General features: G+C 43.2%; 2 protein-coding genes across 6 annotated transcripts; one reads left to right on the forward strand and one right to left on the reverse strand.

The window, feature by feature from the left end:
- Window positions 1–2,753: 2,753 nt before the first annotated feature.
- Window positions 2,754–25,082, reverse strand: MTMR6 (myotubularin related protein 6). Of its 3 annotated transcripts, none has more exons than XM_028726354.2 (15): window positions 24,925–25,082; window positions 18,040–18,156; window positions 16,528–16,690; window positions 16,101–16,258; window positions 14,795–14,923; window positions 13,828–13,962; window positions 12,784–12,916; window positions 12,408–12,485; window positions 12,179–12,288; window positions 11,103–11,228; window positions 10,209–10,258; window positions 7,253–7,453; window positions 6,386–6,520; window positions 6,162–6,288; window positions 2,754–5,304 (listed from the first exon to the last, which is right to left on the reverse strand). In XM_028726354.2, exons 1-15 carry the CDS (start codon window positions 24,946–24,948, stop codon window positions 5,050–5,052), a joined length of 1,941 nt encoding a protein of 646 aa, XP_028582187.2. In that variant the 5' UTR covers window positions 24,949–25,082; the 3' UTR covers window positions 2,754–5,049. The 3 variants fall into 3 exon arrangements, with proteins under 3 accessions (XP_028582187.2, XP_077783217.1, XP_028582188.2); XM_077927091.1 differs by lacking the exon at window positions 24,925–25,082 and adding an exon at window positions 17,244–17,423; XM_028726355.2 differs by lacking the exon at window positions 12,408–12,485.
- Window positions 25,083–31,771: 6,689 nt separating this feature from the next.
- NUP58 (nucleoporin 58) lies at window positions 31,772–58,677 on the forward strand. Of its 3 annotated transcripts, XM_028726357.2 has the most exons (16): window positions 31,773–32,117; window positions 34,547–34,683; window positions 35,803–35,838; window positions 37,226–37,375; window positions 38,092–38,223; window positions 38,857–38,967; window positions 40,189–40,213; window positions 41,387–41,452; window positions 42,607–42,781; window positions 43,352–43,431; window positions 44,447–44,565; window positions 45,266–45,348; window positions 46,839–47,040; window positions 52,236–52,334; window positions 54,328–54,423; window positions 56,449–58,677. In XM_028726357.2, exons 1-16 carry the CDS (start codon window positions 32,008–32,010, stop codon window positions 56,616–56,618), a joined length of 1,791 nt encoding a protein of 596 aa, XP_028582190.1. In that variant the 5' UTR covers window positions 31,773–32,007; the 3' UTR covers window positions 56,619–58,677. The 3 variants fall into 3 exon arrangements, with proteins under 3 accessions (XP_028582192.1, XP_077783218.1, XP_028582190.1); XM_028726359.2 differs by lacking the exon at window positions 54,328–54,423 and having other exon boundaries at window positions 31,772–32,117; XM_077927092.1 differs by lacking the exon at window positions 35,803–35,838 and having other exon boundaries at window positions 31,772–32,117.
- Window positions 58,678–71,546: the final 12,869 nt, after the last annotated feature.

The following is a 71,546-nucleotide window of genomic DNA, read 5'->3' on the forward strand; positions in this document are numbered from 1 at the left end:
AAAGAGATAAATAATTACCTGATATTCAGAAGACATCTTAAGGCAGCCCTGTTCAGGGAAGTTTTTAATATGTAACGCTGTACTGTTTTTAACACTGATTGGGAGCCGCCCAGAGTGGCTGGGGAAACTCAGCCAGATGGGCGGGGTATAAATAATAAATTATTATTATTATTATTATAATGGCAGAACACATGGTTTGAATGCAGAAGAGTCCAGGTTCAGTCCCTGCCAAACACCCTGGAGAGCTGGACTCCAACTCCAACTCCATTGGACTACAACTCCCATCTGCACGTGTTGCCTGGGACCTGAAGGAGCTGTAGAGCAACACATCTGGAGAACAGGTCTGTTGCACACAATGCTGGCCTGAACAGTCTGATAAAGCAGCTTTTTGTGGTTTCTGCAACTTAGTTATTCACCACTATCCAAACATATTTCAAGTGCCATATTTCTTTTAAGAGCAATCCTAGAATTGGAAGGGATACCAAGGATCATGTAGCTCACCCCCCGGCAATGCAGGAATCACAACTAAAGAATCCCTGACAGGTGGCCACCCATCCTCTGTTTACAAGCCTCCAATGAAGGAGAGTCTACCGCCTTCCAAGGTAGTTCATTCCACTGTCAAACAGCTCTTGCTGTCAGGAAGTTCTTCCTAATGTTTTGTCAAAATCTCCTTTCTTGTCATTTGAATCCCTCAGTTCGGATCCTACCATGTGGAGCAGCGGAAAACAAATTTGTTCCATCGGTTAAACCAGAGCCTAGGACTTGCCGATCAGAAGGTCGGTGGTTCGAATCCCCGTGACGGGGTGAGCTCCCGTTGCTCGGTCCCTGCTCCTGCCCACCTAGCAGTTTGACAGCACATCAAAGTGCAAGTAGATAAATAGGTACCGCTCCGGCGGGAAGATAAACGGCGTTTCCGTGCACTGCTCTGGTTCGCCAGAAGCGGCTTAGTCATGCTGGCCACATGACCCGGAAGCTGTACGCCGGCTCCCTCGGCCAATAAAGCGAGATGAGCGCCATAACCCCAGAGTCGGCCACGACTGGACCTAATGGTCAGGGGTCCCTTTACTTTTACCATGTCAAGTGGTGTGACTAAAAGAACATCACAACTCTATCCGTAAGCATCTGTGGTGAAGAAAAATGGCAACAGTAATAATCGAAAAGAAATTCCATGGCAGTGTTTGTTAAAAGGGGGAAGCAGCCAAGTCTTGCCAGCTTGTCTCTGTTCCTTCTCTGGATTTAGCAGCTGTAGGAGCCTTTGTTAAGGACACAATGGACGCCAGTATCAGAATACTGTGTTATCTCAGAGTTTTCCAGATGTGCTGTTATTACTGTGGGAGTCTGATAAAAGAAGTCTTTGGGAAGAAAGAAATAGCCACGGCAGAAGGGAATACATAATACCATTTCCTAGGACTTTCTTCCATGGTGGGGCCAAAGAGGGTCCCTATCTTCTTTCCAATTGCAGCCGCTCTTTGAAGCACACAGCAAGGCGATTGTTTTGATTTGAAGCCGCAAAGGTGGGCGAGACGAGGGAATGGTGGGGATGCTTCTGCTTGCCTTTGTGACGAGATGCTTTTAGGTTGCCGCGTTTCGAGATTGAGGTCACTCGTAATTGGATACGTATAGAAAATGCACAAGCTCAGCAGAGCCCTCCCGCATTGGCTCGCCTGTCCATTTGGCAGCTGTCCTACAAAACTGAACGGCTGGAAATTTAAAGCTCCAATTAAACAAAAAGGATCCCACTACTCAATTAACTCTCACCCATACAGCTTTTATCAAAATGGTACCTCTTTGCACCAGGGGAAGCATCATCTTTTTAATTTAAAAAAATCCAAACACATGTAAAGAAACAGACCCAATTTCCTGGAACAAGGCATTACATTTGCAGGATTATTTAAAAAAGAAAGAAAATCTAAAAAACTCCAGAGCTTCTGAGTCAAGAGTCAGTTTCATCAATATGATGAAACCTGTCAAAATCCAATTTCTTTTGTAGATTACACTTGTGTGGCATGCAGGTCAGGTTTGAAGTACACCATTCACCTAACGTAGATGGAGAACGTACAGGGGAAAGAATTTGGCCAGAAGGCTTCCACTTCCACACTGATCATGTAAGAGCTCCACTTCCTAGAGCTCTGTGACCGCAGGGAAAACTACTTGAATAAATATATAAGGAATATATATAAGGAATATATAGAAAGAGTGGAAGGTACCAGCTTGCTCATGAGAGCCCTGAGGTCTACAGAAGTCCAATTTGTAAAAAAAGCAAAACCTAAAGCAGAAACCCAACCCCAAAGTATCCTCATGAGGACTGAACATATTTAGTAGCAACAGAATGTTGAATGTCAGATGGGAAAGAAAAACAAAAGTGTTGATTGGGGTGGAATGGTATTCTGCAAGAAGCCATGGCTGGCAGACTAGAATACTCAACAGGAACACTCATCCATTAACAACTGTTCAAGTTATATGAGAACATTGGTTGAAAGAGTGAGGACCAAGCGAGAGGACGCTGAACACTTCACTTGACGCTGCATCTTTAAAGTTTTTTAATCATTAATAGTCATGACAAGGTAAGCCATTACCCACAAAAGCTTATGCCATAGTGACTTGGTTTGTATTTCATGTGCCACAAAATATCACTGCTTTGGCAGCAACAGATCAACATGGGCAACCCTGTTAATTCCATAGCTCCACAATAAGCCCGATGTGCAGCTTTCTGCAGCTTATTTCTTATACAAACAGACGACAAGAGACGTGTGTTACGGCAACATTTAGTATTGTATTTTCAGTGTTTATGGTAACACAGGGAGATGTCCACAGCATAAAACGGCAGAGGGGAAAACAACCAGAAGGCACATATTTCTGTCCTCGTACTTTCAGAAAGTCGGTTTCAATGCAACATCCACTAAAGTGGCAGAAGACATGAGAATGTACAGTTTTACTGCATTTACTACACTGAATGCAGGATCCCACCCCACCAACCAGCCGTGGACAAGAACATCTACCACCAAGACGACGTTGAAAAATACCCTTCACATTGTTCCCTCTTTAAACATATTACAATACAAAACCAGTAGCCACTTAAAAAGGTTAATGCTTCTCCTGCCCTATACAATTTTGCCAACTCCATTAAGTTATGACCTGCGTTGCCCTTGCTGTTACAGCCTGGATCCCAACTAGGGAAGAGGGAAACACGGCCAACTGTGTCAAGCTCCATGCTGCGTATTGGCAGTTTTGATCAAAAGCCTTCAGGGATTAGAGCAAATCTAAACTAATTTTCACTCTGAGCCAAATAAGCATTTGATCCCTCAGGTACAAATTAGCCTACCATACCACCTAGGGAGCATAATACCCCAAGGCGTGCATGTTTATAATCTTGGCTCTCAAAGCTCATTTCATTTCCTTCATTAAGACAATAAAAACTAACGTGAAAAATGTGAACAGAAGCAGGACCACAGGCTGAAAGCAAATCCATTCTCTTTTCTGATGAAGCCGAGACAATGATATCGGGGAATACATTTGATTTGCCTATATGCGAGAGGGGAACAGTATAATCCTCCTAACCCAACCCTTCTTGTTAGTTAACTAGAGATCAGTTCAATCCCAGGTGGCATCCTGTATCCTGAGGATATCAGCATTATCAGGTTTTTAAAGCAAGTGGATTTAGAAAACGCGCAGCCAGCTGGCCTGCAAACCTAAAGTTTATTGTTTCTTCTCCATTCACAACAAAGAGCCGCTGCCTCCTTAGCTATCCAAGGAGACTTATTTGAAGATTTCATTTACGTAGTTCTTCTACTGATTAAAAGTAAGGTGCTTAAAAAAAACCAAAAACCCAAATTTATTTTAAGAAAGATTTGCAAATTGAACAAAAACCCTGCAGACAACCGTTAATTTGATCCAACTCAGAAAAACAGATACTGCTTCTACAGCATTCCTTTTGTTTGATTAGCTTACAATATCTAATTCTTTCAAAAACTCTGAAACCTGACTGATCTGAAAGAAACACACACAAAAAATGAGAACCACATTTGCTTTCATTGAGATGAACACCCATCCATCCCACACAAATGTTTTGGCTCTTTGTAGGAATACACACAATTACATAAATGTGAAGACTGTTGTGTTGGCACATAAAAGGCAAATTTTACATCCATATAGGGCCAGTGGCTTTTATTTGGCCAATCAGAATGTTCCAAAATGTTACGTAAAGCTTTCAAGTTCTCCAGTACTTCTCCAGAACTTGAAAGTGCTCTTGAGAACTCAAAGGCCTGCATGCTATATTGTGACACTTTTGATGTCATTGTCCTTGCATGGATTTTGGAACGTAACTATAAGGCTTGTAGCTAGATTTCTGCAGAAGATTCACAGCCCTTAGGGGTGCAGTTTTAATCTATCTAGATAACCAGTTTTCCTGATTTTTGTAAAAGGACTTTTCAAGAGGCGGGGGAGATCTGGAATTCCAGAGTTACCAATGCAAACTTAGACCCTGCTGAGTGCCTCTCTCATGTATCTCCAAACATCATGCTATGAACTTGGGATGATAAGTTTCCATCTTTTGCATGTGATATACAGTACTTTCAATGGCAACATGAGACATCAAAATTAGCAACAGATTAAATAGGAGTACACATACACAGTACATTCTATCTATATACATATACTTTCAGCGGCCCCGGTAAGTATTCTGTTGTGTCCTAGAAGTAGATCTTCAAAGCCCATTAAACCATTTGGCAATTGATATATTAAATAACATTCCAAGTTATCTAGTGCAAACTAAAGTTTGTTATCCTCTAGACACGTACAACAACTTCCATTCCTCATTTCTTTAAGCCAAAAAAAGTTTTTACTAAATTCTCCACATTCCTTTCGGTATTGTTAAACTCAGTTACTTCTCACAAGAACAGCATTTCTCCTTAGCAACCCGTGTGCCATGCTAGTCTACATCAATGAGGCTCTCCTTTACACAAATCCGGTTTTTGGTCACACTCCAAGAGACCAGTCTCACAATGCGCCGTCAGTATTTTCAGAAAGAGACGGCGATACTCCGTGTGACATTTAACACGTCATTTTTGCCACTCCATACTCCAGACTGACAACGCCAGGCTCTGTCTTGGAGAGCTCTTCCATATACTCGCTGTACCGATTGTCTGCTGCGTTGGAGCCCTCTATTGTTCGAATACAGTCATTCCCATGTAGAAGAGGCTGCTCTTTCTTAAAGCACTGGGATGTCTTAAGAACTGGTGACGCAGGCCGCAAAGGTTCCTTGGTGAAGGCCGCATCCAGCTCCTTGTTTACACGGTGACCTAATTTCTGGGATTAAAAGGAGTATTTCAGAGTAGGCTCCATTTTCCCTTTGCGACCGTTTGGAGCCTGAGAAACTGTTGTTCACATCCAGCCCCCAACCTACCGAACTCCTCACTTTCCCTATCAACATACGAAACTACCTTACACAGAGTCCAACCATTCCTTCCTTCAGTTCAGTACCATCTTCTCTGATGGCAGTGGAGCTCCAGACTCATCTAGAGGTCTTTCCTAGCTAGCGACCACAGTTCATTTTAACCGGGGATCCCATGGACTGAAGCTGGGGCCTTCTGGGAAACACGGCCAATGCACTCAACTTCGGAACTATCTCTCTCTCTCTCACTCACACACACACAGCAGCAGCAGCAGCTTTGTTACTCCCCACTCTCAGTGGCACTGCTTGCTTCCTTATAGTATCAGGTCCTTCATACTTTCTGTACCCTCTGCTGTTCCTGAACAGCTGTAGTACATGCACGAAGGCAGGAATTGGGATGAGGAGCCTATTAACAAGGTCAGCCCAAGAGACCAACAAACCAACAAGACTCACAACTTGGATACCAAGTTACACTATACAAAGGACTGGTGTTTATGGTATGGGGATGAAAAGCTGACACTCAAGAGCATCTTCTAAGTCTCCCTCTGGTGCAAACTGCTCTCTGACATGTTCCAGTCCATCTCTGTGTTGAATGGCCCAGCAGGTGGAGTGCCATCTTTCTCTTGCCAGTTGCAAAAATAATCTTCACAAAAGCAACAGAAAGAAACCATCATTTGAAAAAGCACCCAATGGGATGCGGTTCTGACCTTTTAGGAGCAAAGCAGGCCTGTGTCAGACCTCTGAAGACAAAATAGTTATTGGAAATACTCACAGCTTCCAGTTCCTTCATGTCTTTCTCCAGCAGTTTATTTTGCTCACTCATGCTCATGACCTGGCTGACTACGGATTGCCGGGGATGCATGGTGTGATCAAACTGATGATACATGTTCCTCCAGAACCTGCACGTGCCAATCACAATAGTATTTTAATACACCATTCTGGCAGCTGGAACATTATTATTATTATTATTATTCTTTAAACATCATTGAAACTCACTTAAAATTAAATGATACTGTGTCAGGCTCCAGAATTGTGAGCGACTGAGAAAAATTCTCATTATAGATGGGGTTTAGGTACTTCTTGCATTCATCCAGAAGGAAAGGCCACAGTGAATACGTCTTCTCTTTCAATCTTGAAGGGAAGAAGAACTTGAGTGAATCGCAGTCAGGGCCTGAACAACACTAATGCCATATTTCAATGGCAAAGCTACCCACGCAGTGGAGATATTAGGACAACCTTCCCTAACCTAGCAGACTCAAGATGTTTTGGACTTCAACTTCCATCAGCTCTAGGGATGAGGGGAGTTGTAGTCCAACAACTGGAGGAAACCAGATTAGGAAAGGTTGATCTATGGCCAGAAAGCAATCACTGGGGGTGAGGTGGGAAGGGAATGGAAACAGAACTGCATTGTGCCTGCAGTATTTTGGGGTGAGTCTTTCCCTCCCCCCTCCCCCTCCCCCAATGCTGTTTCTTTACTTTAAAGTGAGGGTAGGGGTAGAAGGTGATATAGGGTGGTGATTAAACAAGCTTTAATCAGAGTTAGACTTAATGGATTATCACTACAGATATATATCATTTTATCTGACGATTGGAAACTGCAGTCTAGGGTGTGTGGAATTTAAAAGAGTGAAATGGCATGCTGAGGGACTAGGTTATATTTCTAAACCAAAGGGAGAAGGATTCTCCCATAAACCTTTCTCTCTCTCTTGAAAGCGATTATATTCTCAAGAAGATTTTTCAAGGATTGATGTTTTAAGGAGTGCAAAAGATCTAATGTTTTTGCAATGCCGGGTTCCCCACCATCACACACCAGAAAGGTGATTCTAAGCCCTAGCAGTTAAGAGAGCTAATATGAAACCTTACCTGAGCTCTTCTCGTTCTTTCTGGCAGTTCCCAATGAAGTTTCCGAACTGGCAGGAGTGGACGTGTTCGTGGATCTGAAGGAGAAAAGCCTCATTGAATTCAAAGGCTTGTGGAAACTGCTCCGTCAGGTGCCAGACGCTTTCTAAAAACTGAGCGAACACGGGAGAGATTTCCTTTGGGTCTCCATCCAGCTGACCGCATCTATAAAATACATTCCACATTAAAAGAGGCCAGCCAGTTAGTTTTTATTGTTCGACTGCGGGTCACAACAGAGAACGAAGGGCAACGTAAAATAGTAATAATAATAATAATAATTTATTATTTATACCCCACCCATCTGGCTGAGTTTCCCCAGCCACTCTGGGCGGCTCCCAGTCAGTGTTAAAAACAGTCCAGCGTTACATATTAAAAACTTCCCTGAACTTCAATTCAGGGAATTCCTCACTTCTCGCAATGAGGGAACCGCCATGCCCCCAGGATGTGTGCCAGCCTGCTCTCCGCCCCCCTGTGTGGAGCTCTGCCACTGGGAGACGCACCTTCAGGTATACTGTTCTGAGGCCCTTTAGGGCCTTAAAGGTCAGCACCAACATTTTGAATTGTACTCGGAACTATACATGACCCGGAAAGTTGTCTGTGGACAAATGCTGGCTCCCTCGGCCTGAATTGAAGTTTTTGAAGCCTTAAGATGTCTTCTGAATGTCAGGTAATTATTTATCTCTTTGACATCTGATGGGAGAGTGTTCCACAGGGCGGGCGCCACTACTGAGAAGGCCCTCTGCCTGGTTCCCTGTAACTTGGCTTCTTGCAGTGAGGGAACCGCCAGAAGGCCCTCGGTGCTGTACCTCAGTGTCCGGGCTGAACAATGGGGGTGGAGACGCTCCTTCAGGTATACAGGACCGAGGCAGTTTAGGGCTTTAAAGGTCAGCACCAACACTTTGAATCATGCTCGGAAACGTACTGGGAGCCAATGCAGATCTCTCAGAACCGGTGTTATGTGGTCCCGGCAGCCACTCCCAGTCACCAGTCTAGCTGCCGCATTCTGGATTAATTGCAGTTTCCAGGTTACCTTCAAAGGTAGCCCCACATAGAGCGCGTTGCAGTAGTCCAGGCGTGAGATAACTAGAGCATGCACCACTCTGGCGAGACAGTTTGCGGGCAGGTAGGGTCTTAGCCTGCATACCAGGTGGAGCTGGTAGACAGCTGCCCTGGACACAGAGTTAACAGAGTAATCACAACCATCTAGAATATTTACAACAGCAATAAAACCTACTGGGGCAGAAAGACAGACAGAATGGAACTCCCTCACTCCCCTCATATTGTATGAAGATCATCAGCAGAGCAGATCCAGTAAGCAGCATGCGACAACTTCTACATTTTATTTTCATTAAAATAAGACCAGCTGCTGCAAAAGCACTTCAGGATAAATACATGGGGGAAATGGTGGGCAAAACTAACCCTGGGTAGTCACAAAAATTCAATGCACCAACGTAACCCCCTCCTTCTCCTTTTGTAGGTTCAGTTGGGTCTCATCTATGTTTTCAGGATATGCTAAAAACCTTTCTGCACACCCAAGTATTTGCAGAGTAGAGAAACTTGTCATATATTTAATGGTCTCTGTGGAAGCTGTGGAATTATGTTTTGTATTGTTTTATTATCCATCATATGCTTTTTATTCTTCTGTGTATTGCTTTAGGGTTTTTTTTTTAAAAAAAGAACTAAAAGCAGTTTATTAAAGGTACCCCTGCCCGTATGGGCCAGTCTTGACAGACTCTAGGGTTGTGCGCCCATCTCACTCAAGAGGCCGGGGGCCAGCGCTGTCCGGAGACACTTCCGGGTCACGTGGCCAGCGTGACATCGCTGCTCTGGCGAGCCAGAGCCGCACACGGAAACGCCGTCCCTATTTATCTACTTGCACCCGGGGGTGCTTTCGAACTGCTAGGTTGGCAGGCGCTGGGACCGAGCAACGGGAGCGCACCCCACCGCGGGGATTCGAACCGCCGACCTTTCGATCGGCAAGCCCTAGGTGCTGAGGCTTTTACCCACAGCGCCACCCGCGTCCCTAAAAAGCAGTTTATTAGTATAATAAATATATGGGGTTGAATCCTACTAAGTTCTACTCAAAGCAGACCCACCGATCTGAATGGTCTTGGATCATTTTAGGTCTGCTAATATCAAGGGGTCTAATCCAAGAAGTTGGGTTCAACCTATGATAACGATTAGTGGACACGAAGAAAACAATATTACCAAATGTGATCTAAAGGGGGTTTTCTGACTTTTAGGAGCACATCTCCATTGCTCTGTGGAAGTCCTACCTTGTTTCCAAGCCAGTTTGTTGTGCAGCAGAGTGATGGTGGAGGTGGAACAGGTGGCTATTTGAAAAACACTAGCTTAAAGCCTGCTTTGGGACGTGGAACTAGGGATGCAGTTTTTTGGACCCCGCCCTACCCAAGTTACTGCTATGTTGCTCTGAACGGCACATGCCAAGTCACATAGAAACTACAAATAAAATGGGGCGCACACACACACACACACACACACACACACACACGAAGATGAGCTCTCAGAAAGACAGTAAGTATAGGAGCATGACTTATAGCTCATCCTGGAGGGGCTACCAAGTCTAAGTTAACTGGTGACAACACAAAGCTCAGGGTAGATGCTAAAAGCCAGGAGCCGTCTCTGTAAGGCAAAAAGGAACAGAGCTTTCCCCAGGGTCTTGGGTTGGGAAGTAGGGAATCCAAGACCAGGGGCTGGCTGGACTCAGGCTGATATTCAGAAAAAGTCATCTGAGGAGTGTCCCAGCTCAGGAGGGGTTCCAAAAACAAAGCAAATGCATCTTCTGGACTAAAAGTATACAGGTCCCTTATAAGATTATGAGATCTATGTAAGCAAAACTAACACAATGAGTTACATAATTAATTCAAACATACAGCATCTTTGTAGCAAAATACCCTACCTGTCTGAAAATTTGTGCCCAAACGCAATCCAGTCTTTTTCTATCAAAACCTAGAAGAAAACAAGGCATCAGCTTTTCATCTGTTTTCATGCTGCATGTCTAAGTTTGGATTATATTACCCAGGTCAAAGTTCTTGGTTTTGATGAATTAAACCCAAAATATCAGAGCAGTACCCAAAATAATCCTAAACTCAAATATACACATTAGATTTAAGTCTCATGTCAGAGTACAGTGGTACCTCAGGTTACATACGCTTCAGGTTACAGACTCCGCTAACCCAGAAATAGTGCTTCAGGTTAAGAACTTTGCTTCAGGATGAGAACAGAAATCGTGCAGCAGCAGCATGGGAGGCCCCATTAGCTAAAGTGGTGCTTCAGGTTAAGAAGAGTTTCAGGTTAAGTACGGACCTCCGGAACGAATTAAGTACTTAACCCGAGGTACCACTGTAATTTTTAAAAATCAACCTGATTCAACTGGTGTGTTTACTACTTAAAATTAGTCCTGTAAACAAAACAGGCTTCTCCCCCAACCTCATGCCCTTCAGATAGCCTTGCCACAGTGCCCATGCATCAGTAACCTCAAAATTAAGACTACTATAATGTGTTGTTATGAGGGGCTACCCTTGTGCATGGGTCAGAAGCTGCAGCTAGCATAGCATGCAGCTGCCAAGTTATTTGGTGGGATACCCCAACACTGCAGATATTAACACCAGTGTTGAATGTTAATGATGTACCTTTATAGGATGAAGATTCCCCCCCAATGTTTATTATGACATACTTATTAAGTGCCATTAAAAAATGGTATATAGGAAGTAAAACAAGAGCGACTGCACCAAAGTAACTCGGTTGTAGCATGTGCCAACTGAAAGCAACTCGGTGTGCCCCAAGTACGCACCATAAAGCCTTTCATTGTTCTATAAAAGGGATCCAACAACAGAGATCCCAGAGAACACACTTGAGACGTCCGGTCCCAGCCGTCGGAGCAATGCACCAGCACACTTGCACTCTCCAAAGCTATGGCCTGTGAAAAAGACAAGAAGATTGACTGATGCTTGTGCACTTGTATCACAAGGAAAACAAACACAGCTTTGAATAATAATAATAATAATTTATTATTTATTCCCCAGCCACTCTGGGCAGCTTCCAACAAAATATTAAAATACAGTAATGCACCAAACATTAAAAGCTTCCCTAAACATTCCGATGAGTAAAGCGGCTAGCAAATCACAACAAACAGCAGCAATAATTTGATTCAAATATACAGCCTGCTGCTGCACTCAGGCACCATGCTATAGCGAGATATCTCCTCACTTGGAACTGCCCTAACAGGGAAACAGGTGATTGTGCATCGATACCTGACAGCCTGAGGAGTGGGAGGCGTAAGTTACTCAGTCCACACTCTTTTCCTTCCAAATGCCAAAAGGCAACTGGAACGTCTGAAGTTGACAATACTGACCAAGTTACCCTAAGAACACAGAAAGCTGCCCTAAGCCGGGAGTAACTATCTAGACCAGCGATGGGGAACCTGTGGTTCTCCAGAAGTTCCAGAACTACAACTCCTATAATTCCTGATCACTGGCTGTGCCGGCTGGGAGTTAGAATTCAGGCTCAAGCACAGGCCTTTTATATCATCTGCTATCTGATCTTTCTTTTAAAAATAAAAAACTGGGATCTTCCACATGCAAAGCTTCTGCTCTACTCCTGAGCTAAGAACCCGCACCACATGCGGGTGGAGGGACTCCATGAACTGAGTAGCCATTTGCAGCATCTTATGAAATACACCCAGCCAACTGGATCTGGGAGCATTCCACCCTCCTTTACTAAGTTAGAAAGAAAATTGGGTGCTGTTAGGGTAGTGCCCCTTGAACATTTATCCTGGAATGTAACTAAGCTTGCGGAATGCAGGCTGCACTTGCTGGTGTACTATTATGGGCATCAACCACTGGCCACAAGCTGAAGAAAGCAAATTACTTTGGCTAAGAAGATAGCAGCATCCAACACGGCTTTGATGTGTCGCAGCCATCCGCAGCTCTCCAAACCAGACAGAAAATCATTGACCGACAGGCCCCTGGTCCCACAGACTGAAATAGAAAGATACTTGGTTGTTAAATTCCAATAGCGGCACTTTCCTCTGTAGGGAAGCGACTGAAAGTTACTTTCACTTTTGAACAAATCAATTCCTAGGCTTGATAGGAACAACCTTTTCTTCCCAGAGTTTCATCTACATCCCATGGGGGCTGTGCAAGAGAGGATGCTGAACTACGCGTGTTGTTGAAAGCTTGAAAATGTCACATGAAACAAAAAGAGAGGGAGCTGAAATTCATGTGCATTCCATATATTTTTTTCATAAGATTTATATTCCGCTTTAGAGTAGAAAAAACTCAAAGCGGTTTACAAAAAAAGAAAGAAAGACAGAAACCAATGTATTAACCCTTCAGTACAAAAGGGATACTGTATTTATTACTTCAAGCAATAAGCTGTTTGGTATGGCTATGTGGGGGTGGAGAAGGCTCTACAAGAGTCTATTTTGTAGTTATCAAGTGCTTTCTACCAATTAGAAGCAAATTTATACATACCTTCCAAAAGTTTCTGCAGGCTGGATCTCATTACATGGATATTTTCGATACCAACAAACTGGAATCTAATATTAGAATAGTTGTCTTCATTCTCATAGCCTTTACCTGCTGCTCTGTTGGCCAGTGCATTCAGCTTGAAGAAAAGGAAGGTAAAGCAGTTAAAATGTGTGGGAACTCCCATCTGATAAATATTAGGAACGTTATGATTGCTCATGTTTCCAGATCTATAGAACAGGGATTTTTCATCCCTTCATGACCTCCTCCTTTCTAAGCCAAACCATTAATCACGTTGGATATGAAGTATCAGAAAGCATCCTACTCACTTGGTAAACCCCCACAATTTGTCCTGACCACTGATTAGCAGCTCCCAGTAGCATAATCACAATATGCTATGTGGCATGGAAGGCTGCTATTTTGAGAAGCACCAGCACAAAGCCCTCGGGAGGTATTGAATCAGTTGCACTGTTCATTGGATCCTGGCCAGGGGCCTGAGTCAGGTAAGCAACCCCTCCAAAATCGGGGGGGGGGGGGGATTAGTCCATAAGTACAAACAGCCAGTCCAATGATGACGAGGGATCCAGTGATCAAGTCCTATAAGATTGGTAGATGGTAGTCAGATGGTACACACAGATGGTAGACCAAATTTATTCTCTGTTGCTCCAGAGGGTGGAACCCAGAAGAACTCATGAAGACAAAGGACGCAACCTAAACATTAAGAACCACCTCCTGATGGAAAGAGCTGCTCAACAGTGGAACAGACTGCCTTGGAAGGCGTTGGGTTCTTCTTTGTTAGAGGCAGAGTGACTAGCTAATAGGGATGCTGCAGTAATCAACTTCCTGCATCATTAGGGAATTGGACTAGGCAACCCTTAAGGCCCTTTCCAACTCCAATTCATCCCATTGCCACTCTCAGGTTGTTCATCAAACTGGGTCCTAACAGAAACAGCAACTTAACGATATGGTGCAGTTAAGGAGCAGTAGTTCCCATCTTTGAACAACAGCATTATATCACATGGGAAACCAACTAAAGGGAATGATACCTACTTTAGGCCTGGTGTCCACAACATACATATAGCAATTATTGGGATTGGCTTTGCTGATCGCTTGCAACATGTGCTCATCCTCCAGACACCTGGCGCTGAATCCCGAGAGAGGCTGACTACATCTGCAAATGGCAGCCTAGTGAGAAGATGGAGGGACAAATATAAAGACAAGGTAACGAAAGGTCTATATGAGCACTTTAGAGGACATGAACAGCGGTCTGAATTTTAGTTCTTAGTTCTCTGGTAGCCGCAAGAAGGGAAGATGAAAGCCAGAAGCATGATGCATGGGACTCTGAAGATGCAAAACCTCCAGAAGGAAACTTGAAAGCCAAAATGTTTCAGAGTTCATGGTTTCCTCTGTTATAGGCAGAGACGGTTTGCCCAAATTTTAGTGATAAAGCTGGAGATATAAGGTGGCAGACACAAAATTAGCGTAGTTTCTAGAAGAGAGACAAGACACTTTTGCATTATGCACAATCAACTCAGAGCATTTTTTCAATGCCCAGACCACATTAGTTTGTTTTCTTGGTGCCATGCATGCTATTCTTACTTCTAGTTTCAACTTCCCCACATCCCCATAAACGGGAAGCAAAAACTTGAATCTTTAAGTCCTGAATTTTTGAACCAGTGTGAATAATTGCAACACAAGACAAGTTGTAAAGGTTCTAGTTCTGGAACTCTTGACAAAATCAGCATATAGATACAGATATCTGTGGTGCAGCTGTAACCATGTCTAATCAGAAGTTAAGTCCTAATGAAGTCAATGGGACTTGCTCCCAAGTAAGTGGGGCTAGAATTGCAGCCCTAGTGAAGTGGCGCCTACCCCAATGTTACATTCTACTAACAGCCCTTTTTGATGGGCCGCAACAGATCTATGAATCTGGGTTACTGTACTTACCCTTCTTGTCTTTTCCTGTGATGGAAAATAGCCTTTAGCCCATTTCCCCTGAATGGAAATCAGACTATACCTCATTATCTTTATGATAATATGACAGCACAGGAAACCTTCCTTTACTTCGGAACTTAGAACTGCCAACAATGATGGGCTTGCTTGCACTCCTGGGAACATAAAGGTCTCTGGGATATGTTTCACAGATCTGAGGGAGGAAAGGAGAGGAACTATAAGGGACAGTGTATTTAGATATGGCAGGGATGGGGAAGCCCCCTTGGGACTCTCCTTAGGCCATGGCCCTCACTAGCCTTGCTCCGTGGGCCCAAGAGCTTTTGCCAGGCTAGAATGTCCTTAAAGTGACTTGTGTGCAGTGGGAAGGTAGCCTCTGGAACAAAGAGCCACAGCCATAGCTCTACCTACTTTTGCCTCTGCCCTCACCAACCAATAGTACACACTACCAGACCTCTGCTCACAAGGGAATATGGCCCTCAGGAAGAAAAATATTCCCCTCCTCAAGATATGGTGTGCAACTGGTGGCATCCATTGAAATCATTGGGAAAGGCCTTTCCCACAGAGCTCCATCTTCACAATGGCTATTGCTTGATTGGAACCCTTACCTAGAAGAATTCTGAAGTATCAGGGCTTCAGTAAAACGCTGACTGGGTTCTTGAAACATGTCAGGAACATAAGACCCCTGCTGGATCAGAGCAAAGGCCTACCTAGTCTGAACTTTCTGTGCTCACAATGGTGAACCATATACCTGTGGGAAGCCTGCAAGCAAGACATGGGTACCAAGAGCCCTCTCCTGTTTGTGTTACACAGCAACCTCTGACGCTGGAGGTAGCACATAGCCATAGCTTCCATAAATTTGCCAAATTCTCTGTTAAAGCCATTCAGGTTGGTGGCCATTGCATCAAAATGCTTGCATGATTTCAAAAATAAAACCTGGGGGGAAATTAATTCCTAGTGTTAATTCTACACTGCCTCTTCTTTAGTTAGAGGCACACCAAGCAAGAAAAAAGTAATTAGAAGAGAAGTAAGAAGTTGCTGCCTTCTATGTAGCCTTGCACACAAAACTGAACTGAGCTCTGAGAGGGGTGCCTAATTATATTGCGGCATACATTCTCTCAGTTAATGACGAGTTGAGTCATCCGTCCCTCCTGCATGCAATTGAGTGTGAATTCAATCGAAGCAGCTGCAAAACAGTGGCAAGAAACAAGGTTTTCCAAGCGAACCTTTGAAACTGAATTCTCATGAGGAAAAGGAACAGACCAACAATTATTCCAGCGTGAATGAGGTGGAATATGCCACTTCTCACTTTGGTCTTTCATTTCATTTTTTATTTTATGTTAGCAATCTATGTTATTTTTGCAATCTGTTACCTTGTAATCCCGATTTGCATCTGATAGCTGCCAGTCAGAGTTAGGCACGTCCATCCGGTTGTACTCTTCTGCAAGGTCTATGAGCTGCCAGCCTTGCACTCTCTCTTCCTCCTTTTGCTTTGGGTTGTATGAGAAGGCATACAGTTCGTCGTATCTTGCTAAAACAAGCCAGGAGAAAGAGAAAAAGAGGAAGGAGCCTGAGCCTCACTGAGGGATCCCAGAGTCACCACACTGTCGTTGTTGTTTAATTTATATACTGCTTAATGTCGAAACAGTTTACAAAGTATAAAAAGCAGTTGCACAAGCACTCATAATTAAGTTACATTATAAACCACAGTTAAGTTACATGATTAAACAACAGAGCAATTGAACAGGAGGTAAAGGGATCAAGGGAATGCCTGTGTAATGAGAAAGGCAGCCACTCTACCTGGTTTTGACAGCTGAAGCAAGGAGTTATAAATATCATGGCAGTCCCTTTCTCTGGGAACAATGAAGTGAACTATCCTGAAGTTCTTGCACTGGATCACCAGGGGGCAGCCGGACGTGGTCAAGGCGAGTTTCTCTACCGCAGCAATATGATGGTGCAGTATCTGCAGCACACAGAAAACCCACAACGGCGTGTTCATAATTCTTGGTTTCCACGGAAGAACCACAGACATTATCTCAAGTTGCTTGCTTGTTATGGGATGTGCTACACTACTTAATGCTGTGACCAGTATCCAAAGATCCTGTCCGCAATATTTTTGATTAACAACCTTTTAACATATTTCTATTGCTTTTCTGGACATTTAATATGAAATTTAATATTTTGCTTTTCTTTTAACTTGCTTTGGGATTTCTTTCAGCTGTATGAAGAAAAAAAATAAATAAATTTGATATACTAAATAGAGGAGTAACCCCGGCGGGATTTATTTTTAATTTTTATTTTCTCATACTCCACTGCAAACTGTATCTGAAAGTTAGGAAGAGAAGAAGAGCCCTGATGCATCAGGCCAAAGCTCCATCTAAGTCCTGCATCCTGCTCTCACAGTGGCCATGGGAGGCAAGCAGAGCCAGGGCGCAACAGCATTCTTCGCATCTTTGGTTCCCAGCAATTGATATTCAGATAACTCCAAGTTCCCCTCGGATTCAAAAGCGACTTGCCTTGTGGTATGAAGAGCAGAGACTGCTGTTTGAGAGCGCAGTGAAAAGCCCCTTTGGGTGTAGGGATACAAGCTAACCTATTTTCTATTAGTCCTGCTTCTGAAGGTGACCTTCAAGAGGCTACAAATGCAGACACACCAACACACTGAGGAAAAACACTAGCTATACATAGCCAGAAACCTGTTAATGAAAGTCTCAGCATTTTCTCTCTTTTCAAAGACTAAAATTAAGAAACTACCAAAGGGGGAGATGCCAATTATTCATAACTCAATAAAATTATGGAGTTTAATTAGCTAGACTATTATAGGATATACAGTGCACTTTAAAAAAAAACTGTTTGCAGGATTAAACTATTAACTGTGGTGGAATGGGCAAAGAGAACTGATGATGTGCCTTGGACCTGGGAATGGGAGACTGACTTCACACACTTGCCAGTGCTAATCTCCACGCATGCACAGGAATGATATCTCGGCAACTGGCCCAAATGAAGTGAGAATACCATAGCCGTCTCTCAGGAGGCTGGAACTAAAGCCTCTGATTCTTGGAAGAGTGCCCTGCAAAACATTGGAACAGCGCAGCTCAAAGAAGTCAACCTGAAGGAGGCATGTGGTTCAATACCCATTTAAAACAATTGTACCTCACATTCTGCATACTTAAAACAGCTTACAGCAACAATTACCCAGTTATTGCAAGACAGGAGACTGGGCCTGGGGAGTCCTCTACATCAGAATACGTAAAGCGACACAAAATAGAATAAAAAGGGTGCCCCGTTGGAGAAAACCATTGGAATCCTTACCCATGTCTCTTTCTGGCTCGAGTCTATAAATAACAGGTGAGTTGCTGTGAGATAGAGCGTTCCTGTTTGTGACTTGATGTTTGTGCTGAAACGATCTAATAATTTCACCTGTTCGACCTGTGAGGGCAAGGGGGAAAAGAGAACACATTGCCATGAAGTAAAGCTATGAAACATATGATCTTGACATAAAAACAGCCCGGTCATTCAGTTCATTATCTCCTCAAGAGGCAAATCGCTGTCTGGCAACAAAGTGTGTGTGCATTTGCAAGGACAACCTTTAGCCTTCACAACGCACCAATAATGCAAAATGCAGCCACCAGGCATGCGACAGATACCCTAACGTGAATGGCTTACGCTGCAGCAGCTAACATGTGCCTGCTAACAGGAAGAACCGCTCGGCTAGAACATTTCCTGGCTTTGTATCTTCCCGTTCTGACTGCTGACCAAGAGGACAACATTCTGGTTAGGCTAGTAAAACCCTGGCTAAGTGGTAACTCAAGATCAACTGGTTCCATGGGCTGTGTTTGCAAAGGTGACAATGCAGCCTCCAGAACAGAAACGGGATACTCTATATCAGGGGTCACCAACCTAAGGCCCATGGGCCGGAAGAGGCCCGCAGAGGTCGTTTGACTGGCCCACGAGCTGCCCCCAAACTGAGCTGCCCAATCGCGCACTGCGCTAAACCGGTGCAACGTAGCACGGGGACTCACTTCCATGGTGCCGGAAATCGCGTCTGCGCGGGACCGATCCGGCCCAGGCAAGATAAACCTTCCTGACCCCTGCTCCATATTCTATTAAGCCCCTTGTGTTTTTTCAATACAGTTCTGCTGTGAACAAATTCTCTCCCACAATTCTCATTTCAAATAGTACCATCATGCAATGATCTCAGAAAGACTACTTGGAAAGACTGCTCCTAGAGAGATAGAGGGCTAGGGGTTACTTTTCCCGCATCCAACTTGGAGCACAGTTCAAGAACTGCTGAGCAGATAACACAGCAACACGAAAGTAAGGCTATAGACTTTGGGTGGCAACCCCCATACCTATACATGGAACCAAACACAGCTTCTCACATGCTAAGACAAATAGAGGGTTCTGTTGTAACCCACATATTTAAGGAAGAATGTGGGTGCTTATTTTTTAGGTGTGTTGTTTGCTGTGTGTTACTGAGGAGGGAAAGTATGGAGCTGTGTGGTTATGCCACATATGTCCTATAAGGCCTATTCTGAACTGAGACTGAGGGGAAATCTATCCTTCTTAGAAAACGAAAAAGCTCCTCAAAACACAAAGGCTGAGAAGAGGGTCTTGCGTGCACTATTCTTCCAAAATAACATCGGATGCTTTCAGCTGTAGCAGAGAGCAATTTACAGAAGGTGCACTCAGAAATTTAGCTGCTTTTAACCGATCGGAAATTGACTTTGAATGTTCTACAGGTCTGTTTTGTCTGAATCCCAAGAGCAGGCCAGAAAAGCTACCACAAAGAGGCAATAAGGGAAGATTTGGCAAGGGTGAGTTCCTCATATTCTCTTGGCAGGATTGGATCATTAGCACTAATTCACCAGTCTGCTCCTAGAGCTCTAACAATGAGTCTGCCACAAGATTCAGAGAGCGCATCTCTCATACAGTCCAGCAGAATTAGAACTCAAGGGAGAAAGCAGCAGGAACAATGGAACTTCCTGCATCAGCAATGCAGGTATCTGCAATTCCTGAATTCTATCTCAACGTCAATATTTGACCTGGCTAGATTACAAGAAACATTTAAAAACCAATTCTCCAGCTCTTTGCTTTTTAAAAATGCAGGCAATACAAATCAGTAAGCATCATTTAAATAAGTAGCTTTCAGAAATATGATGGTGCTAATTTGCAGGAAACAGAAAATCAGCAGCTTCAACTAAAGCAGCCTTCCAGGCACGTTTATGTTAAAAAATAATTAGGACCAGCTACACAGGCAGACTGGATCAGATCAAAGTCACATGACCAGGGTCTAAAGTAAAGCAAGCCCTTAAGCGGCAGAGACTTGCCAGTTTGTGAACTGTACTTTCCCCCCTTACTGAGCCACCGTGTCCAATTTTGATAAGCACAACTGTACACCAATAAACAAGAAAACATGAGCACCCTCAGAAATGAAGTCTAACGGAACAGGTAACTGTAGGGCAGGATTTATTTAATTTTAAGGATTGAACTTTTTGCAAAGTATCAAGTATAAACGTGGCATAAATCCATAAGCTAATTTATGGCTGCTATCATGTTGCTACATGTGCAGCCCTTAGGATGAAACAGTAGCTTATGCACATAGCCAATCACTTTGAGCTGTTGAATTATTTGCACTACGTGTCAAAGTAAACAAGACAACCCATGAAAATGTGGGCCAAAGGAGTGGCCACTGAGGACCAATGTGGCGTAGAGGTCACTGGTGAAGAGCAAGGAAAGCATAAAGGTAAAGCTGCACCAGCTTTGTAGTAATAGGTGACCAGGAAAACGAGCAAGCTGGCAGAGGAGGGACGGGTGACTTATCATTCCTCTGTGCTCAATACAGAAACCGAGTACTATAGATTGCCAGAGGAGGGAACGGCTCTCTTCTGCACCCAGTATAGGAATGAGGTGGGCTCTTTATCCCTTCTCTACTGGGCTCCAAGCAAGCTATTAAAACACTCTGCAGGCTAGTAACTTTTGTGGGCTTATTTACAAGGCTGCTTTGTGAGAATTTTGTTGCTTTTTAAGGGTGATTCTTTCTTCTTTGGAGCTCCCCAAAGGAAACTTCAGCATTGTAACATAATTTCTTCCTTCTTAGGAACTCCCCCAAAGAATATTCAACCTTGTAGCATTATACAGAGTTGAACAGACAGCATAAATCGCATGACAGGTGCTTCTGCCTTCTGAAAGATAACCATTTTAAGCCAAAAGGAACAGGCTGAGATCCAGCCCAAAACATTTTGCTGCCTGAAGTGAAGAAATACAGTGGTACCTCTGGTTGCGAACGGGATCCATTCTGGAGGCCCGTTCGCAACATGAGCAGAATGCAATCCGTGTCTGCGCGTGCCACGATTCACCGCTTCTGCGCCTGCACGTGACATCATTTTGCGCGTCTGCGCATGTGTGAGCGGCGAAACCTGGAAGTAACCCTTTCCGGTACTTCCGGGTCGCCGCGGAACGCAACCTGAAAACGTTCAACCTGAAGCAAACGTAACATGAAGTATGACTGTAGATGGTACTCTTCACATGGGCATAGGGTTATACAGTGGTACCTCGGGTTAAGTACTTAATTCGTTCCAGAGGTCCGTTCTTAACCTGCAACTGTTCTTAACCTGAAGCACCACTTTAGCTAATGGGGCCTCCTGCTGCTGCCGCGCTGCCGGAGCACGATTTCTGTTCTCATCCTGAAGCAAAGTTCTTAACCTGAAGCACTATTTCTGGGTTAGCGGAGTCTGTAACCTGAAGCGTATGTAACCCGAGGTACCACTGTATTGGGGGTGGGGCAGAACCGAGGTATCTGTAATGCAAGTAGTCAGTTAAGTCTTTTATTTATTTAATTTGGGGGGAGGCAGCCACCCCCCCAGCACCACCCATGTACAGAAGCATGGCAGCTGAATCTTGTTTCAGTGCTAGGAATAGGATGGTGTTCTTCACAGCACCTGAGGGGAGCAGAATATCTTACAGGATGCAGAACAGGACATGGCTTGCATAGCTCTGTCCTCCGACAAAAAAGGACAGCCAGGAAACTCAGAGGAACATCAGGGACCCCAGCATCTGTAACCTCAGGTGGCTGTCCCAGTCTGCCTAGTGATTGGGTATGCCCTGAATACGTTTCATACTCCTTTTGAGGTGCAGGTCTTTCCTCTTCAGCTGATGATTTCCCACAGCAGCAATTTGCCTCAGTTAGCATTTTGAAACTTGCAGATTACTACTGTAGATAAGTCATGTGCTTCCTCCTTTCTCGCTGCCATACAAAGTTTCATTCAAAGGATATCTGAATTTCAGTGAAATGTTTAATTTTTAAGAAGTAAAAAATACTGCAGGTCACATACACCAATAGTAAATACTGATTGATACTCTGGAGTGGTTTTGCTTTGCAGACAGGTTGTGCTACATCAGCAAACAGTCTAGATGGCTCTGAGATCCCTGCACACAGATCACATTTCAGGCTAAGGTCAGTGATCCTCTACAATGCAATAGAGCTTTTACTTAAGAAAAGTAGTAAATGGTCAAAGGGCAATATTAAACTTCTCAGGTCTAAACACAATAATCTTTGTTTTTGATTCTCCACAATTTAAACTCATATTGAGCCACTGTTTTCCAGCTACTCACAAAAACACTGAGTTACTTTAGCTTCAGAACTAAACAATTGGGGTGGGGTGTAGAGAAAGATAATAAGTTTTTTATTTGCCTGCAGGTATGCTTGTTTAAAGGTAAAGGACCCCTGACAGTTAAGTCCAGTCGCAGACGTCTCTGGGGTTGCAGCGCTCATCTCGTTTTACTGGCTGAGGGAGCTGGCGTTTGTCCGCAGACAGTTTTTCTGGGTCATGTGGCCAGCATAACTAAGCCACCAGAGCAGCACATGGAAATGCCGTTTACCTTCCCACTGGAGGGGTACTTATTTATCTACTTGCACATTTTGGCATGCTTTTGAACTGCAAGGTTGGCAGGAGCTGGGACCGAGCAACAGGAGCTCACCCCGTCACAGGGATTTGAACCGCCGACATTTTGATCGGCAAGCCCAAGAGGCTCAGTGGTTTAGACCACAGCGCCACCCACGTCCCTGTAGAATGCTTGTTTATACAGTGATAAAACTTCCCTAAGAGCACAGCAATATAAGATGATGTCGTTTTTAAAAAGAAAATATTTTGAATTCAAATTGGAAATGAGCTGTATTAAAACTGTCATGTAACCCTTACATGGCTTCCACTGAACAGACATAGGAACAGAGAAAACTGTCTCCTACTGAGCCAGACCATTGACCCATCTAACTCAGTACTGTCTACACTGACTGGCAGTGGCTTGCCAGTACTTCAGAGTCTTTCCCATTGCTGCCTGGAGATGCTGGGGATTGAACTTGGGACCTTCTGCATATAAAGCAGATGCTCTACCTCTGAGCTTGGCCCCTCCAAAAGACCTGGCAAGAGAGATGGAAAAGATAATGTGGAATTTGTTGTCTATCTCATGACATGATCTCATAAAATCAAATGGGCCTCACCCTTGGCTGAGAGCCCTGTCAGAAAATATCACTCTGTAGGTTACAAGAAGACTGGAAACACATCAAAATTAGAACCAGAGAATTGTAGAGTTGGAAGGGACCATAATAGTCATCTTGTCCAACCCCCTGCAATGTGGAAATCTTTTGCCCACAACCCTGAGATTAAGATTCTCATGCTCCACCTCTCGCCTTACATCAGGCAATACCTCTATCTAAACCCCTACACTGGCTTCCTGTCCACTCCCAGATCCAGCACAAGCTCACTCTTAACCCCCAAAGCCCTACATGGCTTTGCCCACCCCCCACACTTATATTGAGATACATACCTGCCTGTGACCTTCACTGCTCCAGCTGAAGGCCTCTTGCTCTCTCAAAAGACTACACCCTTTCTCCATTGCTGCGCCATTTGCTTACAACTGTCTCCCCAAACACCTGCATGAAGCCTCCTCTCATGTCCTTCAAATCTACCCACAAAACCTACCTTTGGCACAAGCCCCAGCTTCCCATGTCCTGCTGCAATTAAGCCGATGCATGTGTAACTGGGGCAACTACATATTGCTTGCCTGTTTCTCCTTCTGCCATTTGCCTTTCACCCCTGTGGTTTCCCATCAAATTATGTATGTCAAGCTCCTTGGGACAGGAACTATGCTCTTGAACTTCATAAGATATCATGCCCGCTGACACAGAACACACACACATATATAATTGAAAAGTTACTTCTAAATAAACACGAATAAGATAGGGCTATGTGGCTGCAACCTTAACAGACAGCAAGTACTATGGAGATTAGTGGAGTTTGTTGGATTAAACAAGAGGATTAAATAGCATCACATTACTGTGGCCTAAACTTCTGCAGCCTAAAGCCCACTATCACCACACATAGAACTATGGGGCACTCACTAGTCCATGAAAACTTAAGGATCCCATTAAATTCTAAGTTCAGATACGCAGAAAACAATATATGTAAAGAAATCAGGGAGGGGAGCCGAGGGAAGTCCGGGGGGGAGGGTTGCGGGAAAAGGGGGGAAATTATTTAATTGATTAAGAGGATTGACAAATTGTTATGTTGAAATTGGTTAATAAAAATATTAAAAAAATAATAATTCTAAGTTCAGATACAGCCTGCTGCAGCAAACAGCAAAAGAATCCCAGAGGGTGACTGACATTCATCCAAGTTTTACTCAGAGTGGACTCGCTGAATATTTAGCCATGCTCGTTCATTTCAGTGGGCCTACTCTTGAGTAAAACTCAGTTGCATTCCAGCCAGTATAGCAGCAACCTTAATGCCCAACCACCCAAGGCATTGTGCCATAAACCACCATGGCCTCGGAACCAATTTCCTCAAATTCTGGCTAGACAGGATGGAAACAAGTAAAGAGCTTAGGCGACAGCAGGATTGACCACGGTGCCACAAGACTGTTTCGTGTGCATGTTTTGCTGCAACCTTAAAGCCCCGCTGAACTGAATGGGAATGACTTCTAGGGCATATATGGGTCTGTTAGGACTGCAGCCTAAGGCACACACAGGCTTGCGTCTGAGTAGGCATGCACAGGGTTTCACGGCAAGGCTGTGATCCGGGAGCAAGCTCAGTCCGGTGCTCAAGAGGAAGCCCGCCACCGCCCCATATCTCGGCCCCCGGGGTCTGCAAGGCTCCCTCCCACGTTCCTCCGGCGGCGGGCAAGGCCCCGCTCAGTTACCTTCGTGGTGCGAATGTGCTCCATGATGCCACCGCGCCCAAGCTGCTCGCCGCCGCCGCCGCCGCCCCTCTCCGACTGGCCGCTCAGCCGGCGTCTCCTGGAGACACTTCCTGATAATCGAGTGCTGGGGGTGGAGGTGGGGAGACCAAAGCGGCCTGCAAGAGGGCCGGATCCGTCCCACAGCGACCCCTGCCGGGTGGAAGACCCGGTCAAATAAGAGAGGGAATTCTCAAACAGAAAAGGCCGCTTTATTTACTTGCTCATCATTCCACCCATCACCACAGGGCGGTTTACCAATACAGTATACGAACACACACAAAATATGCACCCTAATAACAAACAAAAACAATGCCACACAAACACACACGCAGTTTAAAAGGCCGTAGGATTGGAAATAAGATAAAGTCCCTACCAGAGAAGAAGGGCAGATCAAGTTGATGCGATGATGCAAAAATGGCTAAAATGACCAGAAGAATCAGAAACCAGGAAGACCAAAATTTTAATAAGGAATAGGGGGAAATTTATAATTTCTTAAGAAAAAACCATTGTAAACAGTTAAAATCGTTCGTAGGATCGGAATAACACTTGTATTTTATTGGTGAATTTTGGACACAATGGAGAGGTAAAAGATTTTGATTCTTATAAAAGATGCAGGAGGAAATGGTTAACTATAGGACCCACAAAGGGGAGGAGGGAAGTCCAGGAGATTCTTTGGAATCTTGTTTCTATATTGTATGTTGGATATGTGACTGTAAATTTTTAATCTGAAAAACCAAATAAAGAAAGTTATTTTAAAATTAATTAATTAATTAATTAATAGGCCACAGGATTACTTAACTAGCCAAGGGCCTGGGAGAAGAGGAACCTTTTCTCCTGTGTCTAATGAAGGCAACAGATGAACCTCCCCCAGGAGAGAAGTTCATGAATAGGGAGCCACTACAGAAAAGGCCCGTTCTTGCATTGCATATCCTGGGCTTTGTATTCTTGTTTAAATATATTTATATAGACACCTGCTGAAGATCATACTTCATATATCTGGCAGACTCCAAGGAATGTGAAGCCAGAATAAATATGTTTCAGGTGACACAAGGGTAGCCATTGGTAAACTGGAATACTTGTGACATCATCCATCTGGCCAATCAACTGGGAATTTCCCAACAACAAAGGGATCTGGGTTACACTGTCACGCTGATTAGCTGGGAAAGGGTTAAGGGCATTTTCTGATTCAGTTTACACAGATGAAACTACTTTTAGAAAAGAGTCACACTAGCAACTATGTCAAGGAAGAATGACTTTTGTAATCTGGGGCTTCTCTGGAGGGGTGGTCCCAAAACCAACAATGCAGGCAGGTAAAAAAGCTTCATTGCATACTAATGTTCAGAGGTGCTATGTCAGAGGTAAGGTAAAAAAAGGGGGGAGAATAAGGAGCAGGTGGCGCTGTGGTCTAAACCACTGAGCCTCTTGGACTTGCTGATCAAAAGGTTGACAGTTTGAATCCGCACGACGGGGTGAGCTCCCATTCCTCTGTCCCAGCTTCTGCCAACCTAGCAGTTCAAAAGCACACCAGTGCAAGTAGATAAATAGGTACTGCTGCGGCAGGAAGGTAAACAGTGCTTCCATGCGCTCTGGCTTCTGTCACTGTGTTCCTGAAGCGAGATGAATGCCACCCCCAAAGTTGCTTTTGTGTCCAGGGGTCCTTTATCTTTTTTACCTTGCTATGTCAGATCAGGACATTGGGGTAAGATTTATTATATCTAGATGCAGCATCTACTGAGGCAGTTTTAAGAGCCTCCAGAGCTTATTTCTTTATTGCTGATAGTAATTATAATATTGTTCAGGAGAAAGGCCAGTCACAGATAAGCTGTGGGATTTGTGCCTTTGATGTGCAGTTCTAGAATACAGTCCCAAGCCTGTACAGTCAGCGTGAGATGTGGTTCAGCCAGCTGAGATCACTCTGTGAAAGGAATAGGGGGTCTCTTATCAATTATCGTAGGGTTGCTATATTTCAAAAAGTGAAAAGCCAGATACAAAAGTTGTTGAATTTCTTTGGCAAAGTTGTTGTGCTGCCATATGCCTGGATTTTCACCGATTTTTGAAAATTCCATCCGGACGCTATTTTCGACGGATGAATCCCAGGTATGTCTGGGAAATTCCAGACGTATGGCAGCCCTAATTATCAGCACCTCTAACAAACTACAGTTCCCAGGATTCTTGGGGGACGACGACACATGATGACCCAGGACTGTTAAAGTGGTGTAAAAAAGGTAAAGGTACCCCTGCCCGTACGGGCCAGTCTTGCCAGACTCTAGGGTTGTGCGCCCATCTCACTCTATAGGCTGGGGGCCAGCGCTGTCCGCAGACACTTCCGGGTCACGTGGCCAGCGTGACAAGCTGCATCTGGCGAGCCAGCGCAGCACACGGAACGCCGTTTACCTTCCCGCTAGTAAGCGGTCCCTATTTATCTACTTGCACCCGGGGGTGCTTTCGAACTGCTAGGTTGGCAGGCGCTGGGACCGAGCAGCGGGAGCGCACCCTGCCGCGGGGATTCGAACCGCCGACCTTTCGATCGGCAAGCCCTAGGCGCTGAGGCTTTTACCCACAGCGCCACCCGCGTCCCTTAAAGTGGTGTAGTTGTGCTTTAAATTCATGCTATACTTTTACTATACTGTGCAACATCTGGTGGTGGGGAAGAGATATGAGTATAAAATTAGGTTTCAGATTACTTTGAGAGACATTTTATGTCTTTAGTTCAAAGATTTTTGATGCAACTTTTAATCAACTTACCTCCAAGACAGTTTACACAGCAGTACAAAACAACAACAACACAGTGGCTTTTGTTCCTCTGGCCACTGGCAGAAGCCAGAGTCTTCCCTCCCCCTCACATCTGTTGTTCCAGAGCAGCTGCCAGTTATCTCCCTGCAGCCACAGCTCTGTCATCTAGTTTAAGCGCTAGAATCTTATCTTGCTATGGAAATACAACTACATAAAGCAGGAGGCTTAGCAATTTAAAGTACAGTATGACAAGGAACGAGACTTGGGTGGTGCTGTGGGTTAAACCACAGAGCCTAGGACTTGCCGATCCCTGCTCCTGCCAACCTAGCAGTCCGGAAGCACGTCAAAGTGCAAGTAGATAAATAGGTACCACTCCGGCAGGAAGGTAAAAGACGTTTCCTTGTGCTGCTCTGGTTCGCCAGAAGTGGCTTAGTCATGCTGGCCACATGACCCGGAAGCTGTACGCCGGCTCCCTCGGCCAATAAAGCAAGATGAGCGCCGCAACCCCAGAGTCAGCCACGACTGGAGCTAATGGTCAGGGCAGTGTTTCCCAACCTTTTTTGGGCAAAGGCACACTTGTTTCATGAAAAAAATCTCGAGGCACACCACCATTAGAAAATGTTTAAAAAATTAACTCTGTGCCTATATTGACTATATATAAAGTAACTCTCTTTAATAGGAATCAAATAAACACAAAGAAAGTATTTTATAATTACTTTATTATGAAATAGTAAGTAAACAGAAATATGAAAAATTATAAAATACTTTATTCAGTGCGCAACCTGGGCCTGTTTGGCTGAACACAAAGCTGATATTCTGGCTGGAATCGAAGAAAGACACACACGTAGCTCTTCGTCAACAGCTCTCAGTCTCTCTCTGTATTTAGTTTTTATAGCAAATGAAGGAAGAGTAAGCAGGCTGGGGTGGGTTAAGTAAGGGCTGAAAGTGCCTAGATGAAGTGGGGGAAGCTAGAGAGGAGGTACATTCTGACGTTTGAGGATAGACTAGGTTCTTTATGTGAATGATAGGTGAGTTATTTGACAGATCGAACTGAGAGCAAGGTGTGGCTTGTGTAGCTGGGGTGGACATGAATGTTTGGGGTGCAAACCCCAGGCCGGCCAGGTCCGAGGGGGGGCAGGGAGAGACGGGCCTGCCTGCCTCTGCCTGCGCTGTGGTGTGTTTTGCCCCGACCGACGGACGGACCGACCTGCCAGCTGTCTCCGCAGTAGCAGCGCGGACTGGAGCTCCGTCATTCTCCCCGCCGGTGCCCGGGGAGGGGAGTGTGGGGCGGCCGCTGTGGAATCGACGGCGTGCTCCTCCTCCTCCTCCTCCTGGGCTAGAGCCAGCCGGCTAGCGCTCGCCCCTCCTTGCTCGAGCCGACCCCGCCGCCGGGGGCCTTCCCGTCCTCTCAGCGGCGCCGCCTCGCGTCCCTCGTCCGGGGGTTGGGAGGGGGCTGGGGGGAGGAAGGGGGCGAGGGGGAGCAGCCGCCGCCGCTCCTGAGGAGATTCTGAGGCGGTGGCGGGCGACGCGTGGAGGAAGAGGAGGGGTCCCGCCAGCCCCGCGTTTCTCTCTCTCTCTCCCTCACGGAAACCTTCCCCTCAGCTTCTGCCGCTTTTTCTCTTCTTTCCCTCTTCCTTTTTTTTTTTTTAAATGAAAAATCTTTCCTTTCTCTCTTTTCCAGCCCCCCCTCCCCTCTTCACGGAATTTCACTGCACTCGGGCACCGCGGCGCGCAGCTTGCTCCTCTTTCCGCGCAGGCGCCTTCTCTCGCTCTTTCACCTCCTTTTCTTTCTCTCTCGATGGTCCGCCTACAAAGGAGCGAGGGAGGCGCCCGCCATGTTTGGATTTGCATCCAGCAGGAGATGCCGCCGCCGCCCCGCCTCTCGCCGCCCGACTCGCCCGCCTCCCTCCCACGGCACACCAGGCAACGTCTCGCGGCACACTAGTGTGCCGCGGAACACCGGTTGGGAAACACTGGGTCAGGGGTCCCTTTACCTTTACCTATGACGAGGACGTCATACCTTTACCTATGATGGGACGCGGGTGGCGCTGTGGGTAAAACCTCAGTGCCTAGGGCTTGCCGATCGCATGGTCGGCGGTTCGAATCCCCGCGGCGGGGTGAGCTCCCGTTGTTCGGTCCCAACTCCTGCCCACCTAGCAGTTCAAAACTGCTTAAGTGCCCTTAAGTGCAAGTAGATAAATAGGTACCGCTTTATAGCGGGATGGTAAACGGCGTTTCCGTGTGCTGCGCTGGTGCTGGCTCGCCAGAGCAGCTTCGTCACGCTGGCCACGTGACCCAGAAGTGTCTCCGGACAGCGCTGGCCTCCGGCCTCTTAAGCGAGATGGGCGCACAACCCTAGAGTTGGACACGACTGGCCCGTACAGGCAGGGGTACCTTTACCTTTATGACGAGGAACAAGCAGCTGGATCACCTACCTGCCTCCATCCTTTCTTTTGGAAGCCATTTTGAAGAAATTTCCTCAACCCGCCAGTGGGCAAGAAGTGTGAAAGATAAAAAAAATTCCTCACAGTTTGTTGAGTGTGGTGTAGTGGTTAGAGCTGGTGAACTAGGACCTGGGAGACCAAGGTTCAAATCCCACACAGGACTACAAAGTTCATGGGGTGCTCTTTGCCCAGCCACCCATTGACTCTCAGCCAAACCTACTCCTCAGGATTGTTACGAGGATAAAATGTGGAGTGGGAGAACCATGTATGTAAATATAAGAATAACTAAATAAATAAACCAGTCTTTCTTCCTCCAACCTGGTGCCCTCCAGAGGTTTAGGATTACAACTCCCATAGTCCCTGACCATTGATGCTGGCTGCAACTGATGGAAGTTGCAGTCCAACAATATCTGGAGGGCACTAGGTTGAAGACTGCCATAGAGGTGAGGAAGCAGGCAACGTGGTAGTCTTATAATGTTGTTGGACTTCAATTTTCTGCCTATGCTGGTAGGGGCTGATGGGAACTGTAGTCCAACATCATCTTGAGGACTCAACTTCCGTTTTTTCTAAACCTTTCCCCCCTCCGCTAGCCGGGAGAAAGTAAGAGCTGCCTATAGAAATCAAATAGAGAACTCCATTATTTTATCTTAGTTTATATCTGAACAACAGCTGGTCACTCCACACACCATTGAGTACAGCCAAGTAGTAGTATTAGGCGGGCATTCCTGCTAGGTGTTATTTTGTAAAAAATAATTATTATCTCAGCGTTTTTAAACATTTAGGTTAGACTAGAGCCTCACTGAACTCTACTTGTGAGTAGACATCTAACCCATCCACATGCAAACCAATGAAATATTAGACTTCTTTATGCAGGTGAGCGCTGGATCTGCGCAGGCAGGACAATTTAAATGGACATTTTCTGCAACTTTCATGCTTCGCAGGTGGGAATTTTGAGGAAGTCCAAACTAGCCCAGTTCCTAAACTACTGTGTCCTTGCTTCTAGCTCCACTCATCATTTATGTTTTTTATTTTCCGTATTAATTCATTCCCACCCCCAAAAAGATCCCAGGGCAGAAATGACATAAGGCCAAAGTTAAACGAGAATATCAAACCAGGCCAACATAAACTTCATACAAATTAAACAACAGCAACAATGACAATTTCAAGCTGGCATCCCTCACCTTTAAAAGGATGGCGGGCAAAGAGGTGCGATGCATTTGTTATGAGCATAGTCTACATTTGAAATCGCCCGGTTAGGGCGATTAATTAATTTTTTTATGTTCAAAAATGCCTTAATGCCCCCCAAACTCCGAAATAGGTCCTGGCTTCCTAGAACATAAATGCTCTCCTGCTACCTGTTGCGGAGGACGCGCTGCTGCCCAACTACACCTGCCCTAAAACACGGACTTTACCAATTTCTACGGGCAGAGCTCTCTCACTCCCGCTCAAGAGGAGAAAAGAGCCGGTTTATAACGTAAACCCCGGAAGCTTCCTATCCTAAGGGGGGGGGGGGAAGCAGTCTACACTTTTTCTTTATCTTTGCGGTCCACTAGGATTATCGAAAGTTGTAGGAGGGGGGAAGAGAGAAAGAGCGTCCTCCACAATCCCATGGTGCCGTGCGGCTGCGCGCATGCGCGAAGGGAAAAGAACGTGCGACGGAGTTTCCCTCCGACGTTTATTTGCGGCGCCGCCGGTGGCGTAATTCGAGCTCCCGAATCTTGCCGCCTTTTGAAACTTCCCGCCGGGGAGAACTCCGAAGAGCCGCAGCCTGACAGGGCGGCTGCAGTTCAGAGAGCTCCGGCCGTAACGACCCCACATCCCACGCTTGGGAGTGGGGGGGGGTCTCCTTTTCCCCCTCGCCGCCGCCATGTCGGCGGGCTTCTCCTTCGGAGCCGGGACTCTGCCTTCGGCTACCGCAGCTGCTGCTGGTACTGGAGGCGGCGGCGGAGGGGGCTTCTCGTTTGGAGGCACCCCGAGGTAAGCAGGGCGTGGGGGGGCGGGGGAAGTGTGGCGGCACCTCGGGCGGAGCGGGGAGTAGACTTGGCCGGCAGGGCTCGGTTGAGGGCATCGCCTCGCTGCCATTATTATCCTCGTCTTGTTACGTAGAACACGCGCGCCCAAGTTGCTCGAGGCTGCGCACGTGGCTCCCTCCCCACCCCAACCCTGTGAGGTAGGCTATGCTGTGCGGTGAAAATATCTCCCATCCCCAGCTTCGTGGCTGAAGCTGGGATTTTAGCCTGGGTCTTCCAGAGTCCACGCTGGGATTTATTTTAGAAGTGTGCTGTGAACAGCAGCCGAAGTGAAGTACTTAAAAAAAAAGAAAGAAAACTCAACTAGAATTTCTGCGATAAAAGCATTATTATTATTATTAATTGAATTTGTATACTGCTCTATACCCAGAGGTCTCTAGGCGGTTCACAGAACAAAAGATAAAACCACAAAAAACATAATCAAAAACAACCAAATAACCCCCATATATAATAATTGCCACAATATGTCCAGCTTGCAGGGTGAAGTGATTTTGGATGTCTCAGAAAGAGCCACAATGAATAATAGCTAAACTCAAAAGCAAAACCTAAGATGGCAATTGTAGTCACACATTGGGTTAAGTCCCATTGGGCTCAGTGGGACTTGCTTCTGGGTAAGTGTGCATCTGAGATGGTGAAACTTGAGGAGAAACAAGTATGTCCTGTGAAGAATATTAGATATCTGCAGATTGCTGGCTGTTTTCTTTTGGACAAAATAAAAAAAAAAATCCTTCCAGTAAGTTTGTTATTGGTATGAGCTTTCGTGTGCATGCACACTTCTTCAGACATCTTCTGTACTTAAGCCAGCTGTACTCAGCTTCTCTGAAGGAATAATCCAAACATCATGAGCCTTCTGCTTGTTTCTTTCACACAGTGAAGCTTCCAGAAGCCTCTTGAATTAATTAAAATAGGAAAGATCTCTACACATCTGACCAATACTTTCTGTACCAAGAAATGCAAACTGATAAGGCCATGCCTGGAAATTCACTTGCCATTTAAATAATAATAATAATAAGCAGGTACATAATGTTGCAAAGCAGAGTGTTCCTGTTCAGCTCCCCCACCTCCCTTGCTCCCCCTGCAGCAGCCAGCCACTATTTTATGGTTGCTGAGCATCCTCATTCCTCACTGAACTCTTTAGGAGGTATTTATGTATTGGTTTTTATTCTCTGTATATCTTCTTGAGTTTCTGTTCTTAAATTTTCCTGTACTTCTCCAGCAGTCAGGATTCCCACTAGCCTCTTGTGTTTTCGATGGTGCTGTTTTAAGTACATAAGATAGCTGCTTTCACTATTAGCGTAGAGGATGATAATGATGGAAGGAGTTTAGGCTAAGCTCACCATCACATTGAACACACTACGTTTTTGTGTTCTTTTCCCCCTCAATGTTCTTTACACTGATTGCTCTGTGTCTGACACTCAGGGTGTTAAAACATGAAATAAACTTTACAAGTCCTGATAAGAATAGCTGTCAGATTTTATTTGTGTTGTACTCACAGTTGCTTTCCATATTATGGCCATGATAGAGCTCATCTGCACTGTCTTATAATATATTACATTCGTACTGTCGTAACTTTAAGCCATTTAAACTTGCTGGTTACATCATTATTAATTTTGCAACACAGACATTCCATGTCTGAAATGTTATATGAGATCCAAAACAAAGTTGACAGCAATTATAGAAGCTGCTTGTTGTGTTATTACTGGAGAGCCAACAGCATCACGTAAACTTTTCTGCCTGATAGATGATGGTGAGTGAACAATAGTAGAAATTGAAAACCATGTATGAAATGTGTTGCATTGCTATAAGGATTTTTTTATTCTACTTTAGTCTGAATAAGAGCTCACTTTTAATCTGCTAATAACTTCTTTTAAAACTTGTTCTGGGATGTGAGAAATAAAGTTAACTGTATATCCCCGGGATAGTCAGGCCCTACGCTTCAGACTGAAAATGTAAAGAATTTTGTGTTTCCTAAAATATTTCCAGTAATGTCAGAAGTTTAGTTTAAGAGCCGCTTCATTCTAGTGGACTGTTTTTGATTCAGCTTGAGTTGAAATCACTAATGTCTTTGGGTCTCTGTCTGTCCCTTTCCATATAGGGTTCTGAAACATGTAATTAGTTACTTGATTATGTTAACACTGCAAATGCAATTGGTTGTTTTAAGCTAAAATAATGACAGTTTAGCAACAAAAAAGGCAATATAAATCTTGGTTGACTTGAGGGTGAAATATCTGCTGGTAGCATTTACGTTCATATTAAAAGGAGAAATATGGAAGAGGCATTTTGACTTTCAAACTGTTCTGTAGAACTACTGCAATGAAGAAATAAAAAAAATGAATGTGTGTTAAATTTAACTAATTTATTTGTCTTGTAATGTAGCTCAACTGGAGGGCTTAATTTTGGGACATTGGGCTCGACAGCTACAGCAACTACAACCGCTTCATCGGTAGGCTTTGGAACTGGACTTTTTAGCTCAAAACCTGCCACTGGTTTTACATTGGGAGGGGCTAATACAGGTAAAATATTATATTTCTACACTTTTAAGATGAGACAAGTATAATGACATTTGAAATGTGTAAAAAAATATAGTAGGTTATAAATAACCGTATATGCATTTGGTTAAAAATAACACTTTATATACCTGTATACTAGACAAGCATATATGGAACTGTAGTTGTTTGCATATACTGTGTAGTGATATAATATACCTTTTTTGCTTTTCTCTTTATGCATTTTTTATTTTTACTTTATTTTGTTCAATTGAAAAATAAAAAAGGTGAGCCTTGAACTGGTAATAGATTTGAGAGTTAGTGATGAGAATTAGTGGCAAAATGCAGGAGTAGCTAAAATTTCAAATTATATTCAGTAATTTTGCTCCTTGCCAAAATATTTATATCTTCATTATTAAAAGCACTCTCTGGTTATATAGTATTATTAGAGAGCTGATAATGTATTAAAAAAAATTTATGCATTTTACATATCTTAATATATCAGTTATACAGTTGTCATTGTTTCTCTCACACTCTGACTTCCACACACATCCCTCTGGGGGGTTCTATTTAGTCCTTGTTAAGCTGCATCTCCTTAATTACCACCCCTCTTCTGCTTATTTTATCTGCTGCTCATAAACCTAATGCCACTTGGAAGTTTATCTGATTGTTATATTTCTTTTAACATTCGCCAAAGTATTCCCACTCTTCTTTTATATCCAACTCATCTTGATTTCTTATCTTTGCAGTCAACATTACTACTCTGCATATTCTATTAGCTTATTCTGCCAGTCTATTTTTGTCCTTCAACCTTTAGGCATAAATTATTCTGGCCGCTGTTTTTGCGTAGAGGAAAAAAGACTTAAGTACTTTCTTGGGTATTTCCCCCTCTACTATACTTGGTAAGAACATCTCTGGTTTCTTGGGAAATGAGACCCTTAACATCTTTTTTAGTTCTGAGTACTGTATATCATCTCCCAATACTCTCTGGCTTTCTTACACCCCCGCCACTTGTGTGTAAATGTCCCTTCAATCTTCTGATAATGGATTTTAAGTCACCAATTTGGGGTAAGTGATAAATCTGTTAGGCAACAGGCAATAGAAGTGTGGTTTATTAAACTCAGGGTTTTTTCTACTATTACACAGGAACAGCAACCTCCATGGCTACAGGATTGACACTTGGTAAGTGCTATATGTTCAAAGCTAGCTTTGCATTTTCTTTAAATGGGGTGTGACTTTCAGAGCTGCCCAAACAAAAAGTTCTGGATTTGGATGATGAGAGACTAGGAATGCTGGATAAACCCCAAAGATGACTAAAGTGTCAAGAAGAAAAATATGAAAGTAAAAACTGTAGATAATGGTACATTAAGAACATGTACTCAAATATTTACTTGGTTGGTTCAAATCCAGGTGTAACATTCAGCTCCCCACCTCCTTTCCACGGCCTTGTTAGCCTTCCTGATCCCCAGTCTCCAAAGCTCTTGGCTATTCATGTGTTATGATATGTGCTATTCAATTTCTGTGACCTGCCTACGTGATATTTTCCCATTATCTTTCTATTTGTTTCCCTGTTTTCTTCATGTTCTTTTTATCAAGTCTGTCTCTTCCTCCCATTTTTCTCAAAGGTGCCTGTATTCAGGCCACAACCACAGTCCATAGCCGTCAACAATTCTGCTTCCACACTCTGTATAATCTGTTAAGGGCGTCCCATTGATATGAGTTAGAATTGAGCTAGCATGTCTTGGTTGTGATCCCATGCCTGATGCAGCTTGGGTGCCATCCTGGACTGGGCCCTGCTTCCAGGTATCCAGGTTGTAGAAGTGGTCAGAAGTACACTTTTATCAGGTGCATCTGATTCTTCATCCAGTCGCTCCTTAGTTAAAAGGACTAGGCCACTGTCACTTATGCATGGTGATCTCTGAGTTGGACTACAGTAAAGTACTCTATGTAGGGCCACTATTGAAGTTGGGTAGTGATAGCTGGTGCCAAATTCTTCTGCCTGTGTTTTGACCGGAATGGCCCAAAGAGTATATTGTGTCGCTTATTGTCCACTTGATCTGTCTACAGTTTCTGGCTACTATCCTTGGTCCTGATGGTTGTCCTGTAAAGCAGTGAATAGCTTGGACCCATTATATTCTAGGTTCTCCAATGCTCTGAGATGAACCAGAAACCTTGTTTCAGGTGATACATATTAAAAACATGAAACTTGTCGGTGCCCAGGGTTGACCTTCCCCAGTGGTGGTGATGATTTTGTCATCGTATCCCCTGGGAACGGCTGACAACAGTGTTGGGAAGCAGTGCATATATTGGTTGTTGTTTTAAAAAGAATTTCAGAAGCATTCAAAATAATGGGAAGCTTGGCTATCTCTTACTGCTAGTACATATTGCTAAATGTGTTTCACTGCTTTGAGTCTAATGGAAGAGTGATTGGAAAAATTAATGTGGCTTTGCTCACTTTTCACTGGTTATATACAGATCTAGAGTAATAAATTTAGAATTCTTAATTTTACTGAACATACCCAGTTTAAGTAGATCAAAACAAGAATGGCATTTTATTGTTCTTTTATAGGCACACCTGCTTCTACTTCTGCAAGTACCCCAGGACTTAGTCTAGGATTCAGCAAACCTGCAGGATCAGCCACACCATTTGCTTTGCCTATCTCTTCTGCCACCTCTGGCCTCTCACTTTCTTCTGCTCTTGCATCTGCTCCAGCAACAGGTAATATACACTTATAGTTTTGTCTTTAACTCAAATTTCCATTGTTCACAAACGCATAATCGTAATTGTTCCTAACAAAGAAAACAGGTGAATCAGTGCAGTTCTGATAAAGATGATTGAACATTCACATAATGGTATTAGTTTAGTTTGGTACACTGAATTAACTTGAGAACATGGTACATTATAGGGAAGCCAGAATGAAGGATGCTGAAAGAAGCGCCCTACGTCTGATAAGAGGAGAAAAGTGCCAAGAAACTTTGCTTTGTTTGTCATCAAAATCCCTTTAACTGCACAGTGATGTAAGATTGGAGCGTATACATCATGCCTAAGGAATACTTGCCTCAGAATGTATGCTGTAATATTGGTGTGGGGGATCTGTAGCCCTCTAGATATTGCTGGACTACAGCATGTATCATTCCTAACCCTTGGAGTTGAGCAACATCTGCATGGCCACAGATACTTTTCAAAATTTGCTTTCCTTTAAAAGGATGTCGGTTGCCCCAAGTCCTCCGGATGATTTAGTGCAAGAGTGCTTAATCCATGCAAATAAACGATGACAGCGGTAACAGCAGGTAGAATTTGTGAAAGTTTCTGCCATATTGTCCACAACTGAATTCCAATAAAGAGTTGTCTATTTAGCAAGTAATAATATAGCTGTTATTATGAAGGAAAATCAGCATGCATGTCTTCAGCTTACACCTCTGCTTAATATTCAGGGTCCACTGGCTTTACGCTGAACTTGGGAGGCACAGCTCCAACCACAACAGTATCCACAGGACTTTCTCTTGGGGGAGCCTTAGCTGGTTTAGGAGGGACACTCTTCCCAAATGCAAGCTCAGCTGCTACAGGTGACAAGCCTTTTATGTGCATTTACCTCCTCAGATTTGTCCAAGATGTGCGTCTTATCAAGACGGTTGAGATACTGTGTGTTTTGCTAATCCTGTTGTGCTAGAACCAAGTAATTGTTCCTGGTCCTTTATTTTGAAGTGCTTGGGTTTGTGGTCATCTACATTAACAACTAATAAATGAACAGCATCCCTTGCTGTGTTCCTATCTGAAAACTAGAAATAAGGTCAACAGAGAGTTTTCAGTAGTTAAGTTGCTTTCTGAGAGTTTCTGAGCTCAGTGAATCAAGGATGAACCTCTGCCCACCTTAGAGGTTGGAATAACACCCACATAGTTGGGTGTTGATATTTCTGGGATGATATCTGAAGCTCATGGCCTTATCCCTACCATTTTTGGCTGGAGGGCAGGGTTGATGATGAACACAATTTTTCATTGTCTACACATACTACAAGTCTTGTTTTCCCCATATCTACATATGGGCTCTAGCTGGTGAATGTAGACATAACATGCCTTTGATTTTCACTACTGGCAATTCATTGAGGATATATTGCTTCAAAAATGTTATATTCAGACTATTTTCAATACTGATGCATGACAATAAGAAGTCTCTGATACAGTTGATGGATTACTTTCAGGGCTCGGACAGAATGCTTTCGGTTTGACTCTAGGGACGGCTGCAGCACCTGCTACTACAGTTAATGAAGGTCTTGGGGGCATAGACTTCAGTAGTTCTTCAGATAAAAAGAGTAAGTTTTTGTGGACGCAGCTTGGAAAGGTGTTTCTCCAAGAATACTTACGAGGCACTGGCTTTTTTCTGTAACAGCATGGGGACTCATTAAAACAACAAATGCTAAATCTATCTTTTTAAATAGGAAACTATTTAATGAAACTAACTGCTTTATTATTCTATTGCCCTGGGGTTTTGGTGCCTGGTGCTGAGGCTTGTGTTCCCAGTTGCCCCACAGCTCACCAGTACAGTCCACGTCAGTACTCCAATACACCAGGAGTAGGGAATTTTTGTTCTGGCCAGATTTCTACCCCCAGGCCATTTCCCCAAATCTGCAGCCACGTCACCTCTGATCTCAGGTGTGGAGCAGGTAGAGACATGGCTGGATCAGCTGCCTGCACACCTGAAACCTGCAAAAAGCAGGATCCAGCTCTCTGTGCACCAGTTGATGCACAGAAAATTCAGTTCTGCTTGGTTCAGGTGCTCAAGTGCATTCTCCAGGAAATCCCTAACTCTGCTTGGTCACTTCTCCTCCTCCTTCTCCTCCCATATACTTTCCCCCCTGTCTTTATCTCCGACTGAAGCTCCTATTACAGCATGGATGGGGAACTTGTAGCCCTCCATATGTTGTTGAATTACAGTTCCTATTATCCCTGAATGTGGGCTGTGCTGACTGACCAGTGAGAGTTGTAATCCAAAAGTATTTGGAGGGCCATACATTCTCCACCCTTCCCTGCAGCATCTGAAACTATGCCTAGAGCCCCCATAGGATGGATAATAACAGTGGTTTTAAAATACCAGGTTATTTTTGTTAGAGAATTGCTGGTTTTTTTTAAAAAAAGAAAAAATACACTATTTGAAATCTGAATTTTATGCAGACGTGTTAGTCTGTACTCCAAAATGAAATAATTGCTACCTATCAAAATATGCTTTGAAAACGTCTGACCTGAAATTGGTTAAATGACACTATCAGTGCAATCCTACCCGTATCTGGTGACCCTTAAAGTAAAACAAGTCAGGGAACTGGCTGCTGTTTGTTCGATAGCGGTGACCCAGAAGCTAGCATTTTCCCAAATAATATTTGAAGCTTTTAGCCGAGGGTAATATGGGTGGGTATCCTTTTTAGAAAAGAGAGTCATCGATGGTGTTCAGTATAAGAAACCTATTGATATTTTCATAATTCAAATTTAGGAGCATGTTTTTGTTTATACTAAGAGTTTTAACTTCCTTTCCCCCTCAGGTGACAAAACAGGAACGAGACCAGAGTAAGTGTACCAAATATTCATAGCTGGAAAAATACCTGTTGGGACTAGGTGCCTCTTAAATGGAAGGCAACCAATAGCTGCTTATTTTATTTAAGCATACATAAATTTCTGTACCGCTAAATATTCTCAAACCAAGGTACGTAAGATCAATGTTATAAACTAAACAAAAAAAGACAGAGATCAGAAGAACATAAAATGGGTCATATGGAAAGGTAAGCTTGTGTGAATAAATGTTTTAAAGTGGTGTCTTAAATGAAGCCCAGAAGATGCCTGCCTAATATACAAAGGCAATGCACAATATCGGCGCTGCTATCCCAAGTACCTCATTCTTATGGCTGCATAACGTATATCACAAGGGACAGTTAGTAATGCTTCTCCCAACAGATCTCAAATAGGCAGGAATGTATGGAGAACGGCGGTCCTTCAAGGAGGCTGGTCCCAAGTTATTTAGGGCTTTATATGTTAACAGTTGCACCTTAAATCTGGCCAGATAGTATATTGAGAGGAGATTCTTCATCACTGGTGTTGCATGCTGTCAAGGAGCACCACCAAGCTCCTAACCTGCTACAGAGACAATAACCCTGGTCAGAAGAGGCAAGTTGGCCAACCCACGGAGCCTGCATATTGCCAGGATTCCAGCTTAGTTTATTGGCCCTCATCTAGGCTACCACTGCACTTGGACCCTGGTCCAGGGCTTGCATGGCCACACCTGGTTCATGGTGCTTTCCCGATGTTGGACTCCCATTTCCATCATCCCTGAGGCTGTTGGGAGTTTACGTCAGTGACCCCTAAAGGGTACCAAATTGTTTACACTTAGTGGACTAAATTGATTGGGTTTAATCTTCGTGATAACAAGTTAGGATGATGAAGTTGGTGCAGATTTGACTGAAGTTCCAGAGAGGAAGGTACTGCTTCAAATAGTATGTTCATTCTCAACACTAGTTTCTCATTTCTGTAGAAGAAAGATATTTGGGGTTGCTGGGGTAAATAATGAGAAGGTTTTCCAAAACTTTCTTCCGCTGCTGCTTAATGATAATTGGGGTAGAACATTCAGAAAATTCAGTGGTTAATGGGCTTAGTGCAGTTCTTTGCATCTGTTGTGTTAAATAAAAGCTGCTGCTACTGCTGTTTAGAGAGTGTCATGCTAATAATGATGTACATGTCTGTTGGCAGGGATAGTAAAGCCCTGAAAGATGAAAATCTACCTCCCGTAATCTGCCAAGATGTAGAAAATCTTCAGTAAGTATTTCCTGGGTCCTCGGAATTCCAGATATCTTTTGTTATTGAAATTTACCTTGAAGGTGTCTTGGACTAGTAAAGGTAAAGGTAAAGGTACCCCTGCCCGTACGGGCCAGTCTTGCCAGACTCTGGGGTTGTGCGCCCATCTCACTCAAGAGGCCAGGGGCCAGCGCTGTCCGAAGACACTTCCGGGTCACGTGGCCAGCGTGACATCGCTGCTCTGGCAAGCCAGAGCCGCACACGGAAACGCCGTTTACCTTCCCGCTAGAAAGCGGTCCCTATTTATCTACTTGCACCCGGGGGTGCTTTCGAACTGCTAGGTTGGCAGGCGCTGGGACCGAGCAACGGGAGCGCACCCCGCCACGGGGATTCGAACCGCCGACCTTTCGATCGGCAAGTCCTAGGCGCTGAGGCTTTTACTCACAGTGCCACCCGCGTCCCTCTTGGACTAGTAAGAGTACTCTTTTGTTCACAGTTTCAAAACACTTGGTTTTGACAGCTGTGGGTATACTGCTCCGCAGATGCTCTGAAGGTACCTCAGGTCTTGCTTACTTGAAGTCACTTCAGTAAAATGTAACTGGTGGGTTGCAGGCTGGAATCAGCCCACAAGGTCCTTCTGTTGGGCCCATGATCCTTGTCCACTCTACCACGGCTTTTCCTGTTGTTCGGTGATGTGAGGAGAGTTCTCTTGGGAGAGGGGAAGATGACGGAGGGGAGAGACTTAAGCTTCTCCCCTCTTTGCAGTGCCTCTCCCCAGCACAGCTCAGATCTGAGATTGCAGCTCAGGAATGGGAAAGGTGGAAATTGCTTTTCCATGCTTTGCGTTAAGAAAGGGAAGTCCGTATTGTCAGTGTGTGATGCAGAAGACAAGCACTGAATTGGCCATGGTGAAAGAGGTGTGAGTGTGTGAGAGAGAGGATGGGGGAGAGGGGTCTTTGTTGTGTTTTGAGATGTGGAGAGAGAGAGAGTGGGCACGGGCACACACACACTTTATCCCCAAACCACCATCAGTACGCAGCCCTGACTACTTTCCTCTGAGATTTCCCAGCTCTGAGGAGAGAGAGGTTCCTTAGTCCTGCAGTAGTTCTGAATGAAGAGCTGGGGTTGGGGGCATTGCATGGATTAATTCTGTCTTCTGATTTCTCCTCTCCCAGGAAGTTTGTAAAAGAGCAGAAGCAGGTCCAGGAAGAAATTAGTCGAATGTCCTCCAAAGCAATGCTCAAAGTGCAGGAAGACATTAAAGCTTTGAAGCAACTTTTATCAGTCGCCGCCAGTGGATTACAGAGAAACACTCTTAATATTGATAAGCTGAAAGTGGAAACTGCTCAGGTATAAGCAACTCTGCTGGGGATCACATGCTAGCCCAAAGCTAGCAAAAATGATAATATTCCTATCCTCTTGGAAAATGTAGGTCTGCTTGCCTAACAGGTGTGCTGGGCAGTCCTTGATTTGAAGCAGCTGAGAACTTTGTTTACTGTACAACTGTAACAGTATAATGTTTGCTGTCCTGAAAGGTTGTTTCCGTTATACAGAAAACTCATCACTTGGTATCTGGCATTGTATCATGTGCTTTCCCAGTAGAGTTCACTAGGTCTAGTCTTTTCCAGCTCCCATCTATTAGGTTTTTGAAGCCTCTGGGCAAAATTTTATTGCAGCGGTCCCCAATTAAGTGCTGTGTCCCCTTGTTTTTCAAAACCCCTGGTCTAAAATTATAGCCTGATTTGTAATCACATCCCATTCCTCCCCCCCCCCCCCAATAATAATGAACATGGTAAAGTTCATCCTTCAGATATTAGCTAATTAAATTATCAGGAATAAATTGTTCAGTGAAACAGGTGTGTCATTTTATTGAACTGCAAGAATTACAAGAGCCATTTTTCCCACCTCATATTTTTGTAGGAGCTTAAAAATGCTGAAATAGCATTAAGGACACAGAAAACGCCGCCTGGCCTTCAACATGAAAATTCAGCACCAGCAGAGTGAGTACAGCCTTGCATGTCTTGCCTATAATAAGTGTTTTTATATTGCATGTTCTATAGTTAGTCATATATTGTATACAGGTTCAAGCCTTATATTGGATATGGGTTTAATATAAAATACGCTTCTGTATTTGCATGGTTGGTTCACTCAGACTGTCTTGTATCTCATGCTATAATACTGCACAGGGAAAGTAAACTAAATCTGAATGTATTATTTTACATCCACAAGCAGAGTATGATAATCGCTATGAATCCTTTGCAGAGATATTCTAGGGACTATTTCTCTTTTGCACATAGTTCTAAGGGATCTGCCTTCTGAGCTTCTTTCAAATAGAAAGTAATAGTTCGTTTCTGGCTGGACTGATTTCTCACTGTAGTGGGAGGTGTTTCCTGAGAAATAATTATAATTAGTGTTTTTTCTTTTAATTGGGGGCATGATTTGAATATGGCCAAAATAATTTAGCTGGGTGGAAAAGACAACTTCTTTAAATTGCCTTTTACAAGAAAAGGTTACTGTAATATGGTAGGCTTTCCCTGGCTTTGTTAATAGGGGGTGTATATAGAGACATGGACTTGAAGAGTTGGAAGGAAGCATGTTCTTCATCTAGTTCAACCCTCTGCAATGCAGGAATCTTTCTCTGAATGTGGGGCTCAAACCCATGAACCTGAAATTAAGAGTCTCACACTCTACTGATTGAGGGAACTCGACTTCTCCTCCCCTACTCGTGATTGAGAGCAGTTAGTGTGTACACAGGTTATCTGGGGGTTTTTTATCCTGCTTTTCATCAGAAAAGGCTTCCAGAGCAGCTTATATAATTAAAATAAGACAGTTCCTGCCCACAGGCTGACCATCTGAAAGATGTGACAAAAAAAGAAAAGGGAATTGGACAGAAGAAAAAGAAAATAAGCGAATTCAGGCACCGTTTCTGAAAGTTTAAAATTAGACATGAATACTTTCTGTAGAGTTCTTTATTCACTCCCATCATTTAAATGCTCTAAAATATACTTAATTTAGCTACTTCAGGATCTTGGTTGAACAGTTTGAAGTACAACTGCAGCAGTACAGACAACAAATTGAAGAACTGGAAAACCATCTTGCCACCCAGGCAAACAATTCCCATATAACCCCACAAGGTAAAAAGTTAGTGATTTCACCAGTTGCCTTAATTGATATGTCATACCGCACTTTTTGCATCTGGCAGACTTGCAGGGATTTGTGTTCAGATGTTGCCAAGGCAGTAGAATTTGGACACCCCTTAGTGTCGGTTTGATTCCAAATTTAGGGCCGAAGATACAGAAGCTAACATAATTGCTGGGATCCATAAGGTGGGTTCACACACCCAAGTGAGGGCTGGCACCAAAGCATTGCTTCTTTTCTTGCAAACAACCTTCACATATATGTCCTTTGACTACAGAACCCAAGCATTTTTAAAAAATCTGAGTGAGATCCTGCAGGATCCCCTTGACCAATGCTTCGCGTGAAGAGAGGCTTAGAGGAGGTTTGAGTCTGTTTACATATTCCACTATTATTTGAGTTCCTATATCACTACATTGAGGATTTTGTATCATACTTCTCAAGTGCGTACGTTAGTTGAAATGATGGCCTAAGTCTAAAGAAAGAAATAATCTTGGTGATAAAACATCAAAAGGGCTGTCACCTCCATTCTCTGTATGTTTAGAGACACCTTTTCTTCCCCCATCATATTTTGACAAATCCCCACAGCTTCCTTAATGCAGTGGTGGTTTTATGTGGTAGCTTTATGGCAAATTACGTGGTTTCACTGTGAATTTATATTGCAATGTGACTTGATTTTCAAATTTCCCTGTCTTACAGATTTATCCATGGCTATGCAGAAAATCTATCAGACATTTGTAGCTTTAGCTGCACAACTTCAATCCGTACATGAAAATGTGAAGGTAAAGATTGCTTTATAATGTAAAATTGTGACACGATTATCTGGCTTCTTTATGGAAAAAGTATGTTGATGAATTGTTCTGGCTCCTAGTTCAGACTCCAGTGCCTTTTTACTTCCTGCATTGTTGTATCTTCTTAGATTACTTTCTACTTTTTCTTTTGAAATGGAACATGTTGCTGAAATGTTCCTTGAGGGACATTAAAGCTAGGAGTTTTTGAAAGTTTTTTTCCCCAAAGGTCAGACAGTTAGTCTAGCAGCTGTTTCCTTGCTAAATTCATAATGTGAAGTTTTTTAATTCTGAGAATCATGGGCTTTCAGAGGCACTGTTTCTTTTCACGGTGCTCAAGTTACCAGGTATCATTCAAAATAGTACTTGATAATCTTGAATATTTTTGAAGTGGAGCTGATTTCTGTCTTCATTTATTGTGAGGTAGCCAGATATTTACAGTAGGTGTCGCTATACACCTACTAGGCATTTAAACTAGGGGAACCAAGGATTATTTCTGTTGCTAGTAACATACTGTATTCTGTCATCTGCTGTGTTGATATCTACTGTGAGTTCAGCAAGGGAAATCCTAGCTAGTTTTGTTGTAGAAGCATATTTATAAAAAATTCTCTCTTGCCTTTTACAATAAACCAACTCAAGGTGACTTGCAGTAGTAAAACACGATATAACAAATGCAATTAAACCAAAAAGATAAAACAGCAGTCCAGGAGATAAAAGGCCATTAAAACATCTTGCATACTACTTAAATGCCTGAGAAAACAGAATGAACTCTGCCCAGTTTTTGAAAGATAATGGAGTTGACAGCAGGCAAATGGGGGTGGGGGAGTTGCTTATCTGGGTACCACCACAGAAAAGGCCCTTTCTCTGTTAGTTATTCAGCAGTGCCTGGAGATGTGCATTTCTCCAGAACCTAAACTGACAAGAAAGTTCATGTAGCAGAAGATAGTGGTGTAGATATTAAGGCTTTAAAGGTCAAAATCACTCCAAACTGAGCCTGGAAACTGGAAATACCTTCAACATTTACTTAATATAATAAGCCACTTTGAGCTTATGGAAATGTAGAGTATACTTTAAAAAACAATACATCTCTAGTATTTTGGTTCCGTGGATCGCCTCTTATCTTTAATAACTGCCAATGCACTTCAGGGCCTGTTTTCCAGTTTGTAGCGTTGCCATTGTAAATGTTAGCTCACTTGGTTAGAGTGTGGTGCTGATAATGCCAAGGTGGCAAGTTCGATCCCCGATATTTGATATTCCTGCATTGCAGGGGGGTTGGTCTACACCAGGCAAACTCGGCCTTCCAGGCGCTTTTTGGTACTACAACTCCCATCATCCCTGACTACTGGTCCTATTAGCTAGGGATGATGGGAGTTGTAGTCCCAAAACATCATCAGGATCCCTTCCAACTCTACAAGTCTATCATTCTATGGCAAACCTTTGAAAACTGTACAATCAACTAAGATAGCCTTTGCTGTCTTTTTCAGATGCTCAAAGACCAGTATCTTGGTTACAGAAAAACCTTTTTGGGGGATGCTGTGGATGTGTTTGAGGCCAGGCGAGCGGAAGCAAAGAAGTGGCAGACGGCCCCGCGTGTTACTACTGGACCGACCCCTTTCAGCAGCATACCAAATGCCGCAGCTGTTGCCATGGCTGCAACACTTACCCAGCAGCAACAGCCTGCTACAGGTCTGAGTGCATTCAAGTTATAGCTTTTAGTGTTAACACAAACGGTAAACTTGTACGATGTTTTATATGAGGTCTTCCTTTGTGTTGGAAATTTAAAAAAAAAAATTGTGAGTAACAGTTCATCAAAACGTAGGTAATAGAAAAAGCGGGATAGACTTAGCAATAATTATATACCCAGTATTTAATCTTGTGGTTTTTTTATTTGTAGTAGCTTGTTTACTGTATTACTCAACCCTTTCGAATGTGAGTCTTTGTCATCTCTGAATACACGTAGGAGAGCTTATCTCTAAAATTATGACACTATTGTATAAACTTTCAAATTTGTTGGGAAATCCTAATTCAAATTTGTTTTCCATTATAGCACTTTGTAATTTGAAATTATGCCTCAAAAGGTAGACGAATGTAAGGACCATTAAAAATATTAAGAGAGTTGATTAAAGTAGTTCAGAACTGTGTATAGAAATTGGGGAGGGTGTAATTGAGGTGTTGATCAAGGGTGAGCAAAACATGGGTAGAAATTAAACAACTTGGGGATGGAGATGTTGACTTACACTTTATAAAATACTCCAACAAGATATCTTACTGACTGACATATGGCAGTCTAGGTGCTTGAAGTGAGAAGCTAGGTGGCTGCTTCTTTTAAAGTGCCTACCTTCCAAGGAGTTCGGGATCTGCAGGTCGCATTTAGAGAAACACTGAAACTAGATGACTTTGCCTAAACATGGGTCTGAGCCCATGTAGCAGTCTCCCTTCTGGACATATCAGAGAGTTTCCTTGGCTCTTGGTGTCCTGTCTCCATCAACCACACCTTTGTGTTTCTGATGCTGGGCAAAAAGCAACGCAGAGCATTTCTACCTAGAGAGGTATTAAATGAGGTGCTGCTGTTGTAAGTATTGGGATCTACAGGGTATTTCCAGCTTTAACATACAGTTAACTGTTGACAGCTGGATACTATAATAAGTGAATCCAAATAGAACATGATGAGATCGAAAGGATTGCTACATCCTTCTAGCTTACTGTGGCAATGCAATTTATTCTTTCCCTAGAAGTGTGCCGAAGTATGACAACTTTGGAATGCATTCCCCAGTTGTTGTTGGTTTTTTATGGAGGGAGGTTTGAATCTGATCTTTAACTACCATAGTCCTCTAAAATCTTTTCCCAAGGCTGCTGCAGCAATGCTGCCTAAACACTTTGTAAAATAAGGGGAAAGCACTTTACCTGGTAGGAAACCTCTCTCAGAATCCAAAATATCCTTCCTTGGAAGTGAAATCCATTCATTCAGTGGAGCCTGCTTCCGTAGAAGTGTGTGATGGATTGCTGCAAGTGGGATGGATCCGAAGGCCTGTTTAGTTTCGATTTTCTTTTGCACTTCGGTAGTGTACTGTAAAGCATAGAAGAGAGCTTCTGTGAGTGGGAGGCAGCTGCCCCTTACAGAACAGAAAAGGCACCTTTTGTATCCGACCTTTTGCCTTTTCTTCTAGTACCAAGGCAGCAAGGTAGGGAAGCGAGTATTTGAATTTGTGCCATCGCTGTAAATTGTATTAGGCCTCGAATAGAGAAAATTGCAAAAAAAAGAAGAGAGGAGGCCGTTAATTTGGAGGTGCAGCTGATAATGTTATAGCAGTGTATCCTAAATGGTATAGCTGTAGATAACTGTGAATATTGAAAGTGTCAACGGAATTTGGAAGGGCCGTAGCTCAGTGGGCAGAGCATACGCTTGGCATGCAGAGGTTCTAAGTTCAATAAAGGTTGAGGTTTTTGGACAGCAGGGTTAGTAAAGCCTCAGACACTGGAGACTCGCTGCCAGCCACAGCCATTTGCGGCTGTGTGGTTTTCCACCAAAAGTAGCCAAGAGGTCGCAAAAGGTATTGCTCGTTCTGTGAACTAACTGGCTGTCTTCTTCGATTTGTGTTAAAGAATATTCTGTAACTTAAATGTTGGTGAGGTCTGGTATTTGTGAAGATTCTTGTATTTATGACATAGGGGAGTTTCCCTGGAATAGAAAAGTAAACTTCCCTGAAGTATGGCAGCAGAGGCCATAGGGTTGGTTTTGTTTTGTTTTTTACAATCACGCTACTTTCAGAAGTCAAACATTCAGTGTTAATGAGTTTTGCCAGCTCTAGGATATTTTCTTAACTGGAAACAAATGCCTGTGAAATGGTTGAATAGCTGGGAATAATGGTGACTGCTCCACTGTAGCAGAGCGCCTCACATTCTGCTCAGCACAGGTTGTATTAAAGCTGTTTAGCCTAGGTAAAGTAGGAATTAAAATAATTTATTGTCTTCTTTGATAGCTGTGTCATCAAGACGTTTTCAGGTAAAAATAGTTTAGTGTAGTTACTGCCTTACGTGTGTGTTGCTACTGACTAAGCAATCAAGATTTGATTGGCTTACCTAAAAAGCACTTTGCCTTGCTGTGTTCCAACGCCTTCTAGCACCTAAAGTTTTAGGGATACCCTAACATGTTACTGTCCAGATGCTGTTGGACTCCTCTATCTCCCATCAGTCCCAACAGGCCTGTTCAATGATGTCAGGACTTGTAGTCCAGCAACATCTGGAGAGCACAGCATTGGCTACCCTGGTTTGTTGTGTCATTTGACTCTGCAAAGGGTGCAATCGCTGGAAATATATTCGCTGGAATTCGCCTGTCCAAATCATAACACTTCATAGGACCCTGTGCTTGAGCTAGTTGTGTGGTTAAAATCCAATGCCTTGCCACAAATTGAAGCTAAGCTAGGGTTAATTCACTTTATTTAGAAATAGGCTTAGGCAATTTTGGTTGCACCTTTATTGTCAGTACGAAGAGACTTGAGCAATGATATCTTGCAAACCTGGAAGGGAGCGTTGCTGATGTTTACCGTAAACGGGCTCTTAGTAGTGAGCTCTATTTATTTAAACTAAAATTGCTCCTTAGGAGAAAAATATATAATTTTTAAAAAATATAATGCAGGTAATTATAGTTTAAACTATTTCATAACATGTGATCCAAAGGTGACAATGTTTACTTACATGTTTTGGCATGGACTATCTCTAGTGTTACCTAAATTATGTACTCCTAACTTTTAAATGAGAAGTTATTTGGTTTTCTGGCGGAGTCGCATTGATTCGAGATTGCTATTAAGTTGAAAGTTTGTCAGCTTTAACTATGAAATCCTGTCCCCCCCCGTAACTTGAATATAGGTCTGTTTTGAACTATTTTTAAAATCTAGAGCATGCTTTTTATGCAAGCTTGGCTTGGGGGACTTTGGTGTCATCAAACTGTTTAAAGGTCTTCCACCAATGGTGCCTCCTAGGATGGAAAACTGAGACACTTCCTTTAAAAGAGAACACTGGACACTTTTTTTGTTAGAAGCCTAACTTACTTTGGATTGGAATTTTTTAAAGAAGCTGCTTGGTAGAGAGTATATCAATTTGTTTACATCTAGTTTTTATCTGTCAATGCAATGCTTGTTCTTTGAAAAGAATAAAACGTTAGATCCTGGCTAAATTAGTTGAACTTGGTTCCCACTGAAATTGGTGGGATAAATTAGTCAAGACTTTCCTTACTTCCTACTCCTTTCAGTAGAAATTATGTTCAACTGGCTTGGTCTGGATCTGACCCAAAATCTTTAGTTAGTGTATAGTGCATACTTGGAATACAGAAAGAACCTCAACTTGCCAAATAAGTGCTAAGTACTAATTGCAAGTTCACAACTCTAGTTGCCCTTTACAGCATAATTCTACCTTGAATATAACAACCTCATTTTTGCATTGGATCACCTAAGGTCTGGAGATGTTCCTTTCAAAAGATGCAATGCAGAACAGTGCCTTTTGCTTGATATTTGGCGATCTGTTTAATTAGCAGTTGTGAGAACTTGAATCTCAAGTGTTTGTATATTTACAAGGCCAGAAGGGGACCATGAACACTGTCTGATTTGTACAATACAGCCTAAAAATTGTCACCAACTATTTTATTTTATTTTCAAATGGCAGTCATGGTAGATGAATGTACTGTAATGCAATAACGAGGCAGAAGAACTTGACAAATTTTAATTGGGAAGATCAATATCCAAAAAGGAAAATTGAGAACCCCTAGAATCCTGAGTACCTTTTGATAATTAAAAAAACCTGCTGGTGATCATATTGCCAGTTGTCCTTTACTAGCATGCATTAGAGTCATTGCAGGAATACACAAATATGAAGATGCAGGCACAGCATTTGAACTTGTCAAATCCTTCAAGTTTAACTAATGCACTGTTTGCTGTGCTTAAGGGTAGGAATGCTGACTGTACTGTGAAAACTCTTAAGTAGCTTTTTATAAGTTATGAAATTAACCTCCAGATATTTTGTTATAACTTATTTATAATGAGGGGCTAGTACATAGTTCCCTCCCCACCCCACCCCGCACAGGACAATGGGTTAAAAATATCCATTTAATCTTGGCATATAAGCATGGATTTTGGCAGTGTGCATATGTAGGGAAACCACTGTCTCTAATCTTCTAAATGATGTTAGAAATTTCTGAATCTGAAATCTTGAATGTATTGGTTAAGGTACACATCTGTGCCTTTTCTGTAAATGTTTATTTAAGCAGGCAAAATGGTTGTAAATGTAGCAAAGTTCTAACAACTCAGTAACTATCATTTTTTTGTGTGAACCAGTTTTAATTGTCATGTTTTGACTTGCTCTAAAATGATCAATAAATTTAATAAAACAAAGTCATTGTCTTGTGTTTTATCAACTTGTTTCACTTTGTTTTTGGTGGGTTGGTGTTTTTTTTTAAAGAACTTGGATAAAATACTCAAATGAGTATTTAATATCAGACATTTATAACGTGGTAATTTTAACCATGTTCCTATAAAACTTGATTTTTAAAGAATCACTTCTAGCTGCTTGTAGGATATTCAGATATAATTCCAGCAAGGAGCAGAAATTCTAATTTACATGCTGAGTTGTCATAATATCATGGTTTCATGCTGTGGCGTAATATGCTAGGCTTACCAGTAGTTTCATCTTGTATTGCATTTCGTACCTTAAGAAATTACTGATTCGGATGCTAAGATAGTTTGGGGAGGAATTATTATGAAAGTCTGGGTGCTTCAGAAAGCGTTTGTTAAGCTGTGATTATTTACTCTCTTTAATGGAAGGGTTTACATCATGGATCTCTGTTGCGAAAGAGTAAGGCAAGTTTTGTTTTCATTTTTTTTTTACACCAGGGCCACAGCCGTCTCTGGGAGTTAGTTTTGGAACGCCATTCGGTTCAGGTATTGGCACTGGCTTGCAATCAAGTGGCTTAGGGTCTTCAAGCCTTGGAGGTACACTTTAACTTTTTCTAATGTTTCACTGAATTACTACTATACAGCACTTCCTGAATTGGACTAGGCAGCACACGTCACCCGTAGAACTAAATTCTTAAACGTCTTATGCTAAATAAGCAAGATCAAGCCCCGTAATCCACATGAATTCATACAAAAGCACCACCAGCCTCTGGTTCTGTACTCTCAACTTCCCATTTTGGGTTAGAAAGCCTATTGCAATTGTAAGCACCCATTGAGAGAGTGGGACAAATCTAGTCCTTATTTCCCTATTCTCAGCCAAGATGATTCATTTGCGTTGCCATCTCCATCATGCACCCTTCCACTTAATCTGCCCTGATCTCTATGCTCATTTGGGCATCTGTTTGATAGTGTGAGATCACCAAGACTTTATCCTTCTTAGAATACATCAAGGCATCTCATCTAAACCACTTCTATTTAAACAGACATTTTGTGGGATAGAGATGACTGGTTGCCTAAATGTATAATTAGGCTTCTGTTCTTTTGTGTTTGCACATAGATATGCTTCTATTATTTGACATGTGCCTTGATCGTAGGGAATAGGATGCATTTGGAACCTAAATATAATTTCACTGTTGTTGGTACCAGCTTTTTGGCCTATTCTGTTTATATGTTTTAGGATCTATTCTGGGAATTGGCTGGTAAAGCACACACTTCATCCCCTGTTGCTGATACGCACAGAGAGGAGTTCCATTTTCCATTATGCCTGAGCAACCATGAGGTTGATAGATCTCTGCGGATACTGTAGAATAGCCACAGCAAAACACCATGTCAAGCATGTGTTGCTAAACTGGTGCATTGGCAAATTTCCCTTGAAGAAATGACCCCTTTGCCATCTCCTGGTCTTTAAAGTCTGCACATATTCTGTGCGTGTAAATACTAGTTATTGTGTGAGTGTGTACAGGAAATCCGTGGAGAAAAGGAGAATAAACCCAAAGCTGTCAGAAACGCAACAAGAAGCACTGGTGAAGATACCCCACCATATAAAGTAGCTGAGATTAGCTGCAAGAATAGAATAGCAAACCGAGAGGTGCAAAAAGCATTGTTAAAGGATATCAAATCTTTTAAAACTTGCATGAGCTGCAGCGTACTACTTTGCCATTTGTGTTAGGTTTCGGTCATGATTCTCCCTTCACCTCCCATTTCCAGAAATGGAGGCGTAAGCGCAGCTCTCTGTAGTTTCTGAGTATACATATTCCTATTGCTCAGTAAACTACCAGCCCTATGTGGTGGGAGCAAGTGGAGTGTGAAACCGGCCTTCCTGAAGATTCTTGCCAGGTTATTGCTATTTCCAGCAATGGGAGACGCTCCACCCATTTATTGCCCTAAGTGGAAGTGTGGGAGTTGAGATGCAAGACTTCCTTTCCAGCCATGTTTGGGGAAGAAGGTGGGCGTTTTATTGCCTCCTTAGTGAGAAGGCTGATGATATCTTATGCATGCTTGCTTGAAAGCAGGTCTGCTGAAATCATAGCAGTATTTTATTTTCTTACAAGTAAATTCTATAAGTGGGGGTAGAACCCTTGTCTCCCAAAGCAGAACGTTGGAGGGAATCTTACTTGTCATTTACTCAACCTTGGGTTTGACAAGAATGCCAAACTACCTTCTGTGTCTGTCCCCAAATGTCTAGTCCAACCCACTGCCTTCTGCAAACACATCCAGGTTTGACAATGTTAGTCCTTTAACTTAATCAGTTGAACCTACTACGCATCTCGTTTCCCTAACTTCCCTAATCTATTAAGAGCAATTGAAGAATTTGTGTCTGCCTGCAGACTTTTCTATTTAATCAGACTTAATAACAAAGTCTCATGCAGATAAACCCCTTTTTTAACCTTCCCAGGGCAGTTCAATAACAATAGCTCCAATGCTGCAGAGTATATGTTGAAGAGACATTGTGGAAGGCCAATTCTTGAAAGCGATCTAGCCCTGTGTGTATCTTAACGTGTGTTCCCTGTCTTCACTATTGTTCCACCAGGGTTTGGAAGTAGCTCTGCTTTTGGAAGCAGTGGCACGGGTGCACCGTCTTTTGGATTTGGAGCTACAAATAAGCCTTCAGGAAGCCTTAGTGCAGGTTTGTTCTGTTCTGAGTGTTAAGGTATTATAAGTTATCAATACCTAACGCATGGCATCCACCTTAGTCATTGCATTCAAATCTTCTGTTTGTGGAAATTATAGTTTTCAGAATGGTATTGGAAGCTCCCATTTGAAGAAGGATAATTTAGTAGATTAGAAAAGTGTTTTTCATTTCCTTCTCGCAAGCTCAGTAGTGCGAATCCATAGGCCCTTCCAAGGGAACTTTGGGCTTGCTTTTCTCAAATACTGTCTCCCTCAGTGCTGCATAGCAAATCTTTCGAAAATGAAGAAAACGGCATTGTAGGGTATGATACGATAGATTTGCTACTTAAAAGGAAGAAGTCATTTCAGCAGCTTTATAGAGACATGGTGATGAGCTAGCTATAGATGCAGCCATACCTTTCGCTGGAATGCAATTTTGCATACTAGCTTGTTTCAAAAGCACCAGTTTCTGCCAGCTCATTTATTGCTAGCTAATCTAAACCAGCTATTTCTCCGAACCACTTGCACACCTCTCAGTGAAGCATTGGCAATTGTTTTATGCCTCTTTATTGTAGTTAGGCAGTAACTTTGTAAGTTTACTTTTGAGAAAAGCAAATCCATATCTATTCTGGGTGCATGTGACTAGCTGTATGATGGTTCATATTCTAGCCTTTGTCCATTAAAAGGACTCGAAGTATCTGCTGCACTTTTGGGGTTAAAAGTAAGAGTTGTACCTAATACGTTTCCCAAACTGGGTACCCCTCAGGGTGGATAAGGTCAGGTTTTTGGATTATGTAGTCTTTACGTACAAACCACTTAAATACAAAAGTAGCCCTATTGGAATATGCTTAAGAACTTAACTGCACCTGCAGAACTACCCTCACTATAGACTCTTCCTCCCCGCCCACTGAATGTAGATCTGATGTTTAATCAAAACACCTTTCCTTGAAGTTATTGTAAGCTAATTGGCTATCACCATCAACTCATGGTTGCAATGTTAATTGGATTTCCAGCTTAATTATTAACTTCCTTGGATGGGTTTAATATTAGGGTGGAATAGAAAACGCTTAACAACTATTGACAATATGTGCAAGGAACTTTTTCTCATCAGGTAGCTTCATAGACTTGCTCCTCACTTCATGTTATTGATTTATTTACCGTTAGAATATTTCTAATCCGTCCTTCATTTAAAAGCTTTCCAGGGTGGTGTGCAGAAGGGTGAATAAAATTAATTTTCACGACATGCAAATAGAATTTCAAGCCAACCAATAAATGTAACAAAGTAAAACAAAGCTAAAAACAGAATACCACACAATTCCAAAAACCATTTAAAATGCCCTAGCCAAATGGGAAAGGCTTCACTGAAAACCAGGTAATATCAGTGCCAGATGTTCTAGAGTGGCACTCTGACAACCTCCTTTGTTAAAGCATAACATACCTCTGCTAAAGATGGTACTATCCAGATTTAGTGTTTCTCATAAGTATCTTAGTTTTTCAGGACATGCCAGGTCCTGTTTTCTGGACTCATCGGAAAGGAAGAGAGCTTCTCTTCATGGCAGAAGGGTTCTAATGTGCTGCTTCATTTAACAGCTGGTTCTCTCTAGAAGCAGCACATAAGGCCTCAGGTTTCTTAGTCCCAGGGCTTCTGTTTTTTGTTTTTCTAAATTGAGCAGTTGCCATTCCTTTTCTGTTGTCTGGTCAGATATTTTTGTATATGCAGGTGATCCCAGTGTCTGCCTCAGGGGCACAATATGTAATTGGCTCTGCCCCCTGAGCTGCCAATTTCCATTTGGCATGACCCCCCCCCCCCACCTGGCTCCAGCTGGTGTACCTGTCAGTTCTAGTGAAGAAAAGAAAAAAGTAGATCCCATAAGCCCTGGCGTCTGTCCATGCCTGGTTTAAAGAACCAGAACTTGCTTATGACCTGCCTGAAATTTATTCCACAGCTTCAGTACAGTAGACTGTCCCTAGCTGCCTTGGCTAGGAGACTGATGTGATCACAGCGTCTCTCACGTTCAAATATTTTCCCCTCCTCTACAAGGCTTTGGCAGTTCGAGCACATCTGGGTTTAACTTCAGCAATCCTGGCATCACGGCATCTGCTGGCCTGACTTTTGGGGTGTCCAACCCAGCCTCTGCAAGTTTTGGCACAGGAGGACAGCTTCTCCAGCTGAAGAAACCCCCAGCTGGGAACAAGAGGGGGAAAAGATAAATGTGAAAAGGGGGGTGGGAGGGATAGGGTCAGAGAAAAGGGACAACTCATTGGCCTAAGTCATCCTGGGGGGAAATCTATTTTTTTAAGCTGATATATAGTAGGTGCTTTGTGTCCTTGGAGATTTATAACATTTTGCTACTTCCCATTCTGGATTATAAAACGTAATTGTAACAAACAGCTATTTTTTGGGTGACTCAGAACTCACGTAAGAATCCTTTTTTGTGGGGGGGGGGGGTCATAGTTTTTAGATATGCACTTCATTATTAAGAAACTGTGTAAAACCATCTATTTAACCTAAGATTAGTAACAGGATATTTTTGTTAATATGCTTTAAACCATATAGAGAGATGCATATTTGGTTTCCTTGTACAGGTAAAGTATATTCTAGTACAAATGCTTGAGTCCATGTCTTCTGTTTCTTGATATGGCCTTTTAAAAAACATCAGGGTGGTTTTGTGAATATGTGTGTAAATATATACAGTATAAACGCACACTCGGATATGTATATGGGTACATACCATGCATTTCAGACCTTGTCTTGTAAGACAGAACGTTTTCAAGTTTGTGTTTTGGGTTCTTTCTCCCCTCCCATGTTGTGGCAGCATATTGGAAAACCAGCTGTAACATTTACTAGTGCATGTGAGACATTGTGGGCTGTTTTGTCTGTTTTCCATTTCTGTTTTGTTTTCCATTCAGTGCTTTAAATGAACTGGATGTTCAATGTAAACGTTCTCAGACCGGTTTGGTTCTCAGCTGTGACAGTGTGTCTTTGCTGTACAGTTGCTCAACTGCAGCCACGCGAACTACAGGTAGATTTTTGGAGAGCTGATGACTGATTAGTGCATTCTGAAACGGCCTTAGTTTTCACAAACAGCTCACACAAGCGGTGTGGTCTCGCGAGAAGAATACATGGGAGTGATACTGCAGATGCTTCCCAAAGGATGCTTTGAGGATGCAGAAATGTCTGCCCATAAAAATCAGTGTGCTGCTCTCCCGTGTTGGGCTGTTCACATGAGCAGGTCATGTGCACAAGTGGTTTGCATAAGATGGGGATGTTTTGGAACAGATGGGTCCACTTAAACTTAGGGCTCACTTCCATCCTAGAGCAGACAGTCTCTGCTTCTCTCGTCATTCTGCATGAATTGATGCTTAGGCATGGTAAGAGGCTACGAAGGGTCGATCACGGCAGGACACTTGAGAGTAAACTACAATATTTGACACAATTACAATAGTAATAGCCTTGCATTAGTTGAGCTGTATCTCCAGCTCAGTGAATGTTTTAAAACAGAAACAACAGGAACATTTATTGCCTTAAATGAGGGACTACAGTCATAGTCCTTGAACTGTGTTGCCAGCACAGACCCCATTCACTTCACTGGGGCTTGTGCTAGGCCATCTCTTTTGAGGGCCGGGCTGTAAATTAGCCCATCATATCATTGCTCTGTGTGTGTGTGCGCGCGTGTGTGTGTTTGTGTACAGAATTTTTGTGAGGTCTAGCCTTTTTACACAAAGAATATTTTGTATATAATTCCAAGCAGATATTCGTAGTTCTCATCTAGGCACCTTTAAAAACAAAAAGATAAGTCGCGCACGTATGTATTCTCTGGTTTTGAAGTTGGTTGCTTTCAGGCATTACTATTTTTGTAAGTTCTGCCAGCGTTTTTTGTCTTCGTTGGACAGCAAGTCATCCGGCAAATGTGTGAGTCCTGAGTGTGATGCATTCAGAAGTAAGGGGAATAGCTTACTTAACACAAGTCTTTTCACCTTTATATATGAAGTATGGGCCGTTTTTCTTTTGGAAGGAGGAAGAAATTAAACTTGACAGAATTAAGGAAAACTTAAAAACAAATTTCAGGCCACAGTTCTGTTTTGAATTTGTATTTGAGCTCCAGCAAAAAAGATGTGCAAACTTGGGTGTATGTTAACTGCTTTTTACAATATTAAAATGTTAAAATTTCTTTGTATATAATTTGTGAACCTATTTTTTTAACTGTGTTGTCTTTGTCCATATGTGCATCTTTTCTGTTCTACAAATAATAAAACGGATTGAAGTGTGGTGTGTCAACAATACTTGCATTTATTTCTGGATGGTGTTTTCATTCCTCCTGGGCTGTGATCCCCCACACATGATATTGTACTCAGTGGAATATCGGTGGTACTGATTCAAACAATATGCTTTCTGTTACATAAGAACAACCCTGAATGTTTCCCAATATGCATTTGTATGGCCAGTGTAACATATGAACCAATCCAATCCCTGGATTTAACCAACAGCAATTCCTTTCAGTTCAATTATTTTCTATACTACCCTTCTGAGGATCATAGAGCGGTTCACAGTATTAAAAACACAAAATACATAACAGCAACAAAAACAATACACGCATCCCAAACAGTTTAAAAGGCCATAGATTGCTTAATTCACCAAAGACCTGGTTATAAAGTTTTTGTGTGGCTCCTAAAGGCATATAATGCAGATGCCAGCCGAACCTCCCTGGGGAGAGCATTCCACAGATGGGGAGCCACTGCAGAAAAGTCCCTGTTCTTGTGTTGCTGTCCTCCCAACCTCTCATGGGGGAGTCACATGAAGAAGGACCTCAGGTGATAAACACAGAGTCTGGGTATGTTCATATGAGGAGAGGCAGTCCTTGAGGTTATAATTTGTATCTGGATAAGTAAATCAAATATTTGACTTTTTGTTTCTGTGGTGCTTATGTAGGATTGCCTAGTGGATCAGGGCCAGCTCCTAGTGCATCACCTGTTGCAATGGGAAATATACCAAAGATATTTACAACGGATTATGCATCAGGTAAATTTTGCAACCTTAACGTTGCCGCAGGGATCTTTGTTTCTGCTGCAGCACCAAGCAACTCTGCATGGAACTGTTTCAATTTGGTATCAGGATAAGAAAAACAGGTGTTTGACTTTTATTTCTATGGTGCTTATGCAGGGGTTTCGAGTTCACCAGGTCTGACTCCTACTGCGTCGTGCACTTCAGTAGGATGTTCACCGGACCCATTCACGATGAATACGCTAGGTAAATTTGTTAGTCTGTAAGGTGCTGCAACGGTTTGGGTTTTTTGCTCTAGCACAAACCCCCCCACCCCACCCATAGAAATTGTTTACAATCAGATGTTTGTGTTCTATTTCTGTGTGGCACTTATGCAGGAATTCCAGGCCCAGCACCCAGTGGATCATGTACGTCAATAGGATCTGCACCAAACATACACTTAATGAAGAATGTGCCAGGTTAGATAATTTCTATGACATTTATGCTCTGGTTCTTACTATGCTTTTCAGCTCAGAGGTAGCTGGTGCAGGAGGGCGTTTACTCTGAATGGGGTTCCACTGTACAAAGTGTTTTACAGGTCTCGTGTGACTTTCCCCAGAGATAGGGAGATAGATGTCAGATTACAAAATATTAGCTTGCTGAAATCTGCTTGGCAAGCTGTGTAGATAACTGGGGTTTGAGGAACCTCTGGGCCTGCACTCATATCAGCCCCAGCAACTATGGCCAGTGGTGAGCAATGAGGGGAGTTGTAATTCAACAACATCTGGAGGGCTAAATGCTCTCTGCACCTGAGATAACTTTTCTCTAGGTCTTTCCTAGCTAAAGACAAATCTTACCCTACCTGAAGACATGCATTGTCCAGCAAGAGTGGACCATAGTCCACTGGTACAGAATATGCTTTGTTTTCCCTCCCACCCAAAAGAGAAAAGTTTGCGCTCAATTCTTGCAACTCCAGCTAAAAGATTTGAGGTGGGATTATTCCCCCACCCCCAAACTTGTGTCTGAGTCTTTGCTCAGGGAGGAAAGCACTGGATTATATGGAATCATACATTTTTTAGAGTGGAAATGAACTCTGGGGTCCCCCCCCCAAAAAAACCTCTGATCATTATATCCACCTTGCAACTTTCCTTAGCTATCTAATGAAGGAGAATTCACCATCTTCTGAGGCAATCCGTCAAACAGCTCTTACGGTTATGACTGTCCCCAAGATTCTCATACTTGCAATTTCCACTGGTTAAGAACATGTTTCACCACAGGAGGCAAAATGGGCTGTTTACATGCCTTAATCCTGCCACACATTATCATTACCACTAGGTGGCAATAAGTGCCTAGTAGTCCAGTCCCCCACCCCACTCCAATATCAGTGGAAAGTCTTAGGACCTCCTTGCTTTTCTGAACTGATGCTACTACTACCAAAGATTTTCTACCCACCACGCAGAACTCCACACTCAGCTCCAATTCAGCAGGCACCTTCTGCTTTTAAGTGAAAATAAATACATTAGGAGCTCCAGCCACAGAATTCCCATACGATATAGGAAGCTGCCTTAATACTGAGTCAGACCATCTATCTCAATATCGTCTGCACTGACACCTGTTCTGCCCTATATATATGTAAAGCAGTATTTAAACAGTCATGACTTCCCCAAAAGAATCCTGGGACGTGTAGTTTGTTAAGGCCGCTGAGAGTTGTTAATAGACCCTTATTCCAAGACTAGTTTAACAATCAATCCCTCTCCACAGAGAACTCTGGGAATTGTAGCTTCGTGAGGAGAATGTGGGTCTTTCTAACAACTCTCAAAGAAGAGTTGCTACTGTTTTGTTTTCTATTTATTTGTGCTTTTATCTTGTCTTGTGAATCACCTTGAGAACTTTGGATGAAAGGCGGTATATAAATTTAATAAATAATGACAATGCGTTCCGGCCTTTCTGGCCCTCAGGACTCTCCCCTCAGGCCACGCCATTCACTGGTCCTGCTTCACCCCTTCCTTGAGGGTTTTTGCTTGGCTGAAATGTGTTATTGCCCTCTGATAATGCCTCTTTATTGCCCTAATGGAGGGTACAGAGGAGTGTCTCGTGTGTGTGTGTGTGTGTGTGTGTGTGTGTGTGTGTGTAGAAGCTGGCCTGCTGTAAAAAAAGGGGAAAAAAGATGAGATTTACATGAATTGCTCCTCCCACCCTTGTCTCTAGCCACACCCACCACTGGCATGTGATTCCTGGAAGTTTGCTTTTGGAAGGGAAGGTGGCCTAATGCATGAAAATTATTCTCGATCTCCTGGCCTAAATTGTTTTTTCTCTTTACCTCAGGCATCATTAAGCGGCGTTCACCCGTAGCGCTTAGCACCATCCTAGAAAATGGGGAGGTTACACCAACGAAATTAAACTAAGATGCATAGAATTCATCTCCTGGGCAAGAAATGGCCAGTCTTTCCCCCCCCCCCCCATGGCTTGATCCTAATACAGCACTGATACCAAGACCAGACTTTGTACCTGTCATTTTTTCTCAAGAGTTATTACAAAGGTGACCTAGGCTTCTTGATCTGTGATTACATCCCTAACAAAGCTTAAAATGAAGGTAGGGTTGCCAATAACTTCTTGGCACGTTCCTGTGCCTTTAACAGCAGCTGGTTCTGCAGCAATTGATATCTCTGTGTTATGGGAAGCTTTGCCTGTTAATTCCTGCATGTCAATAAGCTGTTAAAAGCATAGCTACAGAGGCAGTTTGAAAAGCTGGCAGTCCAGAACAAAGTCACATGTTGAGCATTTATGTGCAGGCTGTCTCCTAGGCAGCAGCGTAGCGTGGGTTGTCAGCACCCGGGGCAAGGCAAGTAATTTGCGCCCCCTAACCCGTGGATTTGCGCCCCCTAACCTGTGGATTTGCGCCCCCTAACCCGTGGATTTGCCCTAACCCCAGATGTTGCGCCCCGTGCGGGCGGCCCCCCCTGCACCCCCCATGCTACGCCACTGCTCCTAGGAAAGAAAGGATACAGTTATTTGCCTTATCCTGAAAACCCAGAGCAACCGGGCTGCTTTGTGGTAGAACTGCAAGCATTCTCAGAATAACATGGTTGCATGGACCCACTTTCTAACTCAAGGCCAGCTGAGGTAGCTTTTCTTGGTGTGTGAATTGACCGTTTCACATAACAAATATTTTCCATCAATGAGTTTTATTTTTTCCACATTCCAGGCAAGTAGGGCGGGGGGACCTTGGGCCAAATGTGGCCCTCCGAGAATCTTTATCTGGCTCTCAGGACTCTCCCCAGGTGCCACCCTTCCACAGCTACACCTTCCTCCAGCGTTTTTGCCTGACAGGAATGTATCTTTGATCCTTGCTTGCCTGGATATAGGCTAGGGAGAGTTGTGTGAGTGTGTGGCCTACTATCCAGAGGTAAAATTTGCATTCGTAGCTCCACCCACTTTTGCCTTTGGCCTTGTTCACCACTATCATGTGACCTCTGGAAGGTTGGACTGAAAAAAGTTCCCCAACTCTGACATACACCCGTAATTCATTATTATAAATGTATGAAAATATGTAATTAATCATGTTCTGCACAATGCATCCATAGTTACACCTTTTTTATGTTGGTTCCAGTGCAATAATAACGGCATACAACTTTTTCTTAAAATTGTATCCTTTCCTCCTGTAATTGTATTTCATAATCTTGATAAACACATGACAAATATCCATGCTACTGCTGGATGCTGCAGACCGAGGCATGGAAATTATTTGTGTAACTTGGTGACCCAGATGGCAACTTGCTTTGCATGACCTGGAAAACTGTGCGGAACCTTTGGGTGGCAGTTCTGCCCATTTAGACTGACCACCATGGTTTATGAAATGAACAAAGGAAAACAGCAGTTTCTGCAGCTGAAGAGACAAGCCCACTATTCGTCTTTAAAAGTGCCCTGCCTCTTCTGCATTGCTGCTGTAGCAAAACAAGAAGCAACTCCTTCCTTTGGATCTCAGCTTCTTTCTATAACGAAATAGAACCCTAGGTCCATGACTTTCCTTTCTGAAACATTTGTGGCTTTTAAACCATGGCTTTATTTTAATAATTGCACTTGACATAAAATCTTCGAACCGGCTAAAGGCTGGATTAAAATTCTATGGTGTTGATTTCAAACGTTAAGGCACTCTCGAAATTAATTTTAAATTGCAGCTGGGTTCATGTTAGTTTAACTCATAGCCCCATCCTGCATCTCATATGTGGAGACACAGATGACCTCATTTCCAAGTGCCCTCAATTTTACACCTTCCACAAGCTCTGTGGCTGCTAAATAAAAGAAGACCAAGGTCTTCTCTCCCCTCCACCCCAATTTTCAAATACATCTGCAATGGGGAAAGCAGTATGAGCTCTGCCATTGTGCATTTATGTGTCATTCTCTCTGTGTGTGTATATAAACATACACAGAGTACACACACCATTGCCAAGGTTGTGTGCACGCGCATGTGTATTCATGAAATGAATTCGTATTTTATATGCAAAGTCTCTCCCGCACTCATCCTCTCAACTGTGCTAGGTGTAACTTGTTGTTACCGTTAATTAACGAGTTAACACGCTTATAATACCCCAGCATTCTTTCTTAAAAGTAAACCAGTGAACTAAATGGACCAAACACAGACAAACAAACCCATTTTTGAAAAAGCAGTTAACTCATAAACATAACCAAACCTAAAGCTTATATTTGGTTATAGACATAATACAGTGGTACCTCGGGTTACAGACGCTTCAGGTTACAGACGCTTCAGGTTACAGACTCCGCTAACCCAGAAATAATACCTCAGGTTAAGAACTTTGCTTCAGGATGAGAACAGAAATCATGTGGCGGCGGTGTGGCGGCAGCAGGAGGCCCCATTAGCTAAAGTGGTACCTCAGGTTAAGAACAGTTTCAGGTTAAGAACGGACCTCCGGAACGAATTAGGTTCTTAACCCGAGGTACCACTGTACCAAGATGGTATTATTGGGAGGCTGATTCTATCTCCTCTGAGGTATAACATTGATCTGGGCAGGGTGAATGTCAGGGCCCAACAGTTAACTTCCATGGTCCTAGGACCCCAACAGACCAATGAACACTGGCATCTGCCCTGGGACCTCCATGCCAGCTGGTTATGAGATACCATTTTTAATTTCCGACACTGCCCACCAGGCATCCGGCATAGGGGTACTCCCTGCTCTGACTCCCGGACCTCGCTTGGGCTTGGGTGGAGAAGCAGAGAACTGGAGGGGCCAGGAAGGTCAACTTGCCTGTCCCAGCCTCATCCCCCTGATGCTTGCTTGGTCCACCTCACTCTGCCTGCCCCCTACCACTGCCTGTCGACACGCGGGGGCGGGTCACCAACTTCCAAGCTTCCCTATATCTGGAGTCACTTTGCACACTCACTCTGTCTCCTCCCCATGTGCCCTTCCTGTTAAGGTGGGGTTGTTCCCCCTTTTATGCTACTTCACTTATGCACGCGGGGGCTTGGAACATAACCGCCGCATAAGTGGGGTAGGGGGAACCCGTATATCCCTATGTTATTTATTTCCTTTGTGGCTGAGCGTGCCAGCCTTTGCTATTGGAGGCCACATGATTGAAAAGTAGTTCAGAGTGATGGTTACTGCAGAAATTGTTAGAGAAAAGGCTGGGTTTTACAAGAGAGAAGGTAGCTGCATAGTCATTTTACACTGCAATCCTGGTAAGCCTATTTACTCAGAAGTAAATCCTGCTATGTTCAATCGGGCTTACTCCCACGTAAGTGCAGCCATACAGTGCAAGCTGCAAAACATGTCTATACCCAGGCACACGGAGTGTTATTGTGCGAAATGATTACACAGAGTTATTCCCAAGATTGTTGCCTTCATTTCTCAGCCCTCCTAAGCAATAGCAAAGGAAACGAGTCAAGAAAGAAAACACATTTTATTGAGATGTAAATTACATTTTAGCTCTGTGTATTATTCAAATCTGTTGCTGAGGAAGAAAGGAATATTTACCCGTCTTGGGTTGCTGCTGACTAAGGAAACAGGGGCAGGGGGAGGGAAATCACTCAAACATAAATATTTTATAGAGACACTCTCCAATATTTCTATTGTTAGTGCTGCTCCCATCATCTATTATATACCTATTGCAGTGGACATTCAGGGTGCTTCCAGACGGCCACGATTTTGGGGTGGGATTCAGTCACATCTTAGCAAATTAAGGCTAAGTTGATTGAGAGGTCTTGCACAACAAACCTCTTCCCCCAAATATTGGAAACCCCCCCCCCCCGCAATAATTGCTAGGGAAATGTGCTGGATAGTGTGGGGTAGCATTTGCCTTGACACAACATCATCTAATCTCCCCCAAAACAAGATATTGTTGTTGTTTAGTCGTTTAGTCGTGTCTGACTCTTTGTGACCCGGACAATCTCATATCAGGATGGATGCTCAACAAGCAGGTTGTCTGGAAGAGACTTCAGGGTGCACCAAGACATGTATCATATTTATTGTGAGATGAGGATTCCTCATGCATGCGAGGTTTTTGCAGCAATCACAGGATGTTGTTCACATCAAATGCCAGCCCATATGCCCCCCACCAATGTTGGTTATGACCTGTTTTTGGTATCTTATAGTCTGCATATGCTAAATTGAAGCAACGTCTGGAAGCCACAATAAGCATTAAAGCATACAAGTGAAAACTAGGAGTCGTTCCCAACATTTCTTGTAGTCAAGGATGAAGACTCTTGTGGCCCTCCAGATGGTTTTGAACTTCAACTCCCATCAGTCCTAGCTAACATGATCAATGGTTATGGATGATGGGAGCTGTAGTCAAGTAATGTTTGATGCGACACAGGTTACTCATGGCTGTTCTATATCCGGTTATAAACATAAGCATTTTCTAGCCTTGTGGCTGGAAATCCAAACCAGGGTACACTAGTACACACTCTCTCTCTTACAGAAGGGATGGGGAACCTGTGGCCCTCCAGATATTACTGGACTACAACTCCCATCATCTCTGACCATTGGCCATGCTGGCTGGGATTGATGAGAGTTTTTCTTTTTTATCTACACAGCAGACTAGTCAGAACAACAACAAAAAAAGCAAACTAAAGGAAAATAAAAAGCTAGTGTTTTGTATAGTTTGGTGCAGCAAGAGAATAGCCACGTGAACAGAAAGTGCTCAGAATTAATAATAATCCTACAAAAGCAAATACAACTTGATTTGGAGCCAGTCCAAGAAGCCAAATCATGGGAGCATTTTCCTAATCAAGCTATGGAAATAATTTTGCTCATATCTTTATATTTTACAACAGGAGTGAGGAACCTTTGGCTTGCCAGATGCTGCTGAACTACAACTTCCATCAGCCCTACCAAGCATGGCCAATGGCAAGGGCTTTTATAGGAGTTGTACTTCAGCAACATCTGGTGAGCCAAAGGTTCCCCGCTCCTGTTTCCTAAAAGCAGAGCATCTGCTTGAAAGTTATTTTCATGAATCAGAATCTTTTGTTCCATATAAGTCTTTGGCTCTGAAATCCTGATGGTTCATTCCAAGCATCCTGAGGGACCCTATCTGAAGATCCCTTCAGACCACTCAGTTTTGTGGAGCAGAAGTGTTTAAGAACATCTGTCATCACCAATTCTTGTGGTATTGCTGTGGTATTTGCACAAAATCCAGGAAACGCATTGAACCATTGAGTCAATCAATTCTTATAATACAGACAGAAGGAACATTATTTCAGCTCAGCTGAGAGTAATATGTGTCACCCAGAGCCGTAAGATTTGTTGTAGTGGCACAGAAACTGAGAACAAATGTATTGCTACAAATGCTGCAAACTGTCAAAATAAAATGTGCTTCAAAACATAAGGACTGCCTACATGCACCCTGTTCGTTCCCTGCTTGTTTGGGTACAGTTTTATCCTATTCTTGATTTCATCTTCCTGCAACGATGTCCAACTCTTGAAGCAACCTAGATGATTTAAAAAATAGAATTTCACTGCAAGGACATTGCAAGTGTTTTGAACATGTTCCGTAATTGTAGTCTTTTGGAAAGGCACACTGGACAAGGATGTCACTGGTAACATTCATTTAATTCAAGGTTAGAGCTGTGAAGATATATATTTCTGGAGGAAGTTTGCAGACAACTGATAGTATTTTTGCTAACTGTGGAATATCTATTTCAGCTTCTTGGGGATCTTCAACCATTCCATGTTGGATTGGTTTTCTCAGATGTTGACATTAGCTCTGAAGAAAACACTTAAGTGTTAAAGAAGACTGAAAGGAAAAACACCAACCAACCCATTTATTGAAAGAATTGCCAGTTGGGTAGATGTGCCTGAAGGCTATATACCGGTATACTTCTGAATACCAGCTGCTGGAAATTGGAGGAGGGGAGATTGCTTTCAGGACCTGCTTGTTAGGCCTCCCAGAGGCATCTGTTTGGCCACTCTGAGAACAGGATACTGGACTAGATCGGCCATTGGTCTGATCCAGCAGGCTCTTCTTATGCTAGTTTTTTGCAGCAAGAACAACGAAGAGTCTTGTGGCACCTTCAAGTGGCATAAGGCTCTTTGTAATACTTACTGAAAGTTGGAATTTACGGTAGTTGTCAATTCCATTGGCCAACAGCTACCATTGAGGAAGCCCTCCAATAGACTCCCAAGGGTGGGGGTGTTTAAAAGGGCATCCCCAACAGGTAGGATGCTGCCTTATAAGGACCCAGACCATTGGTCCATCCAGCTCAGAACTTGCCTATGCTGAAATCTCCCAAGATTTCAGAAAGAGATAATTCACAGTCCTATCTGGAGATGCTGAGGATTGCACCTTCTACATGCAAAGCAGGTGAGCTGGCACCAGGTTGGTATAGAAGTGTTCTGTCAGATGCTTGGGAGCTCAAGCTGCTTAGGGTTTTAATGAAGATCACTTATCACAATCACACACATCCACTGTGTTTGTTTAGAAAGAAAAACCATCATGAACTCATTTGCATTTCCAAGCCCTTCAAATTTGGATGGATAGCGTTTAGGACAGGAATGGGGATCCTGTGGCCTCTGGGTGTTGCTGGACTGTGTGTCAATCCATCATTCCCACCCACAATGGTGTAGTAAGTAGTAAACATGCAACTCTTGAGATTATTATTTTTCCTGAGCAGCAGTGGTGATTCCTCACCAGCCAGAGCACCAGAGTAATTGGTGGACCCTCCTGGCATTGACAAGTGTGAATGAGGTGATAATGAACCTTTCAGGTTTGATTGTGTCAGATTAGCATAGAGGAAGTGAGAGGTGGGGGTGAGGGCAGAACTGAGCAGAGACTTATTTTCTTAGATGGGATTCCTTCTAAATGCTAGCAGTTTAAATGGTAACACTTTTTTAGGAGACTGTTTGCATTTCTAATTGAAAGCTGATGTTTGCAGCTGGCTGAACATCCTAGGTAGATCGAAGCAAGCACCACTGAATTCAGCAGTTATTCCCAAGAAAACATGCACAGGAGTGCCGCCCTGCTAATCTTAATGAACTGGGTTTTATCTATCCATTGCTGCTATTTCTCGTTTCTCTCTCTCTCTCTCTCTCTCTCTCTCTCTCTCTCTCTCTCTCTCTCTCTCTCTCTCTCTGTGTGTGTGTGTGTGTGTGTGTGTGTACAAAATAATGGACTGACACAGCTGCCTTGTATTTTTGGAGCTTGGGGCTGTCATAATAATGAGCACCTGCATTTCATAATTTACCACTGCCCAGTCAGCATGGTCAATGGTGAGAGTGGTAGTCCAATGACATTCAGAGAGCCAGGTTTCCCATCCCATGTTTAGAATGACCCAATGCAAAGGGTGGCAGAGCTCTTGGACCTTTTCACAGCTGTGTAAAATATAAGCACGGTGTGACGCAGGAGTAGGCAGAAAGCAGGTTCCCTGCTAGTCAACCTTCCTAGGGTCTCGTGGCTGTAGTAGGTAGGGTCGGAGGCAAATGTGTGCGCAGCAACCAACACATATTTTACCTCTGTACAGTAGGCAAGTTTCTGCAAACATTCACACACCCCTCAGCGCCCCGACAAGCAAGAGGCATTATCAGAGTTTAAGCGACACATTCCAGTCTGGCAAAACTTTCAGGGTGCATAGGGCCAGTGAGAGGGTGTGGGCTGAGATTTCCACAGTCCAGAGAGAGAACCTGGACAGCCACACTTGACCCTCAGATCTGACACTTTCCACAACTAAAGAACAGAAAAACAAAAGGCCTGATTTCTTTATAATTCTAGGAAGAATCAGATAAAACCTCTCTCTCTCTTTCTGTTCAAGTATTTCTACGAGTGATGGTGCACAAGCCTTCAGTTTATTACAGAATTCTTAGTGCCCCCCCCCCTACAGAAAACAATTATTTCAGGGTTTTCCCTCTAGTTTCTTCCCACATCATGAGTCTTCTGTGTCCTCCAATCCCTGGAGCTCCCTACATCAATGAACCGAGACTCTACGTTGAGACACATGACTATGAAGTTTATTGATCATGTCTGCGCTGCACAGCCTCCATGAGGATTCGCACAATGCTATGTGAACTCCTGAAGTCTTTCCCAGCATGCACTTGGCTCTGTGTAAATATTGAAAAGCAGCCTCTGGAGGGTATCTATCTTTGGTTCTATGCAGCCATCTTCATGTATTTGGATGGAAATGTCCCAGGGATTATTAGGGAGCATATTATTCTGATAGCAAACTGCCCATGCTATATTTAATTTATTAAGTGCAAATTGCCTGCCTGGTGCATCCTAAACAAGCCGTGTTGAATTTAGCAGGCTATATATATATGGCATTTTTAGAAAGAGAGAAAAACAGTGAGTCTGGCTGTGTCTCCTCAGTTCTGTTAAGTTATATAACAGAATCCTACCACTGGTGCTTTTCTTCATGTCTTGTTTATCCTTGCATATTCTGAGAATATAACTGATCTTTCCAGTTCAGGTAGGCTTAGAGATTTGGGAAACTGAGAGGGGAAGGGCTCATGGGTGTAGCCAAGGGGGGACAGGGAGGGGCAGCTGCCCCCCAATCAATAAAAATCCATAGCGATTACTGTACGTATGTCCTGTTTTTACATGTTGGAAACTGCCTTGTGAGGGCTTGTTTGGGCCTAATAATAATAATAATAATATTGAATAAGTAAGCAAGCCTAGGACAGATGTCCGAAAACTATATTAAGAGTCAATGTGAACTATTGTTGTACCATGACTACAGAACGGGTTGGTATCCAAAAACCTGTAAGGAGAAGGCTTCTTCAACACTGGGTCTTCAGATGCTGTTGGACTAGAGATTCCATATTCCTCAGACATTTTAGCCAATGTTTTGGGATGATGGGAGTTGTAATGCAACAACATCCAAGGGCCCAGGGTTGAAGAATACTGTTTATGAAAAGTAGGTTCTAGAGGAGCTATCAGGCTTCCACTTGTACAAGCAAATGAGTAGCTTTGCATTTTACTACCCTATCAACATGCAGCGCTCTGTGAGATGTAAACAGTTCTTTCTTGGGCGGGGGGGGGGGGAGGGGAGAGACGCCTTTTGCAAGTGAAAGGGCACCTTTGGATACAGACTCATAAAACCACATTATGCCGAGTTGGATTTTTGAGGGATATTTGTCATTAAAGTTTAATCATTTATGCATCCTCCAAAGCAGGCGAGCATTAAATGTATGACCTCCCACATCTCTCCAATATCTTGCATGAAAGGCAGGAGGAAAAAAATCAATTTTCTCTTGAACATTAGGAAGTCAAGTGGTGTTTATATTTAACCTCAGAGCAATAATTAATTAAAATTACCAACAGGGACTTGCAGCCAGAGATTGGGCTGGATTATTTTGAATCAACATGTGAAACTGATTCTCCACCCCCAATGTGCACAAAGAGAGCCTTGGCCTCTTTTCTGACCTCATCCCACTGTCATCTGCTTCTCTATCCAAAATGCACAGTCCCTCTTGACCTTAAGCCTCATGCATACACAAACACACACAGAGCCAACGTCAATCTTCCATTTCTTTCTTCGGCTACGTTCACACCATACATGTAAAGTGCTGTGATATGACTTTAAACAGTTATGGCTTCCCCCAAAGAATTCTGGGAGCTGTAGTTTGTTGAGGGTCATTAGGAGGACCCCATTCCCCACACAGAGCTTCCATTCTCAGGGTAGTTTAACCATCAATCCCTCTTCACAGGGAACTCTG

The sequence above is a fragment of the Podarcis muralis genome, chromosome 4 (genome assembly GCF_964188315.1).
Source record: "Podarcis muralis chromosome 4, rPodMur119.hap1.1, whole genome shotgun sequence".
Classification (NCBI taxonomy): domain Eukaryota; kingdom Metazoa; phylum Chordata; class Lepidosauria; order Squamata; family Lacertidae; genus Podarcis; species Podarcis muralis.

Coding starts and splice junctions, on each gene's coding strand:
- MTMR6 (XM_028726354.2), bottom strand. CDS start 24,948: ATGGAGCACATTCGCACCACGAAG. Junction 18,157..24,924: donor AGCACATTCGCACCACGAAG/GTAACTGAGCGG, acceptor TTGCCCTCACAG/GTCGAACAGGTGAAATTATT. Junction 7,454..10,208: donor GGGCACAAATTTTCAGACAG/GTAGGGTATTTT, acceptor TGTATTTTATAG/ATGCGGTCAGCTGGATGGAG.
- NUP58 (XM_028726357.2), top strand. CDS start 32,008: ATGTCGGCGGGCTTCTCCTTCGGAGCCGGGACTCTGCCTTCGGCTACC. Junction 40,214..41,386: donor AAAACAGGAACGAGACCAGA/GTAAGTGTACCA, acceptor GTCTGTTGGCAG/GGATAGTAAAGCCCTGAAAG. Junction 43,432..44,446: donor GAAAATTCAGCACCAGCAGA/GTGAGTACAGCC, acceptor TACTTAATTTAG/CTACTTCAGGATCTTGGTTG.